The sequence below is a fragment of the Sus scrofa genome, chromosome 9 (assembly GCF_000003025.6).
Source record: "Sus scrofa isolate TJ Tabasco breed Duroc chromosome 9, Sscrofa11.1, whole genome shotgun sequence".
Lineage (NCBI taxonomy): Eukaryota > Metazoa > Chordata > Mammalia > Artiodactyla > Suidae > Sus > Sus scrofa.
The window spans coordinates 88733563-88805651 of record NC_010451.4 but is presented as its reverse complement, the minus strand read 5'-3'; the positions used below and the strand labels follow the sequence as shown (position 1 = coordinate 88805651).

General features: G+C 36.7%; 2 protein-coding genes and 1 long non-coding RNA gene across 6 annotated transcripts in view; 2 read left to right on the top strand and 1 right to left on the bottom strand.

Moving 5' to 3' along the window:
* TMEM196 (transmembrane protein 196) overlaps positions 1–7557 on the top strand; it is a 60176-nt gene extending 52619 nt beyond the window's left edge. For 2 of the 4 annotated variants that reach the window (XM_021063416.1, XM_021063415.1), the window contains exon 4: positions 4002–7557. In XM_021063416.1, the coding sequence (XP_020919075.1) occupies positions 4002–4061 (60 nt within the window). In that variant the 3' untranslated portion in view covers positions 4062–7557. Of the gene's footprint in view, positions 1–386; positions 461–4001 lie in introns of all 4 variants that reach the window. The other 2 variants (XM_021063413.1, XM_021063414.1) reach the window with 2 other exon arrangements.
* Positions 19850–45258, top strand: TWISTNB (TWIST neighbor). Its single transcript, NM_001243956.1, is given in 4 exon segments — positions 19850–20135; positions 26176–26317; positions 41275–41483; positions 42790–45258. Coding segments are annotated over 4 exon segments (1008 nt in total). The 5' UTR covers positions 19850–19881; the 3' UTR covers positions 43193–45258.
* LOC102161480 lies at positions 39669–70526 on the bottom strand. Its single transcript, XR_002335850.1, has 3 exons — positions 70211–70526; positions 44228–44348; positions 39669–40032 (listed from the first exon to the last, which is right to left on the bottom strand). It is a non-coding gene; the product is annotated as an uncharacterized LOC102161480 (long non-coding RNA).

Below are 72089 nucleotides of genomic sequence, written 5' to 3'. Positions count from 1 at the left end.
AATGAATCTTACTAGTAACCATGAGGTTGTGAGTTCAATCCCTGGCCTCACGCAGTGGGTTAAGGATCTGGTGTTGCCACGAGCTGTAGTGTAGGTTGCAGACATGGCTCAGATCCTGAGTTGCTGTGGTTGTGGCATAGGCTGGCAGCTGTAGCTCTGATTGGACCCCTAGCCTGGGAACCTCCATATGCCGTGGCCCTAAAAAGCAAAATAAATAGATAAATAAAAAACTTTTTAAAATAATGTAAGGAAATGGACTGTGAAAAATAGGTTATCATTCCTATTTGGATAATGACTCTTGTGCTCTATTTTTATACTAGTGTGATTTAGTTTTTTGTGTATATGTTTGTGCAATATTTATTGTATAATTGTTATATTTATATTAGAGATTGAGGGCTATTGAAATAACCGACTTGCCCAGCTGCCCGGTGGTGCCCCCGACACCAGAGTTACCTACAAGGTACGCTGATTTCTAGGGAGTTACCATGTCTTAATGTCACTGCAGGAAGCACTGCCTCTTCAATGAAGCCATGATGTCAACAGATCACTCTAGACTAATGTGATGTTGTTCCTCAAAGTATCACTTTCCTGAGAGCTACTTTGAGGACCTGTCATAAACCTAAATGGCAGAGTCTTAGAGCTTGAAAGTTGGTTGAGTATTTAAAATATTCAGCCTGCCTGTAAGCATCCAAACACATTTCTGCTTGGATGATTTGTGACTCCTTTATTCTCTGCTACATCATGCTTCTGACTCAGTATCATCATTCACAGACCAGAGTTTTGCATTTAAAAATAGATGTGTCTGATAAAGGCAAACTATGTATGACTCTCATGCCAAAGTCGCATGAGTAGATAACCTAACGTTGACACTAATACAGTAAAAATTCTGCATAAAAGCTTTCTTCTTGTAAACTGATATGATACATTTCAAATTTATTTCCCATATTTTGGATTTCTGAAAATAAATAGTCATCATTCTTGCTTTGGCTCAGCAACATAGTTGGAAATACAGGAAGCCAGAAAGATACTAATGCCCAATTGCAGAAAGTATATCCATTGGCAAACAATCACATTTGATCCTGGCTGAATTTAAAGTTTAACTTTCTTGTTAGATTGGACATGCCTATTTGCAAATAAACTGAAGATACTCATCCAATTAAAAATAATTTTCAGTGAGTTCCCATTGTGGCACAGTGGAAATGAATCTCACTAGTACCTATGAGGATGCAGGTTCGATCCCTGGCCTCAGTGGGTTAAGGATCCGGCGTTGCTGTGAGCTGTGGTGTAGGTCACAAACGCAGCGCAGATCCTGTTGCTGTGGCTGTGGTGTAGGCAGTCTTCTGCAGCTCTGATTCTACCCATAGCCTTCAAACTTCCATGTGTCGCAAATGCAGCCCTAAAAAGCAAAAAAAAAAAAAAAAAGTAGTAACAACAGTAATAATTTTCACTGATTTTTCCCACCAGTGATTTTAATGTGTCCATATTAGGGTGCATTAAGTTAAAAAAATTCTTCATTTTTGCAAGATTTTTTAAAAACTAGATCTTTTTTTTAACTCCCCAATAAAAAATTATACCTTAGGGAGTTCTCTTGTGATTCAGCAGGTTAAGGATCCAGTTTTGTCATGGCGGCAGCTTGGATCACTGCTACCATGTGGTTTGATCCCTGGCCAGGGAATTTCCACATGCCATGAGTGCAGCAAAAAAGGAAGAAAAGGATTATACCTTAGATTATTATTTTTTTTAATGATTTTTAAGCTACTTTTTGAATGCAGAGTTATTTTAGAAGAAAAGTCACCTAAGAATCTTCTATAAATTCCTCAGAAAATTGTGTTTGTCCTAATTCAAGGAATAGAAATAGACAGATGAGTAAATTTTGTTAAAGATCACTTTGGAGATACCATTTCTATTTTTCTTGCTACCAGTACTGAGTTCTTAAGTGATCGGGTATCTTACTGATAAACTTAACCTCAGCCAAATAACCTCCATGTATTTTGGGACCTACTTTTACCAGTGTATCTCTAGCAGAGCCAGCCTCTCAATTAGACTGAACTATATCACCAGACAAAAGAGGCAGGCTGTTGGCGTCAAAAGAACTTCTCCACTTTCTGTCACAGCCTTTACCCTAAACTGGTTTGAATTTTCAGGATTTAGGTAATTCCTCAGCACCTTATCAGGGTGGATATAATGGATACTCACATGCAAGACAACTCCCTATGGTCTGGAAGGGGCCAGGCACTTTGCACAGAGAGATAGGTCTTGATGTGAGAAGAGGAAAAGTCTTCCTTGTACATTGTCTTCTTTCTCAGAATTTTTTGGATGAAACTCTACCCCATCTTCTAAAAGTTACCGAAGTTTTCAAAAGCAAAGTTTCAAACCCAGACCAGTTACTACCTTCCTGTCCCTCATTGACCCTCCTAAGCAACTTTCAAAACCATGAAGTACCAGAAGCAAGTATCTTTATTCTATTTCATCTACTGTATTTTACTCTCAAAGAGAAGAGATTGAAAATGAAGCACGGATATTATTTCATTTTTGAAATAAATATTTGTAAAAATTCTTAAGGTTTACAGAAGGAAACATAATACTTTTTATTTTTAATTCACTCAAACAGGAATTAATCTACCCGATAGGCTTGAGATCATTGAGAAAATAATTTCTGGTGGAATCGTCTTTACTGCACTTTTGCAAATAGGCTTGTTCAAGTGTGGAAAGATGTTTCATCTATTTTTAGATAGTTTTACCTAAATTTTTTTACTTTTATTGAAGTATAGTTGATTTACAATATTGTGTTAGTTTCAAGTGTATAATACAGTAATTCATTTTTTGCAGATTTTATTCATTTATAGATTATTACAAGATAATATGTATAACTTATAAATGGTGTACCAACCATTATAAATGTGAATGAACCTCACATTTCTCATTACCTTTGTGTAGGAAAGAGTTTGGTGTTTAACAAAACATGAATTGAAAGCATCTGAATTTTTATTAAATTAACATATTTTCTAAAATTGTAAATGAAACTCTTTACGTTAGTTCATCTTTTATATCTAAAAATCTGTGCCTTGCCATGTAGTGATCCTTATTAACTATTTAGTAATTGATCTCTTAAAAAACATGTTAAGCTGGAATCTAATATCCAGCACAAATGAACACCTCCTCAGAAAAGAAAATCATGGACTTGGAGAAAAGACTTGTGGCTGCCTGATGGGAGAGGGAGGGAGTGGGAGGGATCGGGAGCTTGGGCTTATCAGACACAATTTAGAATAGATTTACAAGGAGATCCTGCTGAATAGCATTGAGAACTTTGTCTAGATACTCATGTTGCAACAGAACAAAGGGTGGGAAAAAAAATGTAATTGTAATGTATACATGTAAGGATAATTTGATCCCCTTGTTGTACAGTGGGAAAAGAAAAAAAAAAAAAAAACATGTTAAGAGCTTTCAGTTTGTTGTTTTTTACTGTATGAGTGACAGTGTCACAAAAAACAATCTGTCCCACTATGAATTACTAGTGATCCTCAGTTACAGATAAGCAACAATCCCCTCGTGGACCTTTTTCAGTTCTTTGCAAAAGGCCACACATTTTTCTATAGAATAAAGGTAACCCCTAGAACCTGTTGGCACTTTGTTGGCATGCTCAACAGAGGAGCCTATCCATTGGAAAAACTTCGGCATTTAACCATTTTCTTTCTAGGTGAGGTCTTTCCACAAAAGAGTTGAGGAATGAAAAGGGGGACTCAGGGGACTGGGGAGAGACTGAACTGCTGTTGTGGACAGAAGGCTTTGATTAAATAGCCTGTCACTTCAGCATTTTCATGTGCTCCAAGACGCCATGAAATTTCATTTCCTCAATGCAACAACAATATTAATCTTTCTAATCCCCCCAAATTCAGCAAGTTTTTCAATGGCTTGAAATTTCTGTTTTGTAAACTCATTAACCAAATTAATGTCTTACTCTGAAAATGAATTTTAATTAATTCATGTTATTTTCCTAACAGGAAATGACAGACAACATGAGCAATGGAGGACCACAACTGATATTTAATGGAAGAGTATAATCAATGTTTTAAAGAATTGAACATTTTTTAGGATTTTCATGAGGCAAAGAAATACCAAAGGATTAGTAGATAAAGGCAAAAAAAGCCCTTGAATTTGCTGTTATCTTTCCTGAGCTCTCACTAAAATTATTCTTTCTCAATTTTGCCTCACGTTATTTCTTCAGCTTTTTTTTTTACTGGGTGTAAAACTTTCCAGAAATATTCTAGTACAGTAATTTCAATCAACTTTCCAGATTGTTCTAAAAAAGACTTTTTTGGGGAAAAAAAGTATAGCTAAAACAGAAAGATTCATATTCTATACAAACACTATCTGACTAGCATGGGTGTTAGATTTGTAATGACATATTTCATATAAGTAACCAAAAACTATAAATATCGGGAAATAACAATAACTTTTTGATGTTTTTGTTCTGAAAGACGATGGCTTCAAAGAATGCCACAATTCAAATCCTCAGCAATGCTTTGTAAAGACATTGTAATTATTTTCAATTTGTGAATGAACTATATATTTCATAATTTCTTTGTAAATTACCAAAAAGCCTAAAATATAAAAAGAGGTGGGTTTTTTTTCAGAGAGACGGTGTTAGTCTGTGTGAAAGTTTTGCATTTTTACATAAGAGCAAAAAGTTGTAAATGAATATCATTTAAGGAAAGTCAGTAGGTTTTGATTATAGTGTGCAGATTAATAGGCATGTTCATGAATGAGCCTAAGAATACAATAAAGTGTGTGTGTGTGTGTGTGTGTGTATACTGTAAATATAGAAAATATACAGAGGACATATTTATAGCATTCATGAATGTAAATAGGTAGTAGAAAAGAATTTGTGATGCTGTGGGGGTACTAGCAATGTTCTATTCCTACAGAAATGGGAAAGCAATTGTTCAAGGCTTTGCTATGCCCACAGTCACATTTAATTTCTACTAAATGTTTTCATTTTTATTCCTTTTATTATGTCTGCTGTATGTAAATATCATTGTGGCTGATATTTATAGAGTTAAGTGATCTGAATAGTGGAGTATGTAGATTGCTTCATTATTTGGCTATTTTACTATTATTATGGTATTTATGTAAGAATAATCATTAATATTGATTTATAAACATAACTTTAATTCAAATACATCTACAGTTATAAATATGGACATAACGATGTGATTATTCATGATGTTATATTTCAAATACTTTACTGCCCAATAAATTATATAAAAAGACAGATGATGTATGCCCAGAAGATTAAGTTACAATTAGCTTTGTTAGAATTTATTTAGATTTTTTGTTTTGTTTTACAATTCACACGGAAAAATACAGACAACTATTTTAAGAAGGCTTATATTCAAAGAACCTGAAAAAGTTCTCTGTAGAAGGAAATTAAAAGATAGGCTTACATTTATATTGCCAGATTCAGTCCTTCTCTTCCATAACAGAATGCTAAAAAAATAGCAGTGTATGACACTATGTATAGGTGAAAAAATAGCATGGTCATTGAAAACAGTTGTGAGAATATAACCTGTGGAAACAGATAAAGAAATATATTTTTTCACTGCACCTGCGACATGTGGAATTTCCCAGACCAGGGATCGAATCTGAGCCACAACTGTGACCTATGCCACAGCTGTGGCAATGACAGATCCTTAACTTGCACCACAGTGGGAACTCAAAGAAATCTAATATTTGAAAATATATAACTCTCACTGTATTACCTACTTTTATTTTTCCCCAAAGATAATCAATTCTCAAGTCATTTTTTATGAGTTACTTAGTGAATCCTATTTAAAATAGCTTATTAAAAAATCTGGCTGTATATGTTAAAAGGAAATGACTGGACCATGGTTTTTTTGGTGTAGTTTTTGAAGTTCCCCAACTCATATAAGTAACTTCATTATCCAGTAGATTACAGAAGTTGCCCATAAATGCAGCCTCAAATAATGATTCAACATCATTGCTCTATACGTGATGCCATGATTAGGCATGATTTTTGTCACTGAAAATCTAAACTATACAATGTAGGTATTTTGCGTGTATGGTTCTACTGAATTTATGCAAGGATGTAGTTTTATACTGAAAGAATAAGTACCAACTCTAATTTTAGGTGGCATTTCTTTGTAGACATGTTTATACAATACAAAGTTACAATAGATTTATAAGATGTTTTAATGCCTTTTGAAATAATATGAAATCACCCATTAAAGGACAAAAATAGGCATATCACTGCTTTGACATAGAGTTAAGGAGAGATGACATTATCACAATTATCCAAGTAGTCTACAGTGCACTTAACAAGTATAGATATATCTTTAATTATTTTAACCCAGCATTTTCAGGACTCAGTTATTTAGAGTGATTTATTTGGGATGTGTAGTGAGTCTTTTTGAGATAAGCAGGGGAAGTCAGGAAGACATTGTTTAAGTACTTGGAACATTGTTTAAGTACTTGGAAATCTATTGTTCATAAAGCACTGAACTATGAACTAGACTATTTTAAGTGACTACAGTTTTAGTAGAAGCTTACCCTTGGGAAAAAAGTAATGTGGTACTAAATTAGAAAAAATTATGTGAAACTAACGTGGTGGTGTGCTATAGAGATTAACTACATAAAGGTGCACTAATTATAAGCATAAAAGAATAAAAGTGGACTCTGCTTTAAAAATTTTCAACATATGTGTGTGTATGCACACACATACATATATATACAATTGTTTAGAAGTGGAACATGATATGATAACTCTATTGATATGTCTATGTAATAAAATGGTGTGCTTCAAAACTACATATGGTGTGAGCCTTCTTTCCATCATGATACAGAAAAATATTTCCCCTGATAACTAAGTGGATAAATGTGCAGTTCTGAGACTGGCAGGGGAGAGGATGTTGTGAATGAGGTGGCAAATATAGTCCCAGCTACAGGATATGGAATTAAGAAAGAGCATTATTTGAGAAAAGAAAGATTAAAGTATGTTCCAATATAGACAGGAAGTGATTGAAGATATAAGACAAAGTTAGCATATGAAGGAGCTGAGATCCCCAAAGAGGAAGGCAGATATAAGACACAGATCATACAAGACAGAATTAACTAGAGATAGGACTGAGATTGCAGATCTCACAGATGAAACCTTTACATGAAATATGTAGAGAACTCTGCTGACCTATTTGGATTTATCAGATTGGCTGTTACTGGATTATGGGGTGGACAATAATTCATTGTGCAGACTGTACTATACAGTTCAGGCCCCACCCACTAAATACCAAGAGGACAATGCAGTTGTAACAACCCAAAATATCCTAACCAATTTTCACCTCTTTGGTAGAGAATAATTTCCCCCTAATTTAGAACGATTGAGGAAAACCCTTGATCATGATCCAGAGCAACCGATATTAGTGCTATCCACAAGTATAGACTTTAGTTGCTTAGGGTCATAAATCCACTGTTCTAGGGTCTACTACCTTTTCTGATACAGTGGCCACAATCCTATCCACATGTGACTATTTAAATTTAATTTTTTAAAAATAGATATTCCGTTTCTAAGTTGAACTAGTCACATTCCAAGTCAGGAAGAAGCACATGTGGACAACAGTTACAGATTATTTCTGTCATCTCAGAAAGTCCTATTGGACAATGCTAGTCAAACGTACACTGAAGAGAACTGTCCTCACCCTCGGTACATATAAAAGATCTTCCTCAGTCAATCAATTATCATTATGATAGAATATGTGAAAAGAGTTGGTAAACACTCATGGAATTTGAAGTTGTTGAACCAGTTAAATCCAAGGACTGAACAACAACACTAGCAGAAAGGAGAAAAAATACAGTGTAGGCCAAACACAAAGTAAAGTTGAAAAGTTGTTTTAGAGATTTCACGTTTAAAAAAAAAAAAAACTGTTAGTGCAGATTCTGCTAAACCACTAAATATTTTACATTTGACAGATAAAATGAGATGCTGTGTAACTACTATTTTTGAAGAAATTTACTCAGCCTGTCACCATGCATCAGTGAAAATTTCTGCATTTCTTGGGCTTGGGAAGGTGAGAACAAGATGCTGCCCTCCACTTTTTTCACTGACTTAGCTCAAAAGGGGCATGTTTAGAACTGCATTTTCAATGATTATTTAGCAAACACATTTCAGAAACTTAGGCATCTTAAGTACCATTTGGTTAGAACAGTTTCCAAATAAAGTTTCAAATAAACTTGGCATCGCTTCACTCTTTTCTCCCTTAAATCATTTTTCAGGAAACATATGTAATATTTCTTACTCAAAGTGTATGACAGCCAAGAAATTCAATTATTCCAAGTCCATAAATCACAGGTTGTCAGTTTACTCAGAGCAGAGGAAACCAATTCAGAAATTGCTGGAAGTGTGGATGCCTGGTAAACTTATACAAAAGGATTTTTTAAAACTCTTTTGCTAGGAAAATTACCTGCCAAATTCAAAGTCTTTTACTAGGAATGTATTTCCCAAGAAATATATTGTAAAATGTCAAAATCTAGATCTAAAAAAATTTATTTCACTGTTTAAAAGTTCAGGATTACTTATATCAACTAATCTAGGCAGATCACATTCATTTAATTGGGAATCTTTAAGAACTAGGATCCATCTCAACTTTTTCTTCACTTCAGCTACAGACTACTGATTTCAAAGCTTTCCTGCTTTAATATCCCAAGGCTCTGCCCCTTTAAGCATGTGATATATTGTAAGCCCTATTTCAAAAGCCAAAATATTCTGAAAATTGCCAGAGAGACTCTAGAAGCTTCACAGAAAAAAACCTAAAATCTTATCAAATTTGCCTCCTCTTTTATTGACTACAAGGAATCAGGACTCATGATCCCTCCTTGTTATTAATCAATCAGGATATTGGTTCTGACCTACTGACTAAGATAGAGGACCTCAAACATCATTCCACAACATCCCGAGGGAAGGCTAGAAGAAATCCCCAGGGCCCTTCAAGTTCACTGCCCAGGAAAGAAGCCACTGATTCCTTTCTGCGTGTCAGAACGAACCAACACTGTCTCTCACTCTGTCCTTCATTATGACTCAGCCAAGAAAACAGGTAACACTCGACCTTATTCACATAAACAGATTTGAAGGGCTCTATGCTTCTAGATGTCCACTGCCCCATCATTACCCAAAAAGTCTTCTGTGATTTGGAGGTACCTGTCTTTTCTGTCTTCCAAGTATATTAATACTTTTACATCAATATGGAAGAAAAATAGGATAAAGGCTCTGTGTTCTCTATAATAAAACAAATGGCAGGAAAGACTAACAGGTTTTCAAATCATGAAAGTGGCAATATTAACCTGTTGCTATCTGTCAGCAAAAATGATGGTGGTGAGGCAGGTAAAAGACAACCACTTATTAAGTGTTATAATGTACATTGTCTATAAATATGAATATTCCTCTATCATATTAATAGTGTGTATTTTATTTGAAATAAGGAAAAGGTAAGAAGAACAATATTTCACCTGAAAGGTGAAGTCATTTACGGCTGTACCGTGAATCTTAAAGCCATTCAACCAAATTGTGCAACTTATATACACACTTAGGTCCACAATCAAACCACAACTCCATCCCATATGAACCACTCCCCTTGACTTTTCTGCTGCTTCTAATTTCAGATTCAAATATCTCATCTGTGGTGCTGCCTTGACTTTAGTTCCTGGCCCCTGCACTTGAACCTGAGACTTTCTCCAGCTGTCACAATTTGACTGCCATAGCCGTTCACTTCACTCTAAGCAAACAAGACTTCAGCTGTATTGATTACTGGCAAACAGGCATGTACTCAAGTTGAAAAAGGGAATTCAAGGGAAGGGTTTTAGATAAGTAAAGGGAAAACTTGAACTCTCTATACTTCGAATATAAGGAGGTTGAAAAACCAGAAGATCACTGAAGCCAGGCAGGGAGCCATAGGTGAGAAACCATAGCAAGATCATTTTTCTCCTGGGCTTCATAGGGCATTGGTTCAGGAAGCTATAAAGAAAACTAATTTTATAATGAACAAATTCTGCCTTTATGTGTTAGAGATGTTCATTTCTTATAGTAACCATCTTTCTCTTAAGTCTCTTGTTTAGCCTACTCACCTGCACCAAAAAACATCAGAGGAAGAGAGGTTTTATTCAAGCAAATCCAACACTGTCAGTAAGTATCATTCGAAAGCTGATGTGGTTCACAACAGCAGGAATCTCAAGAAATGTCGAAGGAAAGTGAGACACAAAGAGATAGAGTTGCTTTCATTTGGTTATTAGTTCTCCTGATTCAGAAGTTCCCATTTCAGTATGAATTTTGGAGTTCCAGAGTTTTATTTTATTGACAAACATGGCTTTTATGTGGTGTCTTCCCTTGTAAATTCTGCATACTGTTGCGTTCTTTCACAACTGAGACAGTCCACTTTGCCACTGGATAAAGGGAAATTTGTCACTGTAGTAATATCAAGAGCACCTAGTAGCCAGAAGAGGAAGTATAGACTATGATTCATTAATACGTATTTTGTGCAACAGCTTGAGAGTCAATTCTTTATCAAAATACACCTTGTCTCAATTTATTTTTATCTCAAGCTTTCCACATTGTGTTGTTTGGAATATATTTAATGTCAAAGATCTCCAAGTTCACACCTACACAAACTCTGCCGCCTACAGGTGATTTATTAAACTACAGCTTTAAAGTAATATTCACAAAATAAAAAAGGAAAAGTGTTCTCTTTTTCTTCTGCAGTGAGCTAAAGACAGATGAAGTAAATGAGAATTTGCATAGACACCCTTGCAAGTACTGTGGTTAATTTTATTGCCCAGATTCCTTGCATTTGAAAACCTTGAAAGAGGGGCATTAAAACTGTGTTGCAGTAATATCTAATTGAGAAGGAAATAAGTCCTTAGGAGAAATACTGGCCCTAGTTTTTATCAAAGGACAGGAAATTATATAAAGATGGCATAAAATCCTTAGAAAGTCACCCACCCTTTCTGATACCTTCTTGACCTTTTTCCAACCAAGACCAGTGCACACAGCTACACATGCATACCCACAGACAGACACACATCCCAAATTAAATTTATTATTTAAGCCAATTCCTTTTAACTAGAATCTTTCATCCAAGGGGAATATGTAGTTGCATTCCTAGTGATGACTGAGAGATACCCAGATAGAGATTTGCAACTTCAGCTAGGTGAAGCTAAAACATTGAAATGATTTTATGACTTTAAGTCCATATTTTAAAGTTCGGGTTTAAATATATATATATACACATACATAAATATATATTCACACACATATATGTATATATACACACACATACACACACCTAGACATATATATGTGTAAATATATATTAACACATGTATATATGCATATAAGTATTTTTGAGAGAGAGAGAATGCTAACATAGTCCTAGGTAATATTCAGAATATCTAGACTAATGGCCAGGAGATGAAATCCAAGCATAAAGATTAGGTTGTTTCAATGTTGTTATATCTGGTTACCACAAAAGCCAGATACAAATAATTATATATCTAAAGAGTGAAAATACAATGAATTTATATCTGTCTTAAATTTAGACAGATACATTTGAGTCTATGATACATTATGCTTTTGCTCTTATTATTATCTTAAGCACCTAGTCTAAATTTTACAAATAGACTATTAAAACTGTGTGAAAGCTGTATTTATATATTATAGACAAGAAAAAAGTTTGTCTCTGTACTGAAGAAGTTGAGTAAACATTGCCTCTTCATGGGAACTGGTAGTCTGTGTTCTTTGAGACGTTTTGAATTAATAAATTCAAATAGTAAAATAATTGAGACATAGTAATATTTAGGATAAAATTATCACTAAAATAGACAATTTTTTTATACCTTATCTTATTTACAAATGAAAGTCGACCTGAGTGTATTTGTTGTTAAAATGGCTATGTCAGAAGTTCCCGTCATGGCTCAGTGGTTAACGAATCCAACTAGGAACCATGAGGTTGCGGGTTTGATCCCTGGACTTGCTAAGTGGGTTAAGGATCTGGCATTGCTGTGAGCTGTGGTGTAGGTCACAGATGCGTCTCGGATCCCGCATTGCTGTGGCCCTGGTGTAGGCCAGCGGATACAGCTCCGATTAGACCCCTAGCCTGGGAACTTCCATATGCCACAGGAAGCAGCCCTAGAAAAAGGCAAAAAGACAAAAAAAAAAAAAAAAAAAAAAAGGCTGTGTCAGAGTTCCCACTGTGGCACAGTGGGTTAAGAATCCAACTGCAGCATCTTGGGTTGAAACTGAAGCTTGGATTCAGTCCCTGGCCTGGAAACTTCCATATGCTGTTGGTGTGTGGCCATAAAAACAAAAAAATAAAGTAGTTGTGCCTGTTATCTCAGTGACAGAAGAATTGCAGGAAGATTTGGCTATGCCTTAGAGAAAATAGAATATACACGTGTCAATAGAAATAAAAATAATGCTTGTTTTGTAGAGATTGTTTTCCTTCATGAAGATAGTTCTCCTTCTAAATAAGCCAATTATGACTTAGTTTGAATGTTTTATTACTTTGATTCTAATGCAGAATTTACTATGTTATCCCTTTCAGTGTAATGTGAACACAAACATAAAATGAAATTCTTCAAGTATGAAAAATGCTTGGAGGAGTTCCCGTCATGGCTCAGTGGTTAATGAATCCGACTAGGAACCATGAGGTTGCAGTTAGATCCCTGGCCTTACTCAGTGGGTTAAGGATCCAGTGTTTCCCTGAGCTATGGTGTAGGTTGCAGACATGGCTGGAATTGGGTGCTGCTGTGGCTCTGCCGTAGGCTGGCAGTTACAGCTCCAATTAGACCCCTAAACTGGGAACCTCCATATGCCATGGGTGTGGTCCTAGAAAGGACAAAAAAAAAAAAAAAAAAAAAAAGAAAGCATGGAAATTAAATAATAGCATTGTAAGAAGATGTAAATAGTGTACCATTTCATGTTCCTTATCTTAAGGACTACATATTTGAATACTAAACCATAGGAAAGAAATAATCAACTACATTGTTGATTATCTCTGTATTCACATCAATCACACCTGAATAAAAATCATTAATTCAGAGCCTCTCCTCTGTTATCAAGCCACTTTAGAGGCCCTGGTTCTCAAAGTTCAGCAGATATTATAATTACCTGGAGCACTTGTTAAACTGTATTGCTGGCCTCCATTCCCCAGAGTTTTGACCTAGTGAGCCTGGATGGCACCTGAGAATTTGCACTTGTAACCACCTCCCTGATGATGTAGCTGTAGCTGGCCCAGGGACCTGACTTTGAAGACCAGTACAGGCTCAGGTCTTACCTTTTAGAGAGAGACATTTGCCTCATTTTGTTTCCCTGCATTTTCTAGCAATAGCTACAGCTTGCAAAATGTAAAAATCTGTTACATTTGATAAAATGTAACATAATGTGCTCTTATTTTTTTTTTCTTCCTTGAAAGCCCGGTGTATACCTGTTAGTTCAACGATCTAATAAACTAGGAGGAAGGGCTTTCAGAGTCAAAACTTGATCCTGAGTCCTTTTTTTGAACGAGTGTAGGTAAAAACAGCTGTCAAGTTGTTGCCTTGATTTTTGCCATTCCTACTGTACTCTGGGCTAAAGCAAAAGTTACAAATCTAAAGCTCATGTTTGCCATCTGCTGATATTTTTGTGAATTACAAATAGTCTTCATGGTTGGCATATATTCTGTTCTGATTTGGGATTTCGTGTCCTCATTTCCAAAACACATTAGGTAAATGTTATACACGTATTTTCCTCCAAAGCACTGTATTTCACAATTTATTGAAATACTAAAGTAAAATTGTTTCCTCAAACTGAACACATTTATTTCAAACAACTAGCTTGCATTGAAGCTATTTAATTTTTCCTACTGACAAGTGAAATTGCAAATTTGTGTCTCAGTATAGATAGTTCATATCTAGAATGAATTTTATCAATAAAATATTTTAAGAGAATACTACATTGAAGTTTTAAGCTGAATCAAATGTTTATGTAAATAGATTGCTTACAATGGCAGGAGCTGAAATGGAGCCGAAATTAATCATGCTAATAATGCCCAAACAAGACAGAAAAATTACTCCGAGGGCTGACAAGGTCAAGGCATTTTCCAGCTTTTAGTCACACTCTTTTCCACATTTTCCTCTCAAGTGCAGGGCTTTACCTTGCCATTCATTCAAAAAGATCATAAGATCCTGCTCCCATGTTCAGCTTTATAACCTTAGTAAAATTGAATCAAGCATATCACACTGAATGTTGATCATGGACTCAGAAAAGAATCTATTACTGAGCACTTACTATCCCCTTTAATCCTCACAACTTTCACCATATCTTTACACTATAAACTAGAAAATTGAAGTTTAAAAAGACCAGGCTAGTTGTCCAAGGTAACAGAGCAAAGACTGACACCCAAACAACCTGACTGTGGCATTTGGCTCCTACAAGCCACACCATATTGCCTGAATTTTTTCTGCAAGACTGCCAGTACTAATATGTTGGCCACAACTACTGCTCTGCTGATAGCTTCCTAAGCCTGTTAAAATGGTAGTATTTACCTGTTTGGTCTGAGTCCCACTATAACATTTTTTAGGCAGAGGCTAAGTAAATAAGCCTTCCATTTTCCCAACTCTTACAATCTCTTTTTTTATCAGCGTTGGTCATATGTCTGGGAAAAGTGAGGATTTTTAGTGATTCAAAGCATGAGCTGTGAAATAAGTCATGCCTGGGTTAGAGTCCTTGATTAACAGCTCTGTGCCCTTGGGAAAGTCAGGGTAATTCACTCAAGAAATCTGTTATAGGCAGTCACCTTGTAGCTGATAACAATACAGATAATTGCCGCTAACGGTGCTAACATTTTTTGATCTTCCCTAGAATCTAGTCTTCTTCTTTGTAAATATATTTTAAAACTGTAGTAAATGCAGTATGGTTAGACAGTCAAGATGGTTGTTCTCTTGCTCTCCGTACCTCCCCTGCTGTACCAGGGCCTGCTTTACCTATACCCACTCACAGGATTGACCTTACCTATTTGCCCCAGGCCCCAGCTAATGATTGTTCTAGCTTCAGATCAGAACACCTCTACTTGATAGCTTACAGAAGGAGCAGAGAGGGGCTGCCTCTCTGCTGGTTTCCTTGGTAACACATGAGCCAACCTGATATCAATTCTCCCTGTAACTGGTAAGCTCCCCTTCTCTTCCCCCGCAAGGGAAGCCTGCTTCCACATCCTGCCCCACATAGTTGGGTTTCACTCCAGGACCTTGCTTCAGGTGTGTAAGCTCCCTCATCTATTAAATCATTGATATCTGTCTTTGATGCAGGACTCTTTCTTCTGTCTGTCTTGAAGTTGGGCAGGTACCGGGCTTGTAGGCCTGCAGGGTACAGCCCAACAGTGTATAAAGGTTATGTGTAGTGACTTGTCTAAAACACTTACCACAGTGCCTGGCAGGTTTGTAGTCAAGCTTAACTGTGATGATAATAATAATAATGGTGGTGGTTGTGCTGTTGATGAAATCATCACTCATTCTACCAACTTGGTAAAATCAACCGAGAAGGAGAATTATCCACCCTTTTTATCCAGGGTAAGCATTTTTGGGGACTTCCATTGCCCATCTCGTATATGATCTAAGTAGCTAGTCCCTCACCCTCTCTTATGCACAAAACAAAATAATTGTGATCCATACACTGGGTTAGCGTTTTGAAAGTTCCAGAGCCTAGGCAAGAGGTTGTGTGTGTGTGTGTGTGTGTGTGTGTGTGTGTGTGTGTGTCTCCCTCTTCCTCTCCCTCTCCCATTCTCCCCTCTCTCCCTCTCTCCCCCTCTCAGAAACCTGCACAGCTCCCAGTAAAGTAACCCCAGTCTAACTTGCTTGAGAACAAAAACCAACAGATGCAATGGCATTTTTACCTGGAGTGCCCTATGTGATGTTCTTTTATGTAAACCTTCAAACAGTTCAAACCTTCTGTCTACTTTCTTTTCTTCATTAAAGTCAACTCTAATAATTTCACCTTTAAAAAGTAAAGAAACTTGTGACTTTAGCACCCAGGCTCTACACCTTGCACTATATTAAACTGTCTAAAAATAAAGTATTCCTTGTAATAAAATCTTCAACACCAGGAATCCTTTTACTGACTTTTTTTTTTTTTAGTATAAAAAATGCATACCCATTACAATAATATATGAAAATTCACTTGAGGCAAAAAAAAACCACAAACCAAGCCACCCTCAAGAGGTAACTAATATTAACACATGGTATTTATCCATATTCTTTTTTCTTTCTTTCTTTTTTTTAAATGATGGCCACACTTGCAGCATATGGATGTTTCCAGGGTAGAGGTCGAATCAGAGCTGCAGGTGCAGGCCTACGTCACAGCCACAGCACCACTGGATCTGAGCCCCATCTGCATCCTATGCCACACCTTGCGGAGACGCCATATCCCTAACCCACTGTGCAAGGCCAGGGACCAAACCCGCATCCTTTACAGAGAAAGGATCATGTCCTTAACCCACTGAGCCACAACAGGGACTCCCATATTCTTTTCTAATCACATAAGTGTGCATATATCCTATAAAAATCAAAGCATATAACACAAATTACCTTGCAGTTTATTTCAGCAAAACTATCAATTGTTGCACCTGTACATTGCTCTAGGGATTCTTTGATTGGGAGAAATAAGAAATAAGAAAAAAGACATAATTCAGTACATGGGTGTGGATGTCAGAGAGGGAGGGATTAATGGTTTAAAAAAATAACAGCAAATTACAGGAACACTTTCTTTCTTTGAGGTCAGTGGACACGAGGTCAAGGTCATCTCTAAACCTCTCTTTTCTTAGAAAGGGGATTTTCTTAGCACAGACTTGCCTTTGGCTTGACAGGGCTTTCCAAGAGATAGGGACCACCATTGCCTGACATTCTGTTGCACTTTGATCAAATTTTATAGAAAAAGAAATGGTGCAGACCAAATATAGGTCCTTGATGACATAAATTTGGTGTTTGTGTGTGGAATGGGTAATAGGTAGAAGGAGTCTCGTGGTATTTCTTTTTTCTTCTTTGGTAAAGTTACTCTGTTGTGGTGAATATTTACCTGCGGGCTGAATCACTCTTTTACTCTTTCAAATCCTGCAATGTGGATCATGGCTAACAACCAGATCAGATTTAAAAGGCTAAAAAGCAGGAGTTCCTTGATGGTCTAGCAGTTAGAAATGTGGTGCTGTTACTGCTATGGCTTGGGTTCCATCCCTGGCCCAAGAATTTCTGTATGCTATGGGTGTAGCCAAAAAAATAGATATCAAAATGAAACAGGCAAATTTCTAAATTGCCTCTGAACATACAAAGGGTTACAAAATATTCCATAGTTCTAATCTGTGGAAAATCATTACTGGGTACAGTTTCGTTTTGACTGAATTATCCTGATAGCACCTTATTTTTTACTAAATTGGCATTTGGACAAATTATCATTATTATTTTTACCACTCCCTGGCATAGGGAGTTCCCAGGCCAGGGATCAGATTTGAGCTGCAGTTGTGGCCTACGCCAAGGCTGCAGCAATGCCAGATCCTTTAACCCACTGTGCAAGGCCCGATTGAATCCTGAGTCCATGGTCTGCAGAGACGCCATTGTGCCACTGCAGGACCTTCAGGACAATTTTTTTTTTTTTTTCCCAGTCATCTGCAGACCTTCTAGATGCATCTTGATTTAGGAGAAGTTTTGATACAATAGGCCTTGAGTGCCCTCTAGGCGTCAGGTGACGTTAAATCTCCTTGGGGCATTCTATGTTTAGCCAAACTACAGAATAATGAACCAAGAGGCCCTACCAGAGCTTTTGCAGGATTTAGCCACAAAATCAAGATGAAGGCTGTCACCTTTCCCATTTAGGGAAATGTATTTTACATTGCACTTTGGCAGCAGTTTCATCCCATTCTGATCTCAGGCTAAATTTGAAAGAAAATGCTTTTTACTTAGCTTATTTGAAGCTTCTATAATCTCTATAGTAGGCAGGGCAAGTACTATTCTCCCTATTTCACAAATGGAAAACAAGTGTAGAGAGGTTAGAGGCTTTTTGCAGTAACTAGGGCAGCTGGGAGTGAGTTAGTGCCTAACACATAATACGTGTTATGTATTTATGTTTAAGTTCTGCTTCCTCAGATTGTGAGCTCTTCAGCACCTGTTATTTCATTCATTCAAGATGCATTAATCAATAGCTGATCAAAGAAAGAAACGGAAATTTTTGAGTCAACCTGAGAATTATAACCTGGGAGATAGCCTTTCAGGAAGCTCTGAGGACAGTTTTGCTCTTTAGACGGCAAAGCACAATTCTATATGTTTTTAAGACAAAGGGTTGTACATCAAGTGATGTGTTGACAGTTTACACAATCCAGATACGCATATACAATGTCTGTAGTGGGTCACCACGACCACTTACAGGATTAAGAAGAAAGTTTATCTCCTAAGCAGGGCTGATTATGCAAGTGCACAATACACACTAAAGGGGAGGGAGGAGGCCTAAACTGGCAGAGAAAATTCTTATGTCTAAATTATTCTTGTCCTACCATGAAATATGAATTTTATTTTACCTTTTTTTTTTTCCTTTGGCATCATATAGGCGTTGCAGTGGTGAGCAAGATTGATAGCAAGTTCCCAACCTTAGTGAACTTGGAGGGAAAGAAGCCTGTGGGGAATGGGGGGTGGAGGAGGGTGAGGGCAATTAACATAAAATTAACAAAAAAATCAAGTACTTGATGGCAGTAATTTACACAGATGAGGACCTACTTAATCTTTACTTGGGGGGGTGGGGAGAAATAGGGTGGTAGTAAACTCTGTAGAAAAAGAGAATGTAAAATTTAATCTAATATTTGACACAGGAGTAGAACTATTCCCTGTGAGAGAAGCTACCCAATTCCCAGATAGAAGGAAGAGCTTAAGACTGAAGAGAGGAAGGGAACTGGAAAGAGGGGGAGAGGAATGTGGGAGGGGAAGAGGGTGGACTGAAAGTGGTCACTGAGCAGGGGATAGTGTAAAGTGGGGAGTGGTAAATGAAAATGCGATACAAATCATATTTTATGTATACCAAGACCTGGTAATTTAAAAGCCCTGTTAAGGAGTTTGTGTTATTCCTGAGGGAAATGGGGTCCTGTGTGGGGCAACCGGGCAAATCATGCAAATCGTGACACGTGTGTGAAAGCGTCCTCTTGACCTTAAAGCTCAACTTCCACAGGTATTTGTGCAGTTTTGGAATCGAGAACGAAGAGAAGTGTCTGAAGAGACTGACATTTCGGCTCTGGGCCCCACAAATCTTGCGCTGATTCGACGTTTGGACGTGCAACAGACACCCCTAGCATGAAGCCATTTGGAAAACTGTGGTACAATTTCCTGAGTTAGTGATTACGGAATGAAAGATGCGAGACTGGAAAGAGATGATGGGTTCGTTTTGAGAAGTGTTGCATTTGAGGCATCTGGGCTGCTTTTTAGGATTGGGTTCCCTGCAGAATATATATTCCATAAATATTTTGAAATTTATTATCCAAGCTTGTAAAACCTATCAAACCACCTTACTATTGGATATAATCAAAGTATGAACCACTATTAAATATACATTCTAAATCTAATGAAGACAGCGAAAATACGATTTGCGCGCCCTTGGGAGACGAGGGGGTAATGCTCAACCACAGGCTCCTAGGTCCCTAGTCGTACAATTGCGAAAGAGCGATCTCCCCCTGCTGGTCCTACCTGAGTACTGCAGTGCGAGGAGAGGAAATTTCCTAGGGGCGTGGTAGCTGGTGCATGACGTAGAAACCCGGCGTCCGGACATAGGCGGTTAATGACTGCGTCAGTAGGACGCGCGCCGTGGGAAGCCTGACGAGCCTCATGGCTGCGGGTTGCTCAGAGGCTTCACGGCCAAAGGCGGCCTCGGAAGGGCCGGGGGTGGGACCGGCCGGTGTCTTGCCTTGCCTAGAGCTGCCGACCTATGCGGCCGCTTGTGCGCTGGTGAGCAGCCGCTACTCCTGCCTCGTGGCGGGGCCGCACCGGAGACACATCGCATTGTCGCCGCGCTACCTTAACAGGAAACGCACCGGTATCCGAGAACAGCTGGATGCAGAACTCCTACGTTATTCCGAGAGGTACCAGTGTCTTTGACTTTTCTTTCGCCGAGCGGACACCATAACATAACATTGCCTACCCGCCTTCCTTGGGAGCATGGGAGAGGGCAGCGGGTGGACATATTACTGGCGGAGAAGGGGCAAATGGGAAAGTTAGCCCCGGTCGCCACTAGTTTACCCCCGAGGCATTCTGGAGTTGCACTCCACCTGGAGAGGCCTGTGCCTCCCTGGTCAAGATCTAAACAGGGGTTCGTTTCATAGGCAAGAAAGAAGACGTTAAGGTGACGTGAATTTTGGCAGCGGAAGGGGTGAAGAAGCTACTCCACAATTGGGTTGTAGGGGTAAGAATAGACCCAGGGGTCTGGATACCGGTTAGACTCAGTTCTTTATGTTTTCTCATTTGACAATTAAAGTTTGGAATGCGGCACTTCAAAAGATTCTCTCACTATTTGGAAAACTGTACAAGAAGCATTAGTATAGTCGTTTATTTGTAAACCTCCAGGTGTGGTTTTAGTTGTTTGTTTGGCCCTAGTATTTCCCCTGGGTTCTTTCCTCTTGTACCTTGGATCAGGGATGGGAGAAAAACTATTACTTTGTTTCTTTCTTAAGAGCCTGCTTATTGCTCTTGAAAATGAAAAAGCTCTCTTGTGCATTTAAAGTAAGCTATTAAAAAAAAAAGAAAGCTAGAAAACTCTCAGAATTAGAAGGGTCATGGGGAAGGAGCAGATACACCTTAATATTCTTCTAGACTCCTTGGCTCGAAAGCAAGGGTTCCAAAACTAGGGTGAGTGGATTTCCTATTGCCCTTCAGGAATTTAATGTAACCATGGAAATTGCAGGAGTTACCTGTGTCAGTTTTCTTGGGCAGAGTATCCATAGTTTTTACCGCCTTATCAAGGGATCCTGAACGCTACACACAGGTCTAGAATTTATAGCTCCCTTAAATACCAGCACACATTTATGTGTCTATTTTGTATTCTAGAGACTTGAAATAAAAACAAAGAAAAAACGCTGTTTCAAGGAGCTTTAAACTCTAGTGGAGGTATAAATGTAAGCCGGATAAATCCGCGGCCGTGTTAAAATTCGACAGAAACCTAAATTAAGTTACCATAAGAAGGACTGGTGAATTAGAGCTTAAAAACTTTGAGAGCAGCTTGGTAGGAGGGAGGATACCATTGAGATGATAGCATTCCAAGTAAAAAGAGTGACATAAACAAAAGGGTAGTAGTTGTGAAATAAAATACTTTGAGCAGATAATGAAGTCTATATAACTAAGATTTATACCTGGGGAAAGACACTGGGTGCAGTGGGCAATGGGTCAAAGACAGAGTGGAAGACAATTCAGAGAGGGTGGCCATTTTGCTTTTCGCTTCCTGCCTTTGCCAGGTGTTTTTGGTTTTGTTCGTTGTTTAAGCAGAAAGCGGGGTTAGCACTTATTCCCCTCAACACCCTCCAGCTCTGAAATTTGGCACACTTTTGAGACAGTAGCGTCTGTGATAAAATCAGATTTGCATTTTTAAGAAATAGCACTTAGTAATATTGAAGAAACAGTGGGGTGCAGGAGGAGTGGCCATGTCCCAGGTCTCCTCTGAGTCCCTGGGATAGGCTACCAGGCCAGGGTCCTTGACTTCAGACAGGAAAGAATTCCAGAGCTACCCATAGTAAATGAAAGCAAGTTTATTTAGAGAGATACACACTCCATAGACGGTGTTGGCAGGTGGTCTTTGTAGGCAAGAGGCCTGGGGTGTGGGAGTGGTTAGTTTTTATGGGCTAGGTAACTTCTTAGGCTAAGGAATGAGAGGAATAGTCTATCTTGGAGAAGGGGTGGGGAGTACCAGGGATTGGGACACTACCTACTTTTTGGCCTTTGATGGTTGGCCACAGAACAGTCCAGGAATCTGTGAGTGTGTTGTTTAATATGCTGATGTCTTACAGAGTGTAATGAGGCTCAAGTTCTTCTGGAAATCCATCTGCTGACATACGGACCTAGTAGGTTCGAACCAGTTTTTGTCATGTCCTGTTCTTAATGGTTGTCATTTTAAGGGCTGTTTGTGCCCTGCCCGCTTCCTTTCTGTGTCAGTACCATTAGCTGATGGTTTAGGAAGGGTGAGACAATAAATATAGAGAACAGTGGAGAGATTGTTAACATTGTCCAAGAGAAAAATGAGAGGAGTGATTTGAGAGAATTGAGGATATTCAAGGTGGTCATAAAATCTGGAAACATAGGCAAATGTTTGATCTGTAACCAATTAATGCTTCCACCTGACTGGATAGAGGAGTAGGAGCTATTACACCAGAAAGATGAGGAACTGAATGGATAATGACAATTTCTGTGACTGAATTGGACAGTGTGGCCCTGTAGCTCAGGTTGTACTTTTTTTTTTTTGCTTTTTATGGCCACACCCATGGCGTATAGAGATTCCCAGGCCAGGGGTCTAATCGGAGCTACAGTTGCCAGCCTACACCACAGCTCAGAGCAACGCTGGATCCTTAACCCACTGAGCGAGGCTAGGGATCAATCTCGCAACCTCATGGTTCCTAGTCAGATTTCTTTCTGCTGCGCCACGAAGGGAACTCCCAGGTTGTACTTTGAACTCCCCATTACTTCTGGGGTGTACTAAAAACTCCAGTTTATTTGGTGCAAATCCGATATATATTGAACTATGCATTACTAATGAGGAACAAAACATGGAACATATCAAGACTTGGAATATTGATCCACCACTTACTATATATAGCTTATGTTTTTGGACTTTGGGACCTGTAGAATCAGGACTTGGCTTCTCTTTTGAGAAATGAGGAAAAGGGAAGAATTGAGAGTGACTCTCCTATTAGTGACTAAGTTATTTAAACAGCATTCTCCGTTTGACAGACTGTTCACCTTTTTTTTCCAGTGACAGAATTTTTTTTTTTTTTTAAACAAGTGGCTGCACCTGTGGCACATGGAAGTTCCTGAGCCAGGGGTCGAGCCACAGCCACTGTAGAAGCAATGCCGAGCAGTTATACTGTGAGCCACATGAAAAGTCTGAGAATTTTTTTTAAAGATAATACTATTTCAGTTTTGGAAAGTTTGCTTAGAGAAAGTAACTTGTAAGTTATATCTTTGAAAGGTCATTAGGAAGAAAAAAAATCATAATCCCTTTTTGTATATGACAACTCTTGAGTTATTTGAAGGTGGCAAATATACCACATAGTTCCAGAAAAGTCTTAAGTGTGCATTCTAAGGATCCCTTAAACTTGATTTAATTGTTCTGTAAATATCTCAAGTGAGGCTTCCACTCTGCTTAGTTAGAATAGTTTCCGAAAAAGAAAAAGAGGAAAAGATAAAATGTTGAGCTATCTGTTTTTGTCTGTCAAATGAATTTTATTAAGTTTTATGTTGTGAGTTGCTTTCCCAAAGATATGCTGGATTTACACAAATCCTTTTGGTCATATTCCCTAGTCAGCAAATTAGAGATATTTTGCTACTTTATTGTCATTGAAAACACTCTTTACAGTACTGAAATGAAACTTAAAGATAATATAACCTCCTACACAATTGAAAAAATTCATATAGCTCTCTAATACAGTACAATAAATTGTCTCTCAGTGTGATAAGGCTCAAGCATGGCTACCTGAGAAGAATGGTTAGATGTATCCTGGCCCTTTTACATAGAATCATTGTGAATGTATCAGTTGCAAATGTAGATGGATGCAGGGTTTTGAGTTGAAAACTCATATCACACTTATGGTCTCTGCAGTGTGAAATGCTCTTCTGAAATAATGAGTAATTCCCAGTCAAGTTCCACACAAAAATAGTCTATTCTTGGAGTTCCCGTAGTGGCGCAGTGGTTAACGAATCCGACTAGGAACCATGAGGTTGCGGGTTCGGTCCCTGCCCTTGCTCAGTGGGTTAACGATCCGGCGTTGCCCTGAGCTGTGGTGTAGGTTGCAGACGCGGCTCGGATCCCGAGTTGCTGTGGCTCTGGAGTAGGCCAGTGGCTACAGCTCCGATTCGACCCCTAGCCTGGGAACCTCCATATGCCGCGGAAGCGACCCAAAGAAATAGCAAAAAAAAAAAAAAAAAGACAAAAATACAGACACACACACAAAAAAATAGTCTATTCTTGAATTTCTACAGTAACTGTATTCCTGGAAAATTTAATTTACGTTGAAAGTGTGCAAAGCTGACTTTATATATATTTTAAGTTAGATACTATGATCCACTGCTTATAAACATTTATAAAGTAAGGTTTGTCCCCTCATTTAAATCATGTAGAGCTAGGGATGTGTTGTATTGTATAAGACTATTCTGTATGTGACTGCATGTTTTCCATCCCTGGCCTTTGCAGTGATTGTGAGGACTATAATTAGTCTCAAAAACTCCTAAATGCCCTCTAGGGTACAACTATATTCCCCCCACCTGAGACTTACTCTCAAATTGATGATTAGGGGAAACAAAGTCTTAATTCCATTTTTCTGTCTAATATGGTGGTTGCTTTTTCTTTCATCTTGATTTGTTTCTGTTTTCTGGGCCCCTAATATTATTGTAATGAGTTAATTGTTCCCACTTAGAAAAGCCTCATAATGGAAATTAGTGATTCAAAAAAGAGTTTTGTGGAGCAAGCTCTGAGTTTATGGTTTTCCTAGTTTGGTAATTAATACAGTTCCTTTCCAGCGGTTCTTGGCTGTTTTACTTAAACAGTCGCTACTTGGGATAAATTCTTTGTCTTTTTGTGTATGTGCGTGTGTGTATATTTTTTAGGGCTGTACCTGTGGCACTTGGAAGTTCCCAGGCTAGGGGTTGAATCGGAGCTGCAACTGCAGGCCATAGCCACAGCAGCAGGGGATCTGAGCTGCATCTGGAACCTACACCATAGCTCATGGCTTGCTGACCTACTGAGCAAAGCCAGGGATCCAGCCGGCATCCTCCGGGAGACTAGTCAGTTTCAGTTTCGTTTACACTGTGCTGCAGTGGGAACTCCTGTCTTATTCTTACATGAGCCATTTGAGACCTTTGAGTTCAGCAAACATGTTTTCTGCTTTTAAGGGCCTTAGCATCCTATCTGTAGTCCAAACATGTAAACAGAGATGAGATATGTATGGAGTCTTACAGAAGTAGAGAAGGATGATTTCAGCCTTTACTGGGAGAATCAAGTTTTCTGCAATAGGTAATATCTTTGGCAGTGAAGCAGCCTCCTTAGTAGTTCTAATTCTTTAAGAACTTGGAAATATGGAGTTCTGTCATGGCACAGCAGAAACAAATCTCACTAGGAACCATGAGGTTGTGGGTTTGATCCCTGGCCTCGCTCAGTGGGTTACAGATCCAGCGTTTCCATGAGCTATGGATCTGGCATTGCTGTGGTGTAGGCCAGTGGCTGTGGCTCTGATTAGACCCCTTGCCTGGGAACCTCCATATGCCAAGGGTGTGGCCTTAAAAAGCAAGAAAAAAAAACAAAAAACAAAAAACACCTTGGAAATGACATTTGGATTAGTATTTGCCCCCTGATTCTGTCAACATATGAACCAATCTAAAGTTGTCAGAATCAGTTTTCAGGAAATATATGGTTGTATTCTTAACATTTCCTTGTTCTAGCAACAGTTGCATTTTGGGGATTTTTCTTCATTGAGTCATTGACTTTAATATTCAGAGACTTGAGCTTTAATTCTAATCTTGCATTATGCTATCTGCTGCAGAAAATTGCCTTGATTCAGTACTACTCACAGAAATATACAGGACATTTTTCTTGCCAAATGCCATTTTTTTCTCTCATTCTAGCAGAACTAAAATTCAAATGAGCAAATGGGAAAGAAGGGTCAACTTAACTGATCTTGCATAATTGGATGTTTTGTTTCTGGGTCCCTATCTTGAATAATTATTTTGAATTTAGCCATTATATTGGAACCCTTTGGTGAAATTGGATTACTGAAGTTGTCACAGACTAATCACACATACTGTTTTTGCCATGGTTGATTATATTAGGAGGTTGATTATATTTTGGTCTCAGAATATCTAATCAGTATGATAATGGCCTAGTTTAAGAAAGGATAAAAATATCTCTTTCTTCTTTTTTAAATACAGCCTTTTAGGTGTACCCATTGCCTATGATAACATCAAAGTAGTGGGTGAACTAGGAGATATTTATGATGATCAAGGACACATTCATCTTAACATTGAAGCAGATTTTGTTATTTTCTGCCCTGAACCAGGGCAAAAGCTTATGGTATGTATCTTTTTTTTTCTTTCCAGCTTTCTTTGTATATTTATTTAATTATAAACTTTGGAAAAATTTAATAGACTGTACACTTGGGATTCATGTGGATTGGTATTGTAGGTAACGGAAAATCATTTTAAAAAATAAAAATTACTTCCCATCTGTGCCATATAGGTAACTTTTTTTTAAACTTTTATTGAAATATAGTTGATTCACAATGTTGTGTTAATTTCTGGTATACAGTAAAGTGATGCAGCCATATGATTCTTTTCTATTATAGGATATTACAAGATATTGAATATCGTTCGATGAGCTATACAGTAGATCCTTGTTTATTTTATATATAATAGTTTGTACCTAATAATCCCAAACTTCCCTTTTGTCACTGTAAGTTCGTGTTTTTTATCTATGAGACTATGTTTTGTAAATAAGTTCACTTGAATCATTTTTTTAAAGATATGACCAATTCCATGTTTGTATTTCTCTGATTTAACTTCACTTAGTAAGATAATCTTTAGGTCCATCCATATTGCTGCATATGATATTTCATTCTTTTCATGGCTCAGTAATGTTCTCTTGTGTCTTTGTGTACATGTATGTGCGAATGTGTGTGTTGTTACGACATATATATGACATCTTTTTTATCCATTCATCTGTCAGTGGACATGTCTTGGCTGTTATAAATAATGCTACTGTGAACATAGGAGTGCATTATCTTTTTGAATTAAGATACTCATCTTTTCTGGATATGTGCCCAAGAGTGGAATTACTAGTTTATCTTGCAATTCTATTTTTAGTTTTTTAAGGAGTTTTCATACAGTTTTCCATAGTGACTGCATCAATTTACATTCTTATCAACAGGGTTCCCTTTTCTCCACACAGTGTCACTCATTTAATTGTTTGTACGCCTCTTGGTGATGGTCATTTTGACCAGTATGAAGTGATACCTGATTGTAGTTTTGATTTGCATTTATCTAATAATTAGCAGTGTTGAGCATCTTTTCAGTGTGCCTGTTGGCCATCTATATGTCTTCTTTGGAGAAATATCTTTTAGGTCTTCCGGGTTTTTTTTTTGTTTGTTTTTTATTTTTGCTTTTTAGGGCCAAACCCATGGCATATTGGAAAATTCCAATCTAGGGGTTAAATTGGAGCTGTGGCCAGTGGCCTGTGCCACAGCCACATTAATGCCAGATCTGAGCCACATCTGCATCCTGCACCACAGCTCATAGCAATGCTGGATCCTTAACCCACTGAGTGAGGCCAAGGATTGAACCCATGTCCTCATGGTTACTAGTTGGGTTTGTTACCACTGAGCCACAATGGGAACTCCTCTTCTGGACATTTTTTGATTGGTTTGTTGTTTGTTTGTTTGTTTTATTATTGAGATACATAAGTTGTTTATATATTTATATATTTTGTCCCCTTGTCATTGGGAACATTTGCAAATATTTTCTCCCATTGCATAGATTGTCTTTTCATTTTGTTTACAATTTCCTTTGCTTTGCAAAAGCTTTTAAGTTTGGTTAGGTTCCATTTGTTTTTTTTTTTTTTTTTTTAATTTCCGTTATTTTAGGAGACAGATGCAAAAAGACAGTTGCTGTGGTTTATGTCAAAGAGTGTTCTGCCTATGTTTTTCTATAAGAGTTTTATAGTATTCAGCCTTTAAGTCTTTAATCCATTTTGACTTCACTTTTGTGTGTGGCATTAGAGAATGTTCTCATTTCTTCTTTTACATGTACCTTTCCAGTTTTCCCAGCACCACTTACTGACAAGTCTGTCTTTTCTCCATTGTATCTTGCTTCCTTTGTCATAGATTAATTGGCCATATGTGTGTGGGTTTATTTCTGAGTTTTCTGTCCTGTTCCACTGATCTGTGTGTCTATTTTTGTGCCAGTACCATGATGTTTTGATGACCAGCTTGGTAGTATAGTCTGAAGTCAGGGAGCCTGATTGCTCCACCTCCGTTTTTCTTTTTCAGTATTGCTTTAGCTATCCAGAGTCTTCCATATTTCGATACAAACTTAAATATTTTTTTTCTAATTCTGTGAAAAAATGCCATTGGCAATTTGATAGAGGTTGCATTGAATCTGTAGATCAGCTGGGGAAGTATAGTCATTTTGACAGTACTGATTCTTCCAATCCAAGAACATGGTATATCTTTCCATCTATTAGTGTCATCTTTGATTTCTTTCATCAGCGCCTTACAGTTTTTGGATTATAGGTCTTTTACTTCCTTAGGTAGGTTTATTCCTAGGTATTATGATGCGATGGTAAGTGGGACTGTTGCCTTAATCTCTCTGTTTTTTTGTTTTCACAGTATAGAAATGCACCAGATTTCTGCGTATTAATTTTGTATTTGCAACTAGTAGTTTTCTGGTAGCATCCTTATGATTTTCTATGTATAGTAACATGTCACCTACAAACAGTGACAGTTTTACTTCCTTTTCCAAATTTCGATTACTTCTTTTTCTTCTCTGATTGCTGTGGTTAGGACTTCCAAAACTATGTTAAATAAAAGTGGTGAAAGTTAGCCTCTTTGTCTTGTTTCTGATGTTAGAGGAAAGGCTTTCAGCTTTTCACCATTGAGTATGATAATAACTGTGGGTTTCTCATATATGGCTTATTATTTTGAGATAGGTTCCCTTTATGCCCACTTTCTGGAGAGTTTTTAACATAAATGGATGTTGAATTTTATCAAAAGCTTTTTCTGCATCAATGGAGATAATTATATGGTTTTTATTCTTCAATTTGTTAATGTAGTGTATCACACCGATTGATTTATGGATATTGAAAAATCCTTGCATCCCTGAAGTAAATCACAGTTGATCATGATGTATGATCCTTTTAAGGCATTGTTGGATTTGGTTTGCTTGTATTTTGTTGAGGGTTTTTACATCTTTGTTCACAATGATATTGGCTTATAATTTTCTTTTTTTGTGATATCTTTCTCTGGTTTTGGTGTTAGGGTGATGGTGGATTCATAGAATGAGTTTGGGAGTATTCCTTCCTCTGTAGATTTTTGGAATGGTTTCAGAAGAATAGGTGTTAACTCTTCTCTAAGTGTTTGATAGAATTCCCCTATGAAGCTATCTGGTCCTATACTTTTGTTTCTTGGGAGGTTTTTAAATCACAGATTCAATTTCAGTACTCATGCTTTCTATTTATTCCTGGTTCAGTTTTGGCACATGGACGTTTTCTAAGAATTTGTCCGTTTCTCCTAGGTTGACCATTTTATTGGTACATAGTTGTCGGTTTTTTAAAATCTGTTATTCTTTGTTCAAGAGTTAATTCCAAAATACCATATTGCATTTAGTTGTCATGTCTTCTAAGTCTTTGTCAGTTCATCAGTCTTTTTTTGGTTATCTTGACCTTGAAATATATGAAGAATACAGGTCAGGTGGAATGTCCTTCAGTTTCATTTTGTTTGATGCTTTTTCTCATGAACAGATTGAGGTTGTACATTTTGGCAAGAATAGCAGAAGTGGTGTCACCTTCTCAGTGTACCATGTGAGGGGGCACTAGATGTTGATATTTCTTGCTGCTGGTAACATTAACCTAGATCACTTGGTTAAGGGGATGTCTGCCAGGTTTTGTCTTTGTAATTAATGATATCTTGGGGGTAATACTTTGAGACTATGCAAATGCCCTCTTATGCCCCAGACTTTTAGCTGCTAATTTTAGCATGCATTGGTAGATTTTGTTTATGGCAGTTATTATTGTGTTCCACTGATGATTACTCTATTTGCTTTATCTCTTCTATATTTTCTATTGCTATTAGGGCTGTCTCTTCTTTTTCATTTATGTATTCAATTTTTATAAACCTATGCATTTTTCCTTTATGCCATGGTTATAATCCGATACTTTTTTTTTTTTTTTTTAGTCAAATTGTTCCATTTTTGATGATTAGGAACTTTTTGGCTTAGCTCCTGTACCCTTTTGACATGTACCCATCTAGTTCTGAGTACTTCCTACTTTGTGGCACAAGATGCCTTTCTTTACTTAAAAGGAGAGGCTTTCAGATGCTTTGAAAATGTAGCCCATGTAAGACTCATATCTTTTTAAGTGCTAAAACCAAGAGAATATCATCCTCAAGACTTTGACCAGGAAAAGTTAATGCTGATGGATGTCTTTGCTTCACATTGTACCAAGCACTTAACTGTTTTTAAACTAAAATAGTCATATGAAAGAATCTGAATTTTCCTATATTCCCCACTTTACATAAGGGTGATGGTTTAAGTACCTCATTGTCCCATCATTGAAATAATTCCTGAACTGCATTCTCATCCCTGACTTAGAGTATAACAGCACCCAGTGTGCGGTGATGTGTATTGTGATATATGAAATGAATGAGGAGGATATTATGCACTCGATATTACTCACCAGTACTCATTAGTTCTGCTCGATCTGGGACTGTGGGGCCAAGCCAAAAAAATTGCTGTTTCCAGAAATCTGTTAGGTGGATTTGGTGGCTCTGTTATGTGTTTTAAGAGGATTAGAAAAACACACCCAGTTTGTAGAACACTGACTTCAGTGTAATTTGCCTGTAGTCTCTACCTTGTTTTGGAACAGAAATCAGCAAACTATGGCCTGTGGCCCGAACATGGTCAATAGCCTGTTTTTTTGTTTTTTTTTTGGTTTGTTTTTGTTTTTTTTAATGGTATATAAGCTATTTGCTGCATTCTCAAATGGCTGGATTTCATAGTTATATGAGTCCCTACATAACACCCTCATTTTGTTCCCTGGGTCCTCAAAGCCCATTCTGCACTATCCAGTCTTTTAAGAAAATCTCTCCTAACTTGTTTTCCACAAGTCATTCATCCTTACTTTGCACATGGCTGTTCCCTCTGCCTAAAACACTTTTCTACAGTTTGCCCACTTGACTGATAACCTACTTGTCCTTTAAATCTCAATGCTAAGATTCCCTCTTCTGCAGTCTTTTCCTGACCTACCTGTCAGATACCTGTCTTTTGACTATTACAAATAGTATTACAGAACACCTTTTTTGTGATTCAGGAGCCAGTTGTATGCATCTCTTTCCAGTTACTTATTCAGTGATACCATACTGGCACCTTGAAATTGATTATGGTAGAAGTATTTATACCATGGAAATCGACAAAATCCACAAACCAGTGATTTGATTGTCTCTTTTCCCTACCCTCCAGAGAGCAGGACATTTGACTGTACCTAGCACAACACCGCTTATAACAAAGGTTTTCTTTACTTTGGGTTTTATTATTGTTCTTTTTATTCATCTTTGTGTCCTATAGTGCCTTCTGTGTACTAGGCAAAGCTTGCTCTCTGACCTAATGAGAAACTGAGTGAATGTTGTATACATGAAAAAAGAAAAAAAAAACCAAAAACTTCAGTAGTCATGTCTAGATCCAAGGAATAAGTTAACTTAGGAGCCTGGAATTAATCTAATCAGAGATGTTTGCTTAAAGTGACCATATTTTAGATCCTCAGTAAAAAATGAAGAATAACGAAAGTGAGTAAATAAATAGAGATTGAATAATATAATTTTTCATCTGAAGGCATTTCTAAAAAGTATAAATTCCTTAATGCTGGTAGCATTCTGGAATAAGACTTCATTGGTCCCAGCCTCTTGCTGTTACAGTCGAAGCCAACCATTGGTTTAGATTTGTGCCAAGGGGACCTCCATCTCCCATGTCTACATTTTCTCCATTCTTATATTGATCTCCTCCACCTAATCTCTCCTTCCATTCTTTAATTTAGGTAATAGGTTTGGGGGGAGGGCTGTTGGAGAGAGTCTGTAGTGATACGAACACTGGGAAACTAGATGCATTTCTTCCCTACAACTCTTGGTAGAAACTGGAAAATGAGTGGAGAAAAGGAAGTAAAGGAAGTATGTCTTTGTCACAGTTGAACTTGCAGGACTGTATGTAAACCTAAATTTACATTCTGGGACATATTAACTCAAAAATCTCACTTTTGTGGCCAGTATGATTTGACCAATAAGGACTTGGTACAAAAATAACACACACATACCAGGATGCCTCTAAATTAATCAGGGGCGCTAGGTCCCTTAAGTTTTATCTAAAAGGCTTCTTATCAAGAAAAAAATCAATGTCTATCAAAGGACAAAATGATTCACTACATATCCTAGTCAACTGTTTTCTGGGATTTCTGGTATCCAGGTAACTCTTAAGTTCTCAGATTATGTATGCTCAGTTCTCTAATTTTTTATTTCTGTTTCTCTCAAATAGAACTAAGAAAACATTTCATGAGTGTTACATAGTACATGTATTTTAAAGTAGACAAAGTAGGGCACATAATTTCATGCCTGGAGTCAGAACAGTCCCAATTATCTTTGGTCACAGAGGAGAACCCAAAGGGGAGAGGCTGTTTTTACATAGCCTCTTTCTTCCAAAGGCAGTGGAAGAACTGAAACTGGAAATCAGTCTAAACTCAAGTCTAAATCTTCCAAAAACGTTTCTCACTGTTTTTTGTTTTGTTTTCATTTTATGGCTGTACCAAGGAGTAGGGAGTATAATCCACGTATTTGAGTGGGAATATCTATTACTCAGAATTTTTCTGCATGGGAAATTTGTCTCTTCTCTTTCATTTATTTAGTCACTTCTATCACTATACACTCACAGATTTATTTTATGACCAGTGCAGTGTTATTTTGGTGCTCAAGTTGTGCCAGCTTTGGCCATTGGGAGCTCGCTTAGTTGGCTCCCATGTCTCTTGGATATACTTTATTACCCCCCCATCCAACACTATTGTGTCTTATCTTGTTTCCAGTGTTTTCTTACACTACAAGATCCTTGGCAGTACAAGCTCATCTTGTATATTCCCTGATTCAGTCCTAGAATCAGCCATAGTTTGGGATTTAAATATCAAAATCAATCTTTAGTCAAGAATTCAATGATCTGTGGCCATCTTTTTTTTTTTTTTAATTGAAATATGGTTAGTTTCAGTGTTATGTTGCAAGTGCAAAGTGATTTGGTATACACACAGACACACACACACACATATATATATATACACACATGTATGTATTTTTCAGATTCTTTTGCCTTATAGGTTATTACAAGATAGTATAGCTCAGTATTAGTTTATCTATTTTAAATAGTATATATCCATTAATTCTTTTTCTTTTTTAACTGTTTAGGACCTTGGGATTTTTTTTCATTGGCATATAGTTGACTTACAGTGCCGTTTTAAGTTTCAGGTGTTCATCAAAGTGAATCGTTTATACATATATTCATTCTTTTTTCCATATATGTTATTACAAACTATTGAGTAGATTTCCCTGTACCATATAGTAGGTTCTTGGTAATCATCTCTTTTATGCAGTAGTGTGTATGTTATTCTCACCTCCTAATTTCTCCCTCCCCTCAATGGTTCCACCTATGGTAACCATATGATTGGTTTTGAAATCTGTGACATTCTGTTTTATAAGTAATTTCTTTTGTATCATTTTTGTTAGATTCCACATATAAGTGATATGATATTTGTCTTTCTCTGACTTATTTCACTTAGTATGAATCTTTAGGTCCCCCCATGTTGGTGCAATTGGAATTATTTCTTTTTTATGGCTGAATAATATTGCTTTGTATATATGTACCACATCTTTTTTATCCATTCATCTACGGAGGGACATTTAGGTTCCTTCTTGCCTATTGTAAATAGTGCTGCTGGGGAGTTCCCATCGTGGCACAGTGGTTAACGAATCCAACTAGGAACCATGAGGTTGTGGGTTCGGTCCCTGGCCTTGCTCAGTGGGTTAAGGATCCGGCGTTGCCGTGAGCTGTGGTGTAGGTTGCAGACGCGGCTCGGATCCCGAGTTGCTGTGGCTCTGGCGTAGGCCGGCGGCTACAGCTCCGATTCAACCCCTAGCCTGGGAACCTCCATATGCTGTGGGAGTGGCCCAAAGAAATAGCAAAAAGACAAAAAAAAATAAATAAATAAATGAATTAATTAATTTAAAAAAATAGTGCTGCTATGAACATTAGGGTGCATATTGGTTTTCTCCAGATATATGCCCAGAAGTGGGATTGCTGTATCATATGTTATTTCTATATTTAGTTTTTAAAGGAACCTCCATACTGTCCTCCATAGTGGTTGCAAAAATTTACATCCCCACCAACAGTGTGGGAAGGTTCCCTTTTCTCCACACCCTCTCCAGCATTTATTATTTGTCGGCTTTTTGATGATGGCCATTCTGACTGGTGTGAGGTGATACTTCATTGTAGTTTGATTTGCATTTCTCTGATAATTAGTGATATTGAACATCTTTTCATTTGCTTTTTGGCTGTCTATATGTCTTCTTTAGGAAAATGTTTATTTAGATCTTCTGACCATTTTTTGATTTTTTTGTTTTTTTTGATATAAAGCTCTGTGAGATATTTCTGTATTTTGGAGATTAATCCCCGATTGCTTCATATGAAAATATTTTCTCCCATTCTGTGGTTTCCTTTGCTATGCAAAAACTTTTTAGTTTAATTAGATTCTTTTGGTTTATTTTTGGTTTTATTTTCCTTATTCTAGGAAATAGGTCAAACAGGATATTGCTATGATTTATATCAAAGAGTGTTCTGCCTTTGTTTTCCTCTAGGAGTTTTATAGTATCTGGTCTTAAGTATAGGCCCTTAATCCACTGTCAGTTTATTTTTGTATAGTGTTAGAGATTGTTCTAATTTCATTGTTGTATATGTAGCTGTCCAGTTTCCCCTGTACCACTTATTGATTGATCTATCTTTCCTCCATTGTATGTTCTTGCCTCCTTTGTCATAGAGTAGTTGATTAGGTGCCTGGGTTTATTTCTGGGCTTTCTATCCTGTTCCACTGATCTATGCATGTTTTTTGTGCCAGTTTTTTTTTTTTTGTTTTGCTCTTTTAGGGCCATAGCCATGGCATATGGAAACTCCTAGGATAAGGGTCAAATCAGAGCTGTAGCTTCTGGCCTACACCACAGAAACAGCAATGCCAGATCCAAGCCATGTCTGGGACCTACACCACAGCTTATGGCAATGCCAAGTCCTTTAACCCACTAGTGAGGCCTGGGATCAAACCCGCATCCTTATGGATACTATTTGTGTTTGTTACCACTGAGCCACAATGGGAACTCCCAGTACCATACTATCTTGATTACTGTAGCTTTGTAGTATAGACTGAAGTCTGGGAGCCTGATTCCTCCAGCAACTTTTTTCTTTTTCAGTATTTATTTGGCTCTTTAAGGTCTTTATTGTTTGCAGAAAATTTTAAAATATTTTGTTCTAGTTCTGTGAAGAACATCATTGGAAACCTGATAGGAATTACATTGAATCTATAGATTGACTTGGATAGTATAGTCATTTTGATAATATTGATCCTTCCAGTCCAAGACCGTGGTATATATCTTTCCATCTCTTTGTGTCATTTGATTTCTTTAATCAGTGTCTTATGATTTTCAGAGTACCAGTCTTTTGTCTCTTTAAATAGGTTTATCCCTAAGTATTTTATTCTTTTTGATGTAATAGCAAATGGAATTGTTTGACTAATTTCTCTTTCTGTTCTTTTACTATTAGTGTATATAAATGCAATAGATTTCTGTAGATTAATTATGTGTCCTACAATTTTACCACATTCATTGATGAGCTCTTATACTTTTTTGGCAGCATGTTTAGGATTTTCCAAATATAGTATGTTTTTGTTTGTTTTGCTTTTTAGGGCTGCACTTGCAGCACATGGAAGTTACCAGGCTAGGGGTCAAATCAGAGCCACATCTGCCAGCCACAGCAATACCAGATCTAAGCCGTGTCTGGGAACCCACATGTATCATATCATGTTATCTGCAAACAGTGATAGTTTTACTTCATTTCCAACTTGGATTCCTTTTATTTATTTTTCTTCTCTGATTGCTGTGGCTAGGACTTCCACAACTGTTTAATGACTAACAGTGGTGAAAGTGGACATCTGTGTCTTGTTCCTGATCTTAGAAATGCTTTTGGCTTTTCAGCATTGAGAATGATGCTAGCTGTGGGTTTGTAATATATGGCCTTTATTATGTTGAGATAGCTTCCCTCTATGCCCACTTTCTGGAGAGATTTTTTTTCAAAATTGAGTGAATTTTGTCAAAAGCTTTTTCTACATCGAGATAACTATGTTTTTCATTGTTTGTTAATGTGATTAGTGTGTCACATTGATTTGCAGATATTAAAGAATCTTTGCATCCCTTGAGTAAATCCTACTTGGTCATGGTGTAAGATCCTTTTAATATATTGTTGGATACAGTTTGCTCATGTTTTGTTGAGGATTTTTGCGTCCATGTTCATCTGTGATATTAGCCTATAATTTTCTTTTTTGGTGCTTGTCTGATTTTCTTTGGTATGAGAATGATGGTGGCCTCAGAATGAACTTGGAATGTTTCCTCCTCTGCAGGTTTTTGGAAGAGTTTCAGAAGGATAGGTGTTAACTCTCTTTGGTAGAATTTGCCATCTGCTCCTGGACTTGTTTTTAGGAAGTTTTGAAATAAGTTTCAATTTTAGTACTTGTGATTGGTTCATATTTTACTTCTTGGTTCCGTTTTGTAAAGTTATACTTTGTAAGAATTTGTCCATTTTTTCCAGGTTGTCCATTTTATTGGCATATAGTGTCTATAGTAGTTTCTTCTTTTGCTTCTGTAGTGTCAATTGTAACTTCTTTTTCATTTATTTTATAGATAGGAGTGCTCTCCCTTTTTTTCTTGATGCGTCTGGCTAAAGGTTTATCAATTTTGTTCATCTTTTCAAAGAACCAGCTTTGTTTCATTGATCTTTTTATTTTTTGGGGTTTTTAATGTTCTTTCTCTAGTTGCATTAGGTGCAAGGTTATGATATTTACTTAAGATTTTTCTTTTTTCTGTTCCTCAGCAGTCTTAAGTTCTAAACTCTATCCTGCCAAAACACACTGTCTACAAGAGACCCACTTAGAATAGGGACAAATGCAGACTGAAAGTGAGGGAATGGAAGAAGATACTGCCTGTCCCATCCAATATATTTGTATACCACCAAAAAGATCTTAAGGGGTACAAAAGAAAAAAATTATTTACTTTTAACTTCTCAATTACATACAAATATAGCTTGTTTATAAAGGATTCAAACAGTATAGCAGTATATAAAATAGGAATGGCAAATCCAAATGGTTGTGGGACCAGGTAATGAAAATGAAGGATAGGGGTCTTGGCACCCATACTGTTCTATGGGAATGAAGGTACTGTGGGGCCCAGTTTTTTTATGAGGTGAATATGCAGAAATTGATGTGAGATCTGCTAAAATGTATCCCTTTAAAAGGCAGCCTAACTTGGCCTTCTCCCACCAGCAGCAGTTCTGTGTATGTTCTCATATATATATAAATTTTTTTTTCTTTAAAGAAATGTTTATTGGAAAGTTCCTGTCGTGGCTCAGCAGAAACAAATCTGACTAGTATCCATGAGGACACAGGTTCAATCCCTAGCCTTGCTCAGTGGGTTAAGGATCTGTTGTTGCTGTGAGCTGTGGTATAGGTTAGACTCAGCTGGGATCTGGCAGCAGCTATAGCTGCAATTCGACCCCAAGCTTGGGAACTTCCTTATGCTGTGGGTGCAGCCCTAAAAAAAAAAAAAAAAGACCAAAAAAAACCACACTATTTATTGGAATTGATTAATCCAAAAGGACTGTTAAACTAATGAACTGTTAGTAAAAATATAGGTCATATTTCACTATGCCAAAATTCTAAGGCCCTTCTAATTTAAAAATATTTTTCAGCATCATTTTAAACTTACAGAAATATTACCCTTGCCCTCTCAACTGGGTCCTACAATCATCCTTCTTATTATTAAAATTGGCAGTAGATTTGTACTTAAAAATTGCCAATTGTCATTTGCTTTGTGTAAATTATCATAAATGTAAACATGTTCATGGAAGTAACAGTCAAACTGTACAGTGAAATGAAAAGTTAAATTACCCCTTTTACTCTGTCCACCTAAAGTAAGATCCAGTGCTCAAATGCATTTGACTACTTTTTCAAAATTTTTATTTAATATTTAGATATAAATTACATACCATAATATTGTATGAAATTTAATTTGCATACAGTAAAAATGCACAGATCATGATGTACAGTTCAGGAAATTTTGATAAGTGCATATACCTTTTTGTCTCCTTATTAACCCTCATGCCATTTTCTGGTCAGTCTCAACAACGAGATAAAAATCACCATTCTGGTTTCATTACCATAAATTATTTCATTTGTTCTATAATTCCATAGTAGTGGAATTTTCATTACATACTCTCTGGCCTCCTTTGCTCAATGTGTTTTTGAATTCCATCCATGCTATTATTATGTATATTGGTACTTTTTGCCTTTAAATTGTTCATAGTATTCAAATTATATGAATATGTCACAGTTTAATTATCCTTCTTCATCACTGGACACATGGGTTGTTTCTAGTCTGGAACAAAGCTGTTTTAAACGTATTTGTCCATTTGTCCATTTCTTCTAACTAGAAATTAGAAGTGGTATTTATTGCTAGGTCTACAGGCTAAATGTGTGTTTAAGTTTATGGAAAACTACTGGTAGGCTAATTTCCCCTTCAACATTTCCAGTTGTTCTGCATCCCTGCCATTGTTCGGTTTTGTCAGTCTTTCGATTTTGCTGATGCACCTGTGGTAGTGTTGCGTTATTGTTTTTATTTTTATTTCCTTCATGAGCTCTTTTTCATTGTTTTGTTAGGAAGGACCTGTTCAATTACTTTGCCACCTTTTAATTGGGTTTTTACATTGTTACTAAGCTGTAGTAGTTCTTTATAGTTTTAATGCAAATCCTTTTCAGATAACTGTACTGTGAATATTTTTGACAATCTTACGGTATCTTTGATAAACAGAAGTTTTTATTTTTGATGCAGTCCAATTTATCGTATTATACTTTAATGGTAATTGCTTTCTAGATGCTAAGAAACTTGGTTACCCCTTTGTTGTGAATATATTGTTCTCTAAGATCCTAGAATTTTTACAGCTTTAGCTTTTCTGTTCAGGTCTGTGATCAGTCTTAGTTTTTTGTGTGTAGTGTGAGGAAACACTTCAAATCCATTTTCTTGTCCATGTTCGGTGTTCTACACCCATATGCTGAAAAGACTTTCCTTTCCACGTTTGAGTATTTTTTAAATAAACTTTAATCTGTTATAACAGTTTTAGACTTAGAGAAAAATTGAGTGGAAAGTAGAGTGTTTTCATATACCTCATGTCACTCTCCTCCTCCCCCAAACACAATCATACTGTTTCTATTATTGACATATATACGAATGTTGTACATTTGTTACAATTATTGAGCCAATATTGATACATTATTATCAAATTCTGTAGTTTACAGTAGAGTTCACTGTTTGTATTGTATGTTCTATGGGCTTTGACAAAATTTAAAATGGCAAGTATCCGTTACACTATCCTATAGAATAATTGGTTACTGCTCAAAAAATCCTCTCTGCCCTATTTATTGATCCCTCCCTCCCTTGGAAACCATGGTAACTACTGATAGTTTTTTACTTTCTCCATAGTTTTACCTTTTCCAGAATATCATATAGTGGAATCACACAGTATATAACTGTTTCAGATTGGTTTCTTTCGCTTAGCAATATGTTTCAAGTTCCTTCATGTATTTTCATGGCTTGATCTCTTAATTTCTTTCCATTGCTGAGTAGTACTCCATTGTATAGATGAACCACAGGTTGTCCAGGTCATCCATCCAGAAGGTACTCCTGACTCCTGATAATTACAAAGAAGCTTTATTCAGTCACATGTGGAAGGAGTTGCTAATATTATAACACATTGTGTACATACTATTTATTTTTCTTTAAGTCAGAGTATGTGATTTTTAAAGAAATATTTCAGGTTTTCTTTCATATACCTTATGTATTGATTGTTACGGGAAGAATGGAAAACTAAGTTTCTTGGAAACTTAAAATCATAAAGGAGTTCCCGTCATGGCATAATGAAACAAATCCAAACTAGTAACCATGAGGATGAGGGTTCAATCCCTGGCTTCATTCACTGGGTTGGGGATCCAGTGTTGCCGTGAGCTATGCTGTAGGTTGCAGACGTGGCTCAGATCCTGTGTGGCTGTGGCGAAGGCTGGCACCTGTACCTCCAATTCAACCCCTACCCTTGGGACATGCTATAAGTGCAGCCCTAAAAAGCCAAAAAAAAAAAAAGAAAAAAAAATTCAAGAACATGTTAAAGCTTCTAATGTTGGGATTTAGTCAAAATAACCATGCTCAAGATTTACATATAAAGGGTAAGTTGTCTTCTAATAGATCTGCTTATATATCATGCTAAATTTAATCACTAAGGAATTATTTTTCAAATTTTTTTTTTCTTTTAGCCACAAGTGTGGCATATAAAAGTTCCCGGGCCAGGGATTGAATCTGAGTGGCAGCTGTGGCAAGATCAGATCCTTAATCCACTGTGCTGGGCTGGGGACTGAACCAACCAAGCCAGAGAGACAAGCCAGATTATTAACCCACTGCTCCACAGCAGGAACTCCAGAGAATTCTCTTAATTGTTGAAAAATATGGGAAAATAATGTGGATGCTATTACAAAAAACATATGCTTCCTTCCTTGAGATCTTTTCACATGTAGGTCATAGCAGAGTATTTTCTGCTTGGTTTCAATTTGGTTATAGAATAATCTTCTCAGGGAATCTTGCAGTGGCTGCTTAGTTTGATTTTTTTAGGGGGTTCTAGGGGCAAGTTAGTTGTCTGTCCAGTTAGGCAACTGTTACACATTTCTTATTTATTAAATTTTGAGCTTTCTAAAAACTACAGTGTTCTTAAAGCAGTGTTGTAATATATAACATGTGATAAGTTTTAGTGAGATGAACTTTTTCTATGTTATACTGTTATTTTGGTATTTTCTCTTTGAAGATCTTTTAGAAGCTTGTAAAGTTTGATTTACCTTTTAACTGTGACTCTCTTTTTGATGGAATACTTCTTTTCCCTCCTCCTCAGGGTACAATTAATAAAGTGTCTTCCAGCCATATTGGCTGTTTAGTACATGGGTGCTTCAATGCCTCCATTCCTAAACCCGAGCAGATGCCAGCTGAGCAGTGGCAGACTCTGGAGATAAATGTGGGTGATGAACTAGAATTTGAAGTATTTCGCTTAGACTCAGACGCTGCTGGAGTATTCTGCATTCGTGGGAAAGTAAATGTTTCTAGGTCAGTTCTTAACCACATTATTTTCATCATGTTTCTATTCAATTACGAATTTAGGAAATATCAATCTTTTAAGAGACTTATTTTTAAATTAGAATATTCATACTTTCAAACCATAAAGTCAGTGTAAATAGGAATCAAAAGTGCCATGAGACAGTGCATTAAATATTCTGAAGCTCTACAACCCTAGCTAAATGGTCTATATTTTAATAACTCAATTTTTCTGAGTATTATCTAGTTTGATGTTAATTTTTTAAAAAGTTGACCCCTGAGCTTGAAACTACTCGAAGTGTAGTGATATTACTGCATGACAACTGGCCTACTTTTATTTTTGCACTGTTGAAACGAAAGTAACATTTATTTATTACCATTATTCAGGTAGAGCATTTGATATAAGAATCTCAAACCAGAAATATATAGTAAGAATTATTCTGATTTTAGCCTGGTTTCATGAGAGCCAAGCTTAATAGCAGGGGGGAAGAAACCATTGGGAATACTTTTTGTGTTAGCACCTTTTCTAGAGTCTGCCTTGATAGGTAACAAGAGTATGGGTTGAAGTTTCTAGAATAGCTGTCCAGTAGAACTGTGATGCTGTAAATGTACTGTATTTGTGCAGTGTAGTAGCTTCACTTGGGCAACTGAAATGTGACTAGTGCAGCTGAGGAACTGAATTTTTAAAATTATCTCATTGAAATTACTTAAATTTAAATAGTTTTATTTGGCAAATGCTACTGTAGAGGACTGTAGTTTTATAGAAAGAGGGCTACTTCATTGATACTTGTTTCTATTTTAGTGAAATAAAATAATTCACAATTTGGAGTAATACTGATACAGCATAGGTTAAGAAAAACAAACTATTATTTGAAACAAGGGTTAAGATACTAGATGAGGAGCTCCATTGCTTTGATGGATGCCAGACTGTATTTTTTCCTTATCAAATGTCAGTGGTTTGGCTAGTAAGTATAAAAAGTAAGTATAAAAAGTAAATGTAAGTGGTTTGATTTGGTGATGTTTATTTAGTATTCATTGTTTTCTGAACCAAACTAAAATTTAGAAGCCACCTTTTGACAAAAATTTTATGTCAGTTTTGTGCATTAAACAGTCAGAAAAATACTTGGGAGACAAAAATTGTAACGTTTCAGTGTGCTGAGGGGTACTAGGATTGACTATTTGTGTCACACTCAGGTTATCTTGTACTATTGTCATTATTTAGAAAAAATTTTAGCATGTTCAACTATTACTGATTTTATTTAATGTTCTTGTATTTTTGCGTAATATTCTCTAAATTTTTTAAATTGTTAATTTATAGTTTACAAACCAAATGCCCTGCTATTCCTGAAGTAACAGAAACTGCCACCGAAGAAGCGGCTGTTGAGAAACCTCCAAAGAAGAAAAAGAAAAAGAAGACAGACCCAGAGCCATGTGAAGCAGAAGATGGTACCACAGAGCTAACAGATTTTGTTGATGTTACCATTAAGGAAGAGACAGATAGCCAGATTAATAACATTGTAAACGGTCTCTTGGAGAAAGAGCCAAAGAAGAAAAAGAAAAAGAAGAAAAAGCACCAAGAAGATCAGGACCAGGACCCTGTTTTTCAAGGCAGTGACTCCAGTGGTTACCAAAGTGACCATAAAAAGAAAAAGAAAAAAAGAAAGGAGGCAGAATTTACACCACTTTCGGAACACGCACCTAAAAAGAAAAGGGAAAAGTAACTTTCTTTAGTGATCTCTTAAGTAAGATTTGATTTTTAAAAGATTGGTATACACACTATAGATGACTAAATGTTTTGAATTATAAGAAATGTTTTATATTCCAGTATTTTGCAAAACAGGAAACATCGGATTAGGAGTTGAGTTTTTGGTGCTAAAATGACAAGACCGATTACTAATTTGGGAAATAACTGTTATTAAAGTGCCATTTATTGTATACAGAATAGAATGGTAAGAGCTGCTTTCACTCTCATTCTTCTAAGCATATACATTCTAAAAATGATTTCTACAGTCTAAAAGACTAGTAAAAGGACTTTATAATACAGTGTTAATATAAAGAATGAGTTCTGAGGTTGAGTTTTTGGTGGTTTTCTTTTTATATAGGTTTCATGATAGTACATGCCATGTTATTTTGATTTGTTTACATTTCATCATGTCTACTATAATAATACTGTTGTTTAACTTGGAATGGTTTGCCAAAGCAATTTCTGAAGTTTCCAGAGCCCTTAAGGACCTGGCCACTACTGACTGTGTGATAGGAAACAGTATTCACTCTTCTTCCCTTTGAGGTGCATGGGATGATTTTTTTTTTATCTTAGTCTAAGAGGCTTGTTCACTTGTGCCTCCCCCATTCTGCTTTTGTTTTGTGTTGGAGGAAGGAAAGTCTTAATAAGATAAAATAAATGTGATTCTGACCAGTGGGGTATTTCCCAAGTTACTTTTTAATAATTGAGTTAAGCTGCTAGAAACTGTTGTGAAGAGAAAACAGCTGTTCACTGTGAAAATGTGGAACTATTGGAAAACATGAGTAATGAATTGACAGGCTGGTTCAGGCTGATAATCAATGCAAGGTCATATTCATCCATTTAACTGGTATTTGATCATCTACTAGTGTAAGCACAGTCTACTAAGGTCCTGGAATAGCATGTTTCCCTTATGGAATGTCATAGGAGAAACAGATGCACATATACAATAGAAGAAAATACAGAAATGTAGTAGTTATGGCAAGTGCCATAAAGAAAAAGATTGTCTACTCACTGTTAGTCTCTCACAGCTGCTTTTGTTGCCATTTATCTGGTATCTGACATAGTTCTGGTCTTAACATCATTTAGTTTTTGTTAATGTATAAATTCTACTAGTGGTATATCTTGATCCAAATCTGTAATGATAGAATACAGAATTTGGAGAGTGGCAGTCATTCACAGTGTTTGTCAATTATCAGAAGTGCCAGACAATGGAAATGTGCAGGCTAGTATCGTTCCTTATTAAGTTTCATGTGGGAATTCAGCCCTTGAAATGGGGCTAGTCCAAATTGAAAAGTGGTATTAGTATAAAATACACATCAGGTTTTGAAGCTGTACGAAGAATGTAAAATAGTTCAGTTTTGTATACTGGTGACATTACAATATTTTTAGAATAGTAGGGTAAATAAAATGTTGAAATTGTTTTCAGGTTTTGTTTTTTAAGATTAAAAATGGCATGTGAGGCTCACATTGCCTTTCTTTTGGACTGCACTGGTTTAAAGGAAGGATGAGTTGAAAAAGGTTTAAAATAAGCTATACTGGAGTTCCCGTCGTGGCGCAGTGGTTAACAAATCCAACTAGGAACCATGAGGTTGCGGGTTCGATCCCTGCCCTTGCTCAGTGGGTTAACGATCCGGCGTTGCTGTGAGCTGTGGTGTAGGTTGCAGACGCGGCTCGGATCCCGAGTTGCTATGGCTCTGGCATAGGCCGGTGGCTACAGCTCCGATTCAACCCCTAGCCTGGGAACCTTCATATGCCGCGGGAGCAGCCCAAGAAATAGCAACTATAACAATAACAACAAAAAATAAAATAAAATAAAATAAGCTATACTATATTGTGGGTTTACTATAGTGCCATACCCAGAAAATGTTTTATAAATGCTTCCTTAAAAATTTAAAATTTGAATCCATAATTATAATCATGTCTGACTTAACATGAAAAATTAACTTCTAGTAAGATAATTCTCAGTCTCTCCCAATAAATACCAAGGAAGCTGCCAAATTAATATACTAATTAATGTAATAAAAATACATTGTGACAGCAAAATAAGCAAATTCCCACATTTTGTATTTTTGCTTTAATTGGCTCATCTTTCAATATGGTGTTTTTCAAAATAATTTATATCTAGAGAGAAAAGCATGCGGAACTTCAAACTAGATTCAGTCATGTTTTTTACAATAGCAGTAGCTCTGAAAAGGCAGGTCTGGTCATCTGCATTGCTTAGAATACAGTGACTGTTTTTATCAGATCCAGAAACCTCCAGAAATATCTTCCATGTATTCTTCAAAACATTTCTCACAAGCTCTGCCAATCGACATTTTTCCTTTTCTCAGAATTTGCTAACCCTTACTCTAATCCATTTCCTAGTAATCGTTAATCACTGGAAATAGATGTTTGAAAGGTTTTCTGTTTTCAAAGCAGTTACAGTTTTGTCTCTGAGGTACACAACAAAGTGTAACTCACTAAGTATGAAAGATATGAGCCAAGTGTGGAAACAGTTATGAGTAATGTCACTTTTGCAGGTTGAGGCAGATGGTGATGCTTAAACTGGTTTGCTGGATGTGCAGTAGCATTTTGACCCATGGAGAAGGGAAGGAGGTAGGGCATTCCAGGGAAAGAGCCTAACAGATAGGCTGAAGAAGAAAGGAGTACCAATGCTTATATCAAACAAAATACATTTTAAAACATTAAGGCTATTAGAAGAGACAATTAAGGATATTAACTAATGACCAAGGACAAGCCAAGGAAAAGATACAAAAAGTGTAAAATATGGACACCCAACACAGGAGCATCTCAATATGTAAGGGAAATGTTAACAAATATAAAAAGAGAAATTGGCAGAAATGTAATAGTTTTGGAGACTTTAACACCACATTTACATCCATGGAAAGAACATCCAGACATAAAGTCAGTAAGGAAACAGGCCCAAAATGATTCATTAGACCAAAGGGAATGAACTGATATTAGTAGTACATACAGTCTGAAAGCAGCAGAACACATTCTTTTCAAGTGCACACAGAACATTTTCCAGGAAATCACATCCCAGGCCACAACAAAAAAAGCATCAGTAAATTCATTAAAATTGAAATTTTATGAAGCATCTTTTCCAATCACAATATGAAAATAGAAATCAACTACTACAAAAACCACATATTAAACAAAATTGCTACTAAACCACCAAAGGATTACTATGGTACTCAAATAGGACATTTAAAAACATCCAGACAATTGAAAACAGAAACATGATCATCCAAAACCAATGGGATGCAGCAAAAGCGGGAAGTTTATAGTGATACAGTCTTATTTTAGAAACGAGAAAAATCTCAATGTTACACCTAAAGCAACTAGAGAAAAAACAAAACCCAAAATTAGCAGAAGGAAGAAATCAAAGATCAGAGCAGAAATAAGTGAAATTGTAGTTCCTGCTGTGGCACAGTGGGTTAAGGATCCAACTGTGGCAGCTTGGGTCACTGTGTAGGCATGGGTTAGCTGCCCTGCCCAACAAAGTGGGTTAAAGGATCTGGCAATGCTGCACCTGTGGTGTAGGTTGTAGCTGCAGCTTGGATTCAATCCCTGGCCTGAGAACTTGCACATGTTGCAGCTGTGGCCTTAAGGAAAAAAAAAAAAAAAAAGGGTAATAAGCTTAAACAATGCAAAAGATCAATGACACTTAAAGTTGGTTTTTTTGAAAGATAAAATTAATAAACTTTTAGCCAGACTCATCAATTAAAAAATGGAGAGGGCCAAATAGAAATGAAAAAGGAGATATCACAACCAACACCACAGACATACCAATAGGACCATAAGATAAGCAACTACATGCAAATAAAATGGACAACCTAGAAGAAATGGACAAATTCTTAGAAAGGTACATACAACCTTCCAAGACAGAAGCAGGAAGAAATAGAAAACATGAACAGACCATTTGTAAGTACTGAAATTGAATCTGATTAAAAAACAACAAACAAACCAAGACAAGATGACTTCACAGGCAAATTGTAATAAACATTTAGAGAAGAGTTACCACCTCTCCTTTCCAGACTTCAAAAAAACTGCAGAGGAAGGAACACTCCCAAGCTCATTCTGAGATGCCCCCTCACCCTGATACCCAGAGCAGGCAGATACCACAAAAAATTATAGGCCAGTATCACTGATGAATATACACACAAAAATCTTGAACAAAATACTAGCAAACCAAATCTAACTATATTACATATTAGTTTTATAACAAAATATACTTGATCAAGTGGGGTTTATCTCAGGGTTGCAAGGACTATCATATACCACATTAACCATATGAAGAATGTTAGATGAATATATAGATGCAGAAAAAGCTCTTGACAAAATTCAACACCCATTTTTGATAAAACTCTGCTGAAAGTGTGCATGGAGGGAACATAACGATGAAAAAACCACAGCTAATATCATTGTCAATACTGAAAACCTGAAAGCACTACCCTAAGATCAGGAACAAAACAAGGATGATGTCCACTCTCCCCACTTATATTCACTATAGTTTTGGAAGTCCTAGCCACAAAAGTCTGAAGAAGAAATTAAATGAATCCAGAATGGAAAAAAAAGTCAAACATGTCATTGTTTGCAGATGACATGATAGTATACATATAAAATCCTAAAAATGCTACCAAAAAACATCTAGAGCTCAGCAATGAATTACTTAAAATTGCAGCATACAAAATTAATACAGAAGTATGTTGTTTATCTATATACTAACAAACTATCAGAGAAGCCAACAGTTCTTTTTAACATTGCATCAAAAAGAATCCAATACCTAGGAATAAACCTAATAAGGAGGTGAAAGACCTATATTCTAAAATTTATAAGATGCTGGTGAAAGAAACTGATGGCACAAACGGAAAGATATATGTATGGGAACAATCAATATTGTTAAATGACTATACTGCCTGAGGCAATCTACAGATTAAATACAATTCCTATCAATTACCAATGGCATTTTCCACATTTCCATACAAATTAAAAATTCCACAAAAAGACCCTAAATAGCCAAAACAGTCCTGAGAGAGCAGAACAGAGCTAGAAGAATCACACTCCCTCACTTCAAACTATACTACAAAACTATTTTAATCAAAATAGTATGGTCCTGGCATCAAAAATGGACACATAGATCAGTGGAATAGAGAGCCCAGAAATAAACTCATGTACTTATGGTCAATTAATCTGTGACAAAGGAGGCAAGAATATACAATGGAAAAAAAGTGTCATTAATAAGTGGTGCTGGGGAAACTGTATAGCTATCTGTAAAACAATGAAATTAGAACATTCTCTGACACCATACACTACACAAAAATAAAATGGATTAAACATCTACATGTAAGCATGGATACAATAAAACTCAGGAAAATACAGGCAGAACACACTGACATAAATCACAGAAATGTCTTTTTGGATCTATTTCCTAGTGTGATGGAAATTAAAGCAAAAATAAATAAATGAGATGTAATTAAAAGCTTTTTCACAACAAAGGAAACCACTGAACAAAAAGACATCCCACAGAGTGGGAGAAAATATTTGTGGGACTAACAAAGGATTAATTTCCAAAATATACATATACCTCAATAAAAAAATTAAAAAAAGATGAAAAACATAGCTGATGTCCTAAATAGACATTTTTCCAAAGAAGACATACAGTAGACCAACGGGCTCATGAAATGATGCTCAACACACTAATTATTAGGGAAATGCAAAGCAAAACTACAATGAAGTATTACTTCACACTGGTCAGAATGGCCATCATCAAAGCATCTAGAAATAAAGGCTGGGGATGGTGTGGAGGAAAGGGAACCCTCCTACACTGCAGGTGGGAATGTAAATTGGTACAGCCAGTATGGAGGTTTCCTAAAAAACTAAAAATACAGCTACCATATGGCACGGCTATCCTACTCCTGGGCATATATCCAGAGAAAAACATTATTTGAAAAGGTACATGCACCCCCATGTTCTTGGCAGCACTACCTACAACACCCAAGATGTGGAATGAGCTTAAATGTGCATTGACAGATGAATGGATAAAGTTGTAGTACATATATATACACAATAGAATAACACTTATCTGTAAAAAAAGAATAACACCATTTGCAGCAACATGGTTGGACGTAAGTGATTTGTGAAATAAGTTAGAAAGACAAATATCCTATGATATTAATGGGTAAACTAAAATATGATACAAATGAACTTTTTTATAAAACAGGAGTAGACTCACTGATACAGAAAACAAACGGTTACCAAAGGGGAAGGGAAGGATAGATTAGTAGCTTGGGGTTAGCACATATAAACTATTATATATAAAATAAACAAGGACCTGGTGTATAGCTCAGGGAACTGTATTCAATATCTTGAATTCCCATCGTGGTTCGGCTGTAACAAACCCAACTAGTATCCATGAGGATACAGGTTCGATCCCTGGCCTTTCTCAATGAGTTAAGGATCCAGCATTGCTGTGAACTGTGGCTTAGGTCGCAGACACAGCTTGGATCATTCGTTGCTGTGGCTGTGGTGTAGGCTGGCAGCTAAAGCTCCGATTCCTCCCCTAGCCTGGGAAATTCCATGTGTTGCAGGTGTGGCCCTAAAAAATGGGGAGAAAACAACAACAGAGTGTATAATATAAGGGAAAAGAATATGAAAAATTACATGTATAACTGAATCACTTCGTTATACACCAGAAATGAACACATCATAAATCAACTATATTTAAATTAAAAAAAATTTTTAAATGAAAGTAAGTGGTATTAAGAAAAATGGTAATACCATTGTAAAATTTGTACAGCCACAGTGGAAAACTGACAGTTCCTCAAAAAGTCAGACATAGTTACCAAAAGATGAAACAATTCCACTCTTAGGTATATATTCAAGAAAAATTAAAACATATATACATAAAAAGTAAATAAATGCTAAATAGCAGCATCATTCACAATAGCCAAGTCTGGAAACCACCCAAACATCTATAATGAAATATTCTTCCATAAAAGGAATGATGTACTGATTCATGCTACAACATGGATGAACCTTTTAAACATTATACTAAGTGAAAGAAACCAAATAGTATGATTCCATTTATACAACCTGTTCTCAATAGGCAAATCCATAGCAATAGGAAGTAGCTTAATGGTTGCTAGGGAGTGGGAAGAGGAAGGAATTGGGACTACTAATGGATGCAGAATTTTTTTTGGGGATGATGGAAATGCTCCAAATTATCTTATGACTGCACAAAATTTGAACATATGGAAAACCCATGGGGTTTAATAATTTAATGATTTTATTCTTATTAAATAAATTTGTTATGTAAATTTTCTCAATTAAGATGTTTAAAATAAAAATCTGCCCCTAAGAGATGATCAGATATTGGTCTAAACTGTTTTCTCTCTCAAACTTCTGAGTTGGCAGCAGTAAATACTGGCAGCAGTAAATATTGTTTTGTCTTCTACTTCTTTCAAATAAGTATTTAGTACACTGCATCATCTTAAAGCCCAGTTGCCTTTCCTCATACATAAGACTGATAAACTTTTCCCCATGTGCATTAATTTGACAACTTGCCCTGATTTTATTTGAAAATTTTTATAAAGCAGAATTTCACTGTTATAAAATGGAGCAATTAAGCATAGAAGCAAAATCAGCAAATACCAATCTGAAACTAAGATTTCAATAGCAAATAAACTGCAGTCTGAATAGTTGTAGGTAATTAGTTCCACATTCATTGGACATAGTAAGTGCTCTGGTACTTACTGACTCAAGGAAAAATCAGGATGAATGAAATACCTTGCCAATTCTTCCCTTAGTAAACATCTGGAAACAAGGTAATAGACCCATTAAAAAGGATCACGATGTAAAATTTAAAATTTAGAATGTATTAGTAAATAAAATGATCTACAAATTTATGAAATTATGAGCAAGAAAGGAAAAAAAATCCAAAGACAATGTGTCTAGTACATGAAAGAAATTCCTGTTAATTCTACATCCCACCATATTTTGTAACAGTCTAATGTCTTTCAGATTTGGTTGTGTGTAGGCCAGATTACCAGTTAAAGGAAGATTCTTACAAGTATCAAAAAAACATTTAGTGTAGAGTTCCTGCTGTGGCACAATGGGTTAAAGATCCGAGTACAGAGGCTCGAGTTGCTGAGGAGGTGTGGGTTTTATTCCTGGGCTGGCACAGTGTATTAAAGGATCTGGCATAGGTCATAGCTGTGGCTCAGATGCAGGGAGCAGATGTAGCCATAAAAAACAAAACTTTTGGTATGAGTATTCATGCCTGTATGCAATGAAGCCTGAAAGAATATTAACCCCCCAAAATGAGTGATGATACAAAAAATAGCTCAATGACTAGTATTCTAAGATATTCATATACATTTTTTTATGCATTACTTTTAAATAACCTTTGCAAATTAAAGGACAGTGATTTAACCTGATGAAGGTTGAGTAACACTTGATAGTGAATTTTCCTGATTCTTATCAGTTTGTTACTTGGAACAATTTTACATACTTCTCTAGGATGTGGTCCTTCACCCATAAAACAAGAACATTGAATTGAAAGCTAAATGATCTATAGATTCCTTTCAGTTATAAAATCTAGAATGTCACTGATAATACCATATTGTAAATACTTGTATTACCTATTTGGAATCTATTTATATCTGATTAGAATTATGAAGACTGAGATTTTAACCTCTTTGCAAGGTAACAAGGTAATCTGCACAAGACGTCAGACTTCTAGGTCACAGATAAATGACTTTTATTACCCATGGCACATCAAGTAGCCATAGCATCTTTTTTTGCATCAGTTCTCCTTGCCCTGCAAGTCTCCCAGCGACAGTGCTGAGGACCCCCAGATGGATGCTGTATGTGAAGAAAGCTTATGTCACAGCTAAGAAAGGCTACGCTTAGTGACTGTAATCATTTATAATGGTTGCAAGCAAACCTGCCCAACTTTTGCTCCAGTGGGGGTTATCATTATCTTTATTACACTGGGCAGTAAAAAAACCCCTGGACTTTGCTGTAGAGGGAGACATTTTTTATTTTTTAAGGCTTTAGCTATATAAAGATCCTTGAAAAGTTTAGTCTGCAGCAAAAGCTATTGGTGTCTCTTGTTCACAAGATGTGCAGAAATGCAAGAGACTTCTGGAAAACTGTCTTCTGCCATTAGCTCATCTCCAAAGTGAGGGCAATTAATATATCCTCAAATTTATATATATGCTATATACCACTACAGATATATAATATATTCGTACTATAGCATCCATTATTTTGACTTTAATATCAAACTATTCACTAATGCCTTTATTATCTTTAGAAAATATCTTCAGGTTGCTTACTGTTTATGTATTTTTTCTTATTTTAAAATGAATAGTCAAAATGCTAACATTTTGGTGCATCACACACACTCATTTATCCATTTTCACACTCACACATATTAGTGGTTATCTGCCCATTTTTTCTAACATTCCTTTTGGAAACTACCTCTTCTCTATTCTATGGATTCACTCAGGATTGTGCAAGTCTGGGACTCAGTATAGAGCCCCACCTGACCCCATCCCAGGGATCATGGGCTCTGAAATAACCAAGTAATTACACAAGTAGCAAGGTAGCTTTGGTAGTACTTTTTTTTTTTTTTTAATTTAGGGCTGCATCTTGTGGCATATGGGAGTTTCCAGACTAGGGGTTGAGTCGGAGCTGCAGCTGTTGGCCTATACCACAGACACAGCAACGCCAGATCCGAGCCATGTCTGCAATGGACACTACAGCTCACAGAAACGCCAGATCCTTAACCCAATAAGCTGGTCATGTGGTAGACACCTGATAAATATTTGTTGAATGAATGAAAAAATTACACTCTAACTCCGCTCTTTGTAATTTCTAACCACTTCAAGGTTGGATTATTATACAAGTGTAGAGAACAGCCATGGAGTCAAGTGTATTTTAGTTCAGGAGATCCACTGAGCAGACTCTATGCTTTGTTTCCCTTTTGTATTTAGGAAAAGGTTGGAGTAATCCATCCTTAGGAGAGAAGAGCTCTTATTAAGTCTACTTTAATATTATGTATTTCAGGCTTTACACTCTAGAGCTATATTCCAGTAAGAACAACTTTTTGTATATGTGTTCTCTTAGAGCTACAGTGTCTTGTCCTATTAACATTTTCTACCTTGACAGGCACTGCTGTAGCAAACAAGAATTTCACAAACAATATACTGACTTCCCTCCTCATAATCCCCTATTATAAGTCAGAATTATTTTTTCCCAAGCAACTGAAGCCTATTAGGATTTGCAAAAGCTTAAAAAAAGGGGGGGGGGAAGGAGCATCCCATGACTGGGCACTGACCTCTACCCCTGACTCCCTGGGAGTGTGCATGGCCCACTGCTGCTGGGGCCAAGGGCCCCATGACCAGGCACTGACCCCTCCCCCCACCTTCCCAGGAGCTGGTGCAGCCCACTGCCACCACTGAAGATCCCAAGACCAGGAGTCAGCTTCTGCCCCTGCCTCCTCAGAAGCATGCAGGGCTCACAGCCACTGTTGAAGAGCCTGTGACCAGGTGTCAAGTGCTGGCTGCTGCCAGGCTGTAGGAAGGGTCATGCAATCCACTGCCACCTCCCTTTTGGACTCCATCTAGAGGTGGCATTCAGCTCCAGGAGTGCTCATGAGCCACCACTGCTCCCATCATGTGCTCTGGGTACACACGTGAGCTGCTACCACTACTGAGAACTCGAGGACCAGTCAGGCACCAGCCACTGCATCTTCACACCTACTGTCAGGGAGATAATGGCCAGCATGCATTGAGGAAAGAGATGACAGGAACACATACTAAAAACAGCCCAGCGACTAAGGACGAAGAGCTGAAATCTCTCCTCCCTACTGTGTGAACTGCAGATTCACACCTCTGCTTCCAGCCTTATAAAGTCAGTGCTGGTGGAATATCCAAACAGATGAATGCTCCTGCACCTGAGACAGGTCTGGTTTAAGCAGCTGTGGGTTTTAGTGGGCAGTTACATGCAGGGGTTGGACCAGGCCAGAACTCAGCTGCCTCCATACATATCACAGCAGGCCCAGATGCAAGAATACTGCAGTCCTGGGTCCTGACCTCAGTGTATCTGCACTGGTGACCTAGTGAAAACAATGCCTCAGAGACACCAGGACTAATTATAGACATACCCATGGACACTACCCAAGAGCAGTGTCAACAACAAGTTACTTTGTGACCCCATACAACAGAAAAGGTGGCACACACTCACAAGTGAACAGCTACAGCAGAAGAATACTCAGTGGCTTCTCTTCCAGTGGGAATGCTTCAAACTCACCTACGTTCAATTGTAGATCAGAACATAGCTCAGAAACAGATTAGGGGGCTACTACTCCAACAACTAGGGAGCAGACCATTCTCTTTACAGGTCTGTGACAACCACAGAGCAAACAGGAAGCTCTTTTCAATATCTAATGCAGGTTCTTGTCACCACAACATCAATTACACTTCCTATCAAGGGGATAAAGGCCAACACACACGGAGGAAAGAGGTAGCAGGTAACCAAACTAGAAAAAGCACTCACACCAAAATATATGAATTATACATTAAACACACACAGACTGCCTAGAGTCATACTGAGCTGACAGCTACCTCTAAACATACCCCTTGACATGGCCCTGACCACCAGAGGGACAAGACCCAGCTCCACACCAGTCTGGGAAGGCACCAGTCGCTCCAACCAGGAAGTCTGCACAAACCCCTGGGCTGACATTACTCAGTAGAGGGCAGCAACCAGAAGAAAGAGGAACTAAAACCCTGCAGCCTGCAGAAAGGAGACCACAAATGTACAAATTTAGATACAATGAGATGACAAGAGAAAAATATGTTTCAGACAAAGGAACATGATAAAAACCCACAAAAACAATTAAATTAAGGGGAGATAGGCAATCTACCTGAAAATTCACAGTAATGATAGTAAGAATGATTCCAGATCTCAGGAAAAAAAATGGATGCACAGATCAAGAACTTACAAGAAATGTTTAACAAAGAGCTGGAAGATTTAAAGAGCAAGTGAACAAAGATGAACAACACAATATGTAAAATGAAAAACACACTAGAAGCAATCAATAGCAGAATAATTGAGGCAGAAAACAAGTAAGTGAGGTGTCAGAGTAGTGGAAACCACCACCATGGAAAAGAATAAAGAACAAAGAATGAAAAGAAATAAGAACAGGGAGTTCCCATTGTGGCTCAGTGGTTAACAAATCCAACTAGGAACCATGAGGTTGTGGGTTTGATCCCTGGCCTCACTCAGTGGGTTAAGGATCTGGCATTGCCAGGAGCTGTGGTGTAGGTCACAGACATGGCTCAGATCCCACGTTGCTGTGGCTGCGGCGTAGGCCAGTGGCTACAGCTCCGAGTGGACCCCTAGCCTGGGAACCTCCATATACTGCAGGTGCAGCCCTAGAAAAGACTAAAAAAAAAACAAAAAAAGAAGAAGAAAGAAGAACAGTCTAAGAGACCCCTGGGACAACATTAAATGTAGCAACATTCACATCATAGGAGTCCCACTAGGAAAAAGGAGAGAAATGTCCTGAGAAAATAATTGAAAAGATTATAGCTGAAAACTTCCCTAACGTGGGAAAGAAAACACTCACTCAAGTTAAGCAAGCACAGAGAGTCCCATACAGGAAAAACCCAAGGAGGAACACAGCACGACACAAACTAATCAAACTGACAGAAGTTAAATACAAACAAAATTAAGAGCAACAAGGGAAAGGCAATCAACAGCATACAAGGGAATCCTCATAAGGTTATTACCTGATTTTTTTTCTTTTTAGAGCCACACCAGTGGCATATGGAAGTTCCCAGTCTAGGGGCTGAAACAGAGCTGCAACTGTCAGCCTACACCACAGCTACAGAAACAGGGGATTCAAGCTGTGTCTGTGAGCTACACGACATCTCATGGCAATGACAGATCCATAACCCACTCACTGAGTGAAGCCGGGGATGGAACCCACATCCTCATGGATACAAGTCAGATTCATTTCTGCTGAGCCATGACAGGAACTCCCTATTACCTTATTTTCTTGACAGAAAACTCTACAGGCCAGAAAGGACTGGCAGGATATATTTAAAGTGATGAAGCAGAAAAAAACTTCAACCAAAAATACACTACTAGCAAGGATCTCATTCATATTTGACAGAGAAATCAAAAGATTTGCAGATAAACAAAAGCTGAAAGAATTTAGCACCACCAAACTAGCTTTACAACAAATGCTAAAGGAACTTCTCTAGGTTGAAAAAAAAAGGCCACAACTAGAAACAAGAGAATGACAACTGGGAAAACTCACAGGTAAACAAAATAAAAATAGAAAATCATACACAGACCAACACAATTATCAAAATCAGCAATTGTGAGGAGAGGATGAATGCAGAATATGGAAAATGCATTTGAAATTAAGAGACCAGCAACTTAAAACAATTTTGTGTCAAAACCTTATGGGAACTATAATAAAAAAAACTATGATGGACACATTCATAAAAAGAAAAATCAGTTCAAATTCAACACTAAAGACAGTCATCAAATCATAGGAGAACAAAAAGGGGGGGAGTCCAACAAGAAATCCAAAACAATCAAAATAATAGCCATAAGTACATACATATTGCTAATTACCTTGAATGTAAATGCATTAAATACTCCAACAAAAAGACACAAACTGGCTGATGGATATAAAAATGAGACCCATACATATGCTGTCTATAAGAGATCCTCTTCAGATCTAGGGACACATACAGACTGAAAGTGAGGGGATGGAAGCAGATATTCTATACAAATGGAAGTCTAAAGAAAAGTGGAAAACAATACTCATATCAGAAAAAATAGACTTTAAAATAAAGAAGTTATAGGAGACAAAGAAGGACACTATCTAATGATCAAAGGATCAACCCAAAGATATAATAATTGTAAATTTTATGCACCATACAAAAGAACACCTCAACATATAAGGCAACAGCTAAAAGTCACAAAAGGATAAATCAACAATAACACAAAATAGGGACTTTAACATCACACTTTCAGCAACAGGCATATAATCTGAACAGAAAGTCAATAAAGAAACAGGCCTTAAATGAAACATCATACCAGGAAAACATAATTGATATTTATAGAACATTTCATACAAAAGCAGAATACACTTTCTTCTCAAGTGCACATGGAAATTTCTCCAGGATAGATCATATCTTGTGCCACAAATTAAGCCACAGTAAATTTAAGAAAACTGAAATTATATCAAGCATTTTTTCTGACCACAACACTATGAGACTAGAAATCAACCACAAGGAAAAAAAAAACCTGCAAAATATAGAAATATGTGGAGGCTAAACAATATGATACTAAAGAACCAATTGACTACTGAAGAAATCAAAGGAAATTAAACAATATCTAGAGACAAATGAAAACAAAAATGCAATGATCCAAAATCTAAGGGATATAGCAAAAGCAGTTCTAAGAGCAGAGTTTATAGTAATTCAAGCCTACCTCAGGAAAAAAGAAAAACCCTAAATAAACAACCTAATCTTAAACCTAAAGCAATTAGAGAAAAAAGAACAAACAGAACTCTAAGTTAGTAGAAGGAAAGAAATCATAAAGATGAGACTAGAAACAAATGACATAGAAATGAAGAAAAAAATAGAAAAAATCAATGAAACTAAAAGCTGGTTCTTTCAAAACATCAACAAAATTGATAAATCTTTAGCCAGACTCATCAAGAAAAAAAAATCAGAAATGAAAAAGGAGAAATTACAACTGACACCACAGAAGTACAAAGAATCCTAAGAGATTATTATAAGCAACTATAAGCCAACAAAATGAACTAGAAGAAACTGAAAAATTCTCACAACGTACAACCTTCCAAGACTGAACCAAGAAAAAATAGAAAATATAAACAGACCAATCACAAGTGTTGAAATTGAAACCATGATTTAAAAGCTTACCAAAACCAAAAGTCCAGGAGCAGATGCCTTCATAGGTGAATTCTATTAAACATTTAGAAAACAGTTATAATCTATCCTTCTGCAACCCTCCCAAAAAACTGTAGAGGAACTACTCCCAAGTTCATCACCTCAAATGAAACAAAACCAGACGAAGACACCACAAAAAAGAAAATCACAGACCAGTATCATTGATGAATATAGATGCAAAAACCTTAACAAAACACTAGCAAACCAAATCCAATAATACATTAAAAGGACCCTACATCATGATCAAGTGGAATGTACTCCAGGGATGCAAGGATTCTTCAATATAGGCAAATCAATAAATGTGATACACCTCGTTAACAAATTGAACAATAGTAATGATATGGTCATATGGTCATATGGCCACGGATATAGAAAAAGCTTTTGACAAAATTCAACACCCAACTCTCCACAATGTGGGCATAGAAGAAACCTACCTTAACGTGGTGAGGGCCGTATATGACAAACCCACAGCTGACATCACTTTCAATGCTGAAAAGTTGAAAGCACTTCCTCTAAGATTGGGAATAATACAAGGATGTTCACTCTCACCACTCTTGTTCAACATAGTTTTGGAACTCCTAGCCACAGCAATCAGAGAAGGAAAAGAAATAAAAGGAATCCAAATTGGAAAGATGTCAAACTGTCACTGTTTGCAGATGACATGATACTATATGTAGAAAATCCTAAAGACAGTACCAGAAAACTACTAGAGCTCACTAATGAATTCAGTAGAGTTCCAGGATACAAAATTAATACACAGAAATCTCTTGCACTCCTATCCACTAACAAGGAAAAATCAGAAAGAGAAATTAAGAAAACAACCCCATTTACCATCATATCAAAGAGAATAAAATACCTAGGAATAAAACCTATCTAAAAGGAAAATAATTTGTACTCTAAGAATTATAAGACACTGATGAAAGAAACTGAATATGAAACAAATAGATGGAAAGACATACTATATTCATGGACTGGAAGAATCAACATTGTAAAAATTACTATACTACCCAAGACTGTCTACAGTTTCAGCGAAATTTCTATCAAATTACCAATGGCATTTTCCACAAAAAATAGAACAAAAACTTTACAAATTGTATGGAAACACAAAAGACTCCAAATATCCAAAACAATCTTGAGAAAGAAAAACAGAGCCGGAAGAATGAGGCTCCCTACTTTAGCTATATTACAAAGCTTTAGTCATCAAACAGTATGGCACTGGTACAAAAAGAGAAATATAGATCAATGAAATAGGATAAAAAGCCCAGAAATAAACTCACACAATATGGTCAATTAGTCTATGAAAATTCTAGCAAGTTATTATACAATGGCCAAAAGATAGCCTCTTCAATAAGTAGTGCTGGGAAAACTGGAAAGCTACATGTTAAAGAATAAATTAGAACATTCTCTAAGACCATATACAAAAGTGAACTCAAAATATATTAAAGACGTAAACATAAGGCTGGACACTATAAAACTCTTAGAGAAAAATATACACAGAACACTGACATAAATTGCAGCAATATCTTTTCTGATCCACCTCCTGGAGTAACGAAAATAAATAAAAAATAAACAAAGTGGACCTAATTAAACTTAAAAGCTTTTACACAGCAAAGGAAACCATAAAAAAAAAGACAACCCACAGAAGGGGAGAAAATATTTGCAAATGATACAACAGACAAGGGTTAAATCTCCAAAATATACAAAAACCTCATACAGTTTTACATCAAAAAACAAACAACCCAATCAAAAAGTAGTCAGAAGATCTAAACATTTCTCCAAATAAGACATACAGATGGCCAAAAAAACACATGGAAAGATGCTCAACATTACTAATGATGAGATAAATACAAGTCAAAATTATAATGAGGTATCATCTCACACCAATTACAATGGGTATTATCAAAATATCTATAAATGATAAATGCTGGAGAGGCTGTGGAGAAAAGGGAACCCTCCTACACTGTTTCTTGGAATGTAAATTGGTGCAACAACTATGGAGAATAGTATGGAGGTTCTTTTTTGTTGTTGTTTTGGTTTTTTTAACAGCCGTACCTAAAGGAAGTTCCCAGGCTAAGGGTCAAATCAGAGCTGTAGCCGCTGGCCTATACCACAGCCACAGCCATGCGGGATCCAAACCACATCTAAGACCTACACCACAGCTCAAAGCAATGCCAGAGCCTTAACCCATTGAGTTAAGGATCAAATCTGTGTCCTCATGGATGCTAGTCAGATTCATTTCTGCTGAGCCATGATGAGAACTCCTGGGGGTTCTTTAAAAAACTAAATATAGGACTCCTATATAGTCCAGCAATCCCTCTCCTGAGCATATATCCTGAGAAAACCATAATTCGAAGAAAAACCCTAACTCAAAGAAGCCCCCCAATGTTCATAGCAGCACCATTTACAATAGCCGAAACATGGAAGAAACTGAAAAGTCCACCAACAGATGACTGGATAAAGAGGATGTGGTACCTATATACAATGGAATGTTACTTGATTTTTAAAAAAAGAAGGAAATAATGCCATCTGTGCCAACATGGATGGACCTAGAGATTATTATACTCAGTGAAGTAAGTCAGACAGAAAAAGACAAACATATGAGATCACTAATATGTGGATTCTAATAAACAATAATACAAAAGAACTTATTCACAAAACAGAAACAAAGATTTTGAAACCAAATTTATGGTTACCAAAGGGGAAACGTTAGTGGGGGGGGGATGATTTGGGAGGTTGGGATTGACATACACACACAGCTATAAAGCACAGGGAAACCTACTTAGCACTCTGTGATAGCCTATATGGAAAATGAATCTGAAAACGAATGGACTTCAACGAATGGACTAACCAACATTGTAAGTCAACTATACACCAATAAAATGTTTTAAGAAGTGGGAATGCCTGAGAGGTGCTATCAAAATTCAGCAGTGCCAGTGAAATTCCAGGATAAAGAATGCTGCTAGACTTCAAGAGAGATTAGATGAAGTTACCCAAAAGTAGCAAGAGTTTCTCTTGATCACTCATAGGCATTACCTACATTTTGCTGCCCCAACCGTATGTGATCTTTTGGCTCTCGGAGCTGATGGCAAGTTCTTAGAAGAAAGAATCTGGTGCACTATGGGGACAATGTCTGCTCCTGGTAGGACTAACATGGCTGCCTGGAGAGTTTATTGTGATTTAGGAGGGCTTGTAGGAACAAGTCCCCTCAAAAGGGAGATCACTGTTATCTGGAAAATGGTCCAAAGGGTGAATTCCACACCTGGTGTCCAATAACCATATTTTCATCTTAATAAGCATTTTGAAATAGTGAAATTTTCTTTTTATAGTTTTTCTTTCTTCATAGAGCTGTTAACTGAGTTTCATTTTCTATTCAGTCAAAAAGACATGAGATAGAAGTAGCAACATTATAAAGTCATAAAGAATCATCCTAATCTATATATAATTAGTGTGTGTGTTTGCAAACAAACTGCATTCTCAGGCTATTGCTAAATGAATCAGTCAAGCTGGGAGCATAAAGCTTTAAGAAGACGTATGTTTTGTTTTTACAACCCAGAGATAATAATGCCTGCCATCACAAGAGGTCATAAGTGGTGGGAGGATTACGAGAGGCATTTATACATTTATTAAACTGTAGTACTGGAAGTTTGTATTCTATTGTATGAAATACATGGGTCATCTATTTCCTCATTTCAAAATAACATTTTTAGAAATGGGAAAGATGCCATTATTCTTAAATCACTCATTAGTTAGAGCCAGTGCTGAGGCAGCACAGTTCATTCCAGTCCTCCCATTCAATTGTTGGAAACTGCCTTCATTGTCCTGAAGGCTACGGTTTGCAATGCTGGAGCACTGTTTATTGCTCCGTGCAAGGAAAACAAATGAAAACACAGAAGGTTGCCAAAGTGCCTTTGTGGGTGTATCAGCAGATTAAAGAAAAGCCAATAGAGGTATGGTTTTCATCTAGCCAAATGTTGGAGATTCTGTATATTTTACCAATCCACATGTGACAGGGAGAGAGAAATAATGTGCACACAGCCTAGATTTGGGTTCCTTTGTTAACTGTCTCTACATTTGAGTGTGATTTATTTCAAAACAGGAAAACCTGAACTGCCAACACATTCAAAAAGCAAATAGTGAAAACTTTTCCTTGGTTGCCAAAATGTCCAAGGAACACTTTAGAGACAGACTTGGACCAGAATGACTAAATGAAAGAAAGAAGGAAAGAAGGAAAGAAGGAAGGAAGGAAGGAAGGAAGGAAGGAAGGAAGGAAGGAAGGAAGGAAAGAAAGAAAGAAAGAAAGAAAGAAAGAAAGAAAGAAAGAAAGAAGAAAGAAAAAAGGAAGGAGAAAGAAAGAAAGAAAGAAAGAAAGAAAGAAAGAAAGAAAGAAAGAAAAAGAAAGAAAGAAAGTGAAAGAAACAGAAAGAAAGAAATAGAGAAAGAAACACAAAGACAGACAGAGACTATAACCAACTTTATTTTCTGGACACCTATTTTTTTTTCTTTTTTAATGACTCAGGGCTTAAATTTTTAAACTGTATTTTCTATGCATATATTTCTTTCTCGATCTATTCCACTGGCTGTAAGAACATCACCAATGATTCAAAGAGAAGAGAAAAGACTGGAGAGATTGATAAGTAAGACTCCTCCACCTACATTCTAAAGTAGGCTTCGAATTTTCTCCAAATTGAATTTATAGACTAAAACAATGCAAATCACAAGAGTGACAGCTCTAATCTCATACAGAGATCAGTATAGTTCTACAAATCATAACTGAGGAGTTTCTATCAATTTTTCTTAGGAGTACATTGATAATCCCAACAAAGTTTATTTATCATGTAGATAAATATATGTATTTTAAAACTAACACTTATTTTCTGTTAATTTTGGTTTTAGCCTACATATTCTATTTGATACCACATGATGTTGTACCTTAAGGCCTAAACTTAGCAGTCTGGTGGTCCCAAGTTATTTCATGAGGCTGAATGTGAATATACTCTCACTGTAAAAGGCCATTTGCTTTTTATTTGGATAATTTTTGTTTTTCCTCTGAGCCATTCATTCATAACCAATATTTACTGTATGCCTACTATGTAACAGACTCTGATTTAGGCACTGGAATTGTATTGTCCCAAGTTTTTTCACGAGGCTGAATGTGAATATACTTTCACTGTAAAAGGCCATTTGCTATTCATTTGGATAGTTTTTGTTTTTCCTCTGAGCCATTTATTCATAACCAATATTTACTGTATGCCTACTATGTAAAAGACTCTGATTTAGGCACAGGAATTGTATCGGAGAACCAAAGAGACAAAAATTTCCTGCCAATGGAGGGCATGTTTTAGTTGTCTTCCATTGACAAGCAATAGGTAGTATGTCAGGTAATGATAAATACTGTGGAGAAAAGTAATGCAAAAGACATATCAGTGTGGAGAGGATTACAATGACAATTTTAAATAACATAGTGAATACAGGCCTTATTACAAGGTTAAATTAATGCAAATACTGAAGGAGATGGATTCAGAGAATTTCAGAGTTAGGGCATAGTCAGTGAAGAGGCCCAAAGATGACTCTAGTTTCAGGTTTCTCAAAGATTTCCAAACCAAGGATTGCAGTATGGCTATCAGTGAGAACAATGTAGAGAATGAGATGAGATGAATTCATTTTTCATTTTAAAACTTTGTATATCATTTCAACTTGGCAATAATCTAAACATACTATTTTGAAGGAATTAATGTTTGCTTAATAATTATTCAAATATAAATTATCTCAAAGAAAACTCAAGACCTGTAATTGGAAAAAAATTTTAACGTTAAATGTCACATGAATATGCCTTATTTATTTTGGTTTTAAATTTCAAAAAAAGGGGACTATATTCATGGGTTTTCAACTTATATATTATAATTAGATCAAGTAGTATTATTCCCATTAAACAGATGATATGGTAGCTTTCAGAGGTCAAATTTTGATTATTTTATCTTTTAATCAGTTTAAATTATTGATTCAGGTATGCTTTATGTGTTTGGACATATGGAATACCCCCAAATCTATAAATATACCTAGTATAATAGGGATTATTTCAATGGAACCAGAGGATTTAATGGCATAAGGAAGTGAGTATGTATATAATATTCTTATCACAAATAAGTGTGTACTTAGTAAAAGGTACTTTAGGTATAACCATAAATGAAGTTCCTCTCTTCCCACATCATCTCTTTAACAGAATCACATATGATTCATAGTCCTAATAAGGGAAGACTTACTATCATATAACTATAATTTTCTAGCCTTGTTAATTTTATTAGGAAAGGACAGAGATCCAAGCTGAAATAATCATGTTTTCTTTCTGAAGATTTTGGGATAGAGAACCAGAGACTGAATCAGCATATTGGATGGAGACTGGAGCTGTAAATTCATGAAGAATGGAGATAATGTCAGGAAAATAAGCAGCTAGATTTTGATGCAAGCTAAAATTACTAACAAGCAGAAATTAGGACCTTGCAAAGAGAGCTATGTTTCTGTGAGAAGATGATAAATGGTATGTCCCCAGAAGGACAGAGTTTAAGAGACTGGCTGCTAGCCAAATTTCATGTAAGACCTGGCTGTATTTCCTGCTGTTGCCTCACCATAAGAGTATTCTCTTTATGATAAACATCCTTTTAATTTGAACTCTTTTTTTAGGGGGTTCTGTTTCTTGCAACCAAACAGCCCTTCACTATTGGTAGAGACCAGTTAGTGTAAGGATTGACTTTGACAAGTAAGCTTGTTGCATTGTTTAACCAGGTGTTTAAAATATTAAGTATGACAGAAAGCTGCTCAGATTTCTAATAGATATCCATAACTGAAATAAATAAGGCATCACTCTTTTATTCTTCCTCATTTGACTAAAGTTGAGTTTAGTGACTACCTTCTACATTTGGGCACTGGAAAATTACACTTATGAGTATGTAACACATTCACTATTTAGGGGAAATATCTAGACTTGTACTCACCTTCATCTGGATGTGAATGGGCTTCATTTCTTTAGTAATTTGAAAATATAGTAATATTACTTCTAACTACCTCTTTTTTCCCTTTCTTCCCCATTTTATGATAACACAGTGAACAAAGTATATGGAAAACAATGATGAGAGAAAAGGCTTTGTCCTACTTTATTTTAAAAATTTAAAAAATAGTGTATTATAAGATAACTATTTGCAGGTTTAAATTAAGTACAAAGATGGCTGCAACTACTACAAACTGGTCCACATTATTCCTTTGCTTATAGAGTATTTTTGAAGTAAAGAAAATCTTTTGAAAAGGAATGCTCCCTGTTCTGATTTGTGTGGCTATAATTCAAACTTTGTCTACTATGATGGCAAGATAATGCAGATAGGTTAGCACTCTCTTATAGGTGGTGACCCATCTTTATAAAGCTGATTATGCCACCTTTCTCATCAAGTGGGCAAGATGTATAGGATAAATCCAAGAAGTCATAATACTATTTTTATAAAACATATAATAAATTTCTCAAAGAATTTAAAAAACTTTTACTTAATAGTGAAATTTAGCTTAGTCTTATAGACACCAAAACCAAAAAACAGATTAAACTCATGCATAAGGGAGGGGGGAGGAGATTAACAACGTTCTTAATCATCAGTCAACTATTGGATTAGTACATGATATTGTAGAAGTACTGTAGAAAACTGTATGTTTTCTAAAGTGAAGGATAAATGAGATATTCTATAAGATAGATGTTTGTTTACAATAATATTCTGTAAGATAGATGCAATGTTTACAATATTTACCCTCACATTTACTATATGTAACACTAAGTTTGTCCTAACATTTTGGCTCAGGCTGCAAATCTATGATGCAATGAGAGTGGCCTGGGAAATATTTTGAACTACATTTTGGCAATAGCAGTGCCCTCTGGAATCTGCAGGAGTTTAGGTCCAGGCTCCCTCACAGATAGAAAAATCTGAGGATGTTCAAATCACTTGTATAAAATGGTGTGGAATAGTCTGTCCTCCATATCCGCACATTCTGTCTAGATTACTGAACCATGGGTTCTGAGGGTACATTTAGGGTTTGATGGATCCACATTTAGTTGAATCTGGGGATACAGAATCTGAGGAGCCAGTGGGCCATATAGTATATTTCTATAAACTTTTTTCTAATATAAACCATGTACAACCTAGATATGAAAAAGATCTTAAATCTCAACAAACTAAAGTCCAGGACCAGATGGCTTCATAGGTGAATTCTACCAAACATAGAGGATATTTAACACCTATACTTCTTAAACTATTCCAAAAAACTGAAGAGGAAGGAACACTTTTGATCTCATTCTATGAAGCCAGCATCACCCAGATACTAAAGCCAGACAAAGCTATCACCATAAAAAGAAAAATAAAGGCCATTATAACTGATAAAAAAGATGTAAAAATGCTCAACAAAATACTAGCAAACCATTTCCAACAATACATTTAGAAAATCATACAACATGATCAAGTGGGATTTACCCCAGGGGTTCAAGGAATTTTCAGTATTTGCAATACAGTCCATGTGATACATGACATTAACAAATTGAGGAATAAAACCATATGATCATCTCAAGAGATGCAGGAAAGAAATAAAGGGAATCAAAACTGGAAAGGAAGAAGTACAACTGTTAATGTTTGCAGATGACATAACACAATACATAAAAAAAACCTAAAGATGATACTAGAAAACATCCAGAGTTCAGCAATGAATTCCTTAGAATTGCAGGATATTTACATACAGAAATTTATATACAGAAATCTGTTTTGTTTCTATACACTAACAACTATCAGAAAGAGAAGATAAAGAAACAATCCCATTTACGATAACATCCAAAAGAATAAAATGCCTAGGAATTAAACCTATCTAAGGAGGCAAAAGACTTTTACTCTGAAAACCTCAAGACACTGATGAAAGATATGGGAGACCGCACAAACATGGAAAAATATATTGTGTTCTTGGATTAGAAGAATCAATATTGTCGAAATGACCATACCATCCATGGCACTTTTAAAGATTCAATGCAATCCTTATCAAATTATCAATGGAATTCTTCACAGAACTCGAAAAAATAATTTTAAATTTGTGCAGAAACACAAAAGACCCTGAAGAGTCAAAACAATGTCGAAAAAGAATAATGGAGTGGAAAGAGTTATGCTCCTTGGCTTAAGACGATATTACAAAGCTATAGTCATCAAAACACCATGGTACTGGCACAAAAATAGACACACAGATCAGGAGAACAGAATAGAGAGCCCAGAAATAAACCTATAAACTTACGGTCAATTCATCTATGAAAATAAGCCAAGAATATACAACAGAGAAAAGACAGTTTCTTCAATAAGCTGTGGTGGGAATACTGGAAAGCTACATGTAAAAGAATGAAATTAGAACATTCTCTAACACCATATACAAAAATCAACTCAAAATGTATTAAAGACCTAAACATAAGGCCAGATATTATAAAACTCTTAGTGGAAAACATAAGCAGAACACTCTTTGATATAAATTGTAGCAATATCTTTTTGGATCTGTCTCCTAGAGTCAGAAACAAATGTGACCTAATAAAATTTAAAAGCTTTTGCACAACAAAGGAAATCATAAACAAAGCAAAAGGACAACCCATGGAGTAGGAGAAAATATTTCCAAGCAATGTGAGCAATAGGGGATTAATTTCCAAAATATACAAACAGCTCATATAGTTCAGTATCAAAAAAAAAAAAAAACAACTCAATCAAAAAAATGGCCAGCAGACCTAAAAGACATTTCTCCAAAGAAGATATACAGATGACCCATAGGCTTATGAAATGATGCTCAGCATTGATAATTGTTAGAGAAATGCATATCAAAACCACAATCAGGTATCATCTCACACTGGTCAGAATGACCATCATCAAAAAGTCTACTAATAATAAATGCTGAAGATGGTGTGGAAAAAAGAGACCCCTCCTACACTATTGGTGGGAATATAAACTGGTGCAACAACTATGGAGAAGAGAATGGAGGCTCCTTAAAAAAAACAGAGTCACCACATGATCCAGCAATCCCATTCCTGGGCATATACCCAGAAAAGACAAAACTCTAATTCCAAAAGATACACACACTCCAATGTTCATAGTGGCACTATTTACAACAGCCAAGACATGGAAGTAACCTAAATGTTCACTGACACATAAATGGATAAAGAAGATGTGGTATATTTATAAAATGGAGTATTTCTCAACCATAAAAAAGAATGAAATAATGACACCTGCAGCAACATGGATGGATCTAGATATTATCATACTAAGTAAGTCAGGCAGAGAAAGACAAATATAGGATATCACTTATATGTGGAATCTAAAATGTGATAGAAATGAACTTATTTACAAAATAGCAATAGACTCACAGACATAGAAAACGAACTTATGGTACCAAAGAGGAAAGTGGAAGCTGGAATAAATTAGGAATTTTGGATTAAAAGATACATAATATTATATATAAAACAGATGAACAATGAGGACATACTGTATAGCATAAGAATTATATTAAGTATCTTCTAATAACCTATAATGGAAACAAATCTGAAAAAGGAAAAATATATATCAAGTGCTGTATACCTAAAACATTGTATATCAACTATACTTCATTTAAAAAAATGATGCCCCAGGATGGAGTCCAAAAAATGCCCATACATGTTATGATATGTTATATATATATCAAAGATTTGGATACAGTTAACAAATTGTTTAACAAATGAAGGTTATTTTGAGAAGAATAGAAATAATTAAGAGAGACAGCTTAGGAGAAAAGATAGAGATATTTATATAAGATTAAGATAATTTAACTCAAAATAGGAACTAATTACAATTAAGTGGATGACAAAAGAATCACTAAAGTAACTTGAACATGTAGAATTTAAGGCAGACGTAAACTGATTACAATAGTATATAAATTTGGACAAAAAACTGAAATGAAACATTAAGTAAAAACAGTGACAAATTTAACTGGATGGATAATCATCTTTCAGAAGACAGGATTTTATTCATGCAAAGTCATTTGCATTTTTATAATTTTTAAGATCTGAAGTAAGCTTAATATAGTTTTTCTTGACAATAATCAAGAAACAAATCCTAATAGCTCAGGTTTTCTAGGAACAGAATGAGGCCAAGAAAAGACAAAGCTCTTGAGCCCTCCCAACAATACCAGTAAGTGAAGATGAGAGAACCTTAGTAGGGATCTTTACTTTTTCATATTTTCACTTAAGAGAATGCATCCATTATTTTTAATTTTTTGCTTATGTAAAGAATTTAAATAAATATTCCAATTCCACAATTCGAAAAATATGATAACCTTCCTCATTGTTCCTGTCTCGTAACTCGTCTTTCTCATTTCCTTCCATTAACACTTTTTGTCATATAAAATTCTTCACCCCTCCCCATATTTTCCTTCATTTTTCTTCATTTGAATTTTCTGCATATTGGAAATAATCATTTCTATAGAGGACGATCCCTTGAAAACCCCTTCAGTTACTAAATCTACAATATAATTTTTTTCAGCTTATCCTTCCCATTAATTTACTCCTTCTCATAAATGTACTTAAATTACGAGAAACTTAATCAAAAGAATTTTAAAAAATCAATAAACACATGGGAGGACTTCCATTTCCTGGTTCCACATATAAGGAGGTTGCAAGTCACCATTCCATGCTAACAACAATTAAAAAGCTGAAAAGAATGAAGAATCAATGACTTTTCTTGAATTCATAAGGGAGCACAGCACACAGGGCAAACTGGACAGAGAGTGGAATACAGAGCTTCCTAGAATTTAACCCCCCAAAATGGAATCCTGGGAGCACCAGTACCAGAGCAGAAAACGCAAAACTGTCATTGAGAAAGTACCGGAGACTTAGTATGGACAAGTCTGAAAGTTAAAAATTCTAGGGGAACCCAGTCATGGGTGGGGGCGGGCCCACAATACTGTAAATTTACCTTTAGGAACTTGCACAGGTTTGCATAGCAAATACTGGAGAAAAATCCCCTCACGCTTCTGACGAGAAGAAAACAGGAGCCATTTTGAAACAGGGCGGAGCACGCTGATCTCAATAAGGCCTGTCTTCAGGTGAAAGGAATTAACCAGAGCCAACCTGCCAGGGTGTAACCAGAGCCCAGCTGACTCTGGGAAGGAAACTAACGCAGAGTGGTCGGCCGCAGCCTTCCACGTGGGAAAAGGGAAATACCCAACTCCAGCCTATTCAAGCCATCTTGTCCCACCTAAGGGAAGAGAGAGAAGGGCGGGCAGGGGGAGACACAGAGAGAAGGGAGGGAGAGAGGGAGGGAGAGAGGGAGGGAGGGGCGAGGAGAAAGAGAGGGGAGAGAGAGAGAGAGAAGGAGGGAGGGGAGAGAGCGAAGGAGGGAGGGGAGTGAGCAAAGGAGGGAGGGGAGAGAGCGAAGGAGGGAGGGGAGAGAGCGAAGGAGGGTGGGGAGAGAGCGAAGGGGGGAGAGAGCGAAGGGGGGAGAGAGCGAAGGGGGGAGAGAGAGAGAAGGAGGGTGGGGAGAGAAAGGAGGGGAGCGGGAGACAGTGAAAGAGGGAGAGGTGAGGAGAAAGGAGAGAGAGAAGGTGGAGAGAAGGTGGAGAGAGGTGGGGAGAGAGTAGGGAGAGAGAGGAGAGAGGAAAAGAGAGGAAAGGGGGAAAAGAGAGAAGAGAGAGAGAGAGAGAGCTGGGGGGGAGAGGGAAAGAGAATCAAAAAACTATGTAATAACCCCCCCATCTTATAATCACTTTATTGAAGCCCTTTTAGTCTGTTCTTTTCACCTGATACATCATGTCCAGCTATCAAGAAAAAGTTATAAGGCACACTAAGAGGCAAAAAAAATACAATTTGGTTTTTTTGTTTGTTTATTTTTTTGCTTTTTAGGGCCACACCTGTGGCACATGGAAGTTCCCAGGCTAGGGGTCTAATCAGAGCTACAGCTGCCTGCCTAAGGCACAGCCGCAGTTACGCCAGATCCCAGCCACCTCTGCTATCTACACCTCAGCGGTTAGCGAACCCGACTAGCATCCATGAGGATGCAGGTTCGATCCTGGGCCTCACTCAGAGAGTTAAAGATCCGGCGTGGCCATGATCTGTGGTGTAAGTCACAGATGCAGCTCAGATCCCTCGTTGCTGTGGTTCTGGTGTAGGCCTGAGGCTACAGCTCCGATTCGACCCCTAGCCTGGGAACCTCCATGTGCCATGGATGCAGCCCTAAAAAAAAAAGACAAAAAGACCCCCCCCCCCAAACAAAAATACAATTTGAAGAGACAGAGCAAGTATCAGAACCAGGTATAGCTGGGATGTGAGAACTATCTGACTGGGAATTAAAACAATCATATTTAATATGCTAAGAGTTTCAATGGATAGGGTAGATTGCACGCAAGGACTAATGGCCAATGTGAGCAGAGAGATAGAGATCTAAAGAAAGAACAACAACACATACCAGAAATCAAAACACTAACAAAAATGAAGAATGCTTTTTGATGAGCTTGTCAGAGATGAGGCAGGGTTGAAAAAAGAATCTTTCATCTTGAGGATACTGCACGTAGAAACTTCCAAAACTGAAAAGCAAAGAGAACCAAGACTGAAAAAAATCAAACAAAACATCTAAGGACTGTGGGACTGCTACAAAAGGTGTACCAGATATGTAATGGTAATACCAGAAGAAGAAGAAAAGAAAGGAGCAAAAAAATATTCGAAATAATAATGACGAGTATTTGCCCAAATTAATACCAGACATCGAGCCATAGATCCAGGAAGGTCAGAAAACACAAGGCAAGTGCCCCCCAAAAACCAAAAAACAACACCTAGGTCCTCTCATTGTAAAATTACAG